This window comes from Camelus ferus, chromosome 10, assembly GCF_009834535.1.
Source record: "Camelus ferus isolate YT-003-E chromosome 10, BCGSAC_Cfer_1.0, whole genome shotgun sequence".
Classification (NCBI taxonomy): Eukaryota; Metazoa; Chordata; class Mammalia; order Artiodactyla; family Camelidae; genus Camelus; species Camelus ferus.
The window spans coordinates 61,952,284-62,024,372 of NC_045705.1; the positions used below are offsets into that span (position 1 = coordinate 61,952,284).

The 72,089-nt window shown below is 38.1% G+C and overlaps 3 protein-coding genes and 1 non-coding gene across 4 annotated transcripts; all 4 read left to right on the forward strand.

Moving 5' to 3' along the window:
• The first annotated feature begins 16,621 nt into the window (after positions 1-16,621).
• On the forward strand, positions 16,622-20,118 carry OOSP2 (oocyte secreted protein 2). The gene is made up of 4 exons (XM_032490516.1): positions 16,622-16,771; positions 18,083-18,091; positions 18,236-18,339; positions 19,911-20,118. The coding sequence occupies exons 1-4, from the start codon at positions 16,622-16,624 to the stop codon at positions 20,116-20,118; spliced, it is 471 nt and encodes a 156-aa protein (XP_032346407.1).
• Positions 20,119-28,541: 8,423 nt separating this feature from the next.
• Positions 28,542-40,215, forward strand: MS4A3 (membrane spanning 4-domains A3). Its single transcript, XM_032490517.1, has 6 exons — positions 28,542-28,693; positions 30,043-30,177; positions 33,059-33,115; positions 36,214-36,372; positions 37,788-37,893; positions 40,127-40,215. Exons 1-6 carry the CDS (start codon positions 28,544-28,546, stop codon positions 40,213-40,215), a joined length of 696 nt encoding a protein of 231 aa, XP_032346408.1. The 5' UTR covers positions 28,542-28,543.
• On the forward strand, positions 35,060-35,166 carry LOC116666734. The gene has a single exon (XR_004323631.1). It is a non-coding gene; the product is annotated as a U6 spliceosomal RNA (small nuclear RNA).
• Positions 40,216-49,874: 9,659 nt separating the features above from the next.
• Positions 49,875-59,496, forward strand: MS4A2 (membrane spanning 4-domains A2). The gene is made up of 7 exons (XM_006193633.3): positions 49,875-50,233; positions 51,318-51,441; positions 51,986-52,120; positions 53,715-53,771; positions 54,472-54,627; positions 54,977-55,075; positions 55,946-59,496. The coding sequence occupies exons 1-7, from the start codon at positions 50,148-50,150 to the stop codon at positions 56,042-56,044; spliced, it is 756 nt and encodes a 251-aa protein (XP_006193695.3). The 5' UTR covers positions 49,875-50,147; the 3' UTR covers positions 56,045-59,496.
• Positions 59,497-72,089: the final 12,593 nt, after the last annotated feature.

Sequence of the window (72,089 nt, forward strand, 5' to 3'; positions counted from 1 at the left end):
CAGTGTTTAAGGACTTCATTTAAAACATCCCAACTTGGCTTCATAAAGAAGTACTTCAGTGTCTTCCTCACTTGTCCACCATATTCCAGGCACTCAAAACTGTATCTCTTGAATCATTTTCTGTAGACTATGGGGTGAGATGATTGGAGATAACATAGCTGGGCCAGCAGCTTTTTAAGAATTTGTGGCATTGACACTTCTTTGGTTTCAGCTCCAGGTCATAGTAACTAACCCTGGGATAATGGGAAGTCCTAATTAACATTCTGTTGGAAACTTTTCCTTGTATTTCTGTGAAATCACAAATTTCCATTTTTGTGTAAGAGACTTGATTTAGTATTCTATCCCTTACAACTCCAAGAGATCTGTCTAGTTTAGTTTCTATCCTCACATTTCCGGTCTTTATAAAAACAAATATACAATATACACCAATCTCAGGTCTTTTTTTCTCTTTTTTTAAAGAAAGGATTCTTAAAAAGACATAAAAGATATAGTAATGCATCTAGGGAAATGTCCCAAGGGCCAGTAGGACCAGGAAACTCAACATCTTCTCAAGAAGAATACTTGGGGACCCATCCAGGAGTGTCACTTGGGTGAGTTTTTTGACTTAGTACTGTAAATGTTTTCCAAGACACTTACAAAAAAGCAAAGGTTCAGTAAACTGGTGCCTATACACTGCACATTGTGCACCAGGTGCCCAGATAGATTCAATCAGGATTGTTGTAACCATGAATTTATGGTGATTAGTGTTAAATTTGTCATAGTGTTTCTCATTATTCTTTCAGGAGCTATTTATGTTGTCAACCCCAATCCACCCAGAGGGGAAAAAATCTTTGATTATAACATATAACATATATAGAACAGGATTGAGAACTTCTAAGAATTGCCATGAAGATGGTAACTGATGTGTGGTTAACTCTTAATATGTGCATTTTATCCTGGAAGGACTAAGTGTCTGTAAGAGAAAACCCCTCTCAAATGAGGAGAGACATGAGAATTATGCAAATGGCTTATAGCCCTTGGACTTTACTTAGCAGAGGGCACAGACATTGTGAATTTCTATTTCATGGCTCTATTAACCATCTTAACCATTGAAATTTGAGATAATGTTGTTATGTAATATTTATAAACATTTATTAACCAGGAATGGCTGTATGCAATGCATTGACTGACTACATTGAGTCATTATAATAGGCACATCTCAGAGATATTGAAGGTTTGGTTCCAAACCATTGCAATAAAGTGAATTTGAATATTCCAATATGAGTCACATGAATTTTTATTTTCCCAGTGCATATAAAAGTTATATTTACACTATACTGTAGTCTGTTGAGTGTGCAATAATAGCACTGTGTCTAAAAAAAAGTACATCCCTTAATTAAAAAATACCTTATTATTGAAAAATGCTAACCAGCATCTGAGCCTTCAGCGAGGCATAGTAGTAACATCAAAGATCACTGACCACAGATCACCATCACAAATATAATAACAATGAAAAATTTAGAAATACTGTGAGAATGACCAGAATGTGATGCAGAGAAATGAAGTGAGCAAATGCTGTTGGAAAAATGGCACCGACAGACTTACTTGACTCAAGGTTGCCACAAACCTTCAATTTGTTAAGAAAAAAAAAAAAAGGCAGTAATCTGCAAAATGCAATAAAACAAGGTGTGCCTGTAACAGGTTCTATGGTGTAAAACTGAAGCCCCATTTCCCAACTCCTGTATTCCTTCCTACTTGAGCCACAGTGAAATATCTCAAGAAATTTGATGTAATAATTTCCTATTAGTACTACTGCCTGACTGCTTCTTTTCTTTCCTTACAGCAACATTTCTTCCCTTGTAAGACTATATAATTTTTAAAATCCGTTGGTCTTAAGTGAAGGAATAAAGCTATAAGTTCTAGTGGGTAAGGCATCTTACCTTAAAAAAATTATTTATTTTATTTTTAGGTAATTTTTTTCTGGCGGTGGGGGAGGTAATTAGGTTTATTTATTTATTTCTAATGGCAGCGCTGGGGATTGAACCCAGGACCTCATGCATGCTAAGCACACACTCTGACACCGAGCTATACCCTCTCCCCCCAAGGCATCCTGCTCGATCTTGGTACTCCGGCTGCCTGAGGATGGCTCTGCCTCTTCGAAGTTGAACAAATGCCTATGGAGATCATCTTTTGCCTTTTTCATCATGTTCTTTTTAAAATGAATTTGCTCTCCTGCGCGTGTTTATGAGCTCTTTGGGTGGGGGAAAAGGAACTTTCCAGACTTTCAAATTTATAATGGAAGCAATTTTTTAAAAATAAAGTTTACCTACATGAATACTCTTCTTTGAAGAAAACTGAAATCCCGACTTGCAGGGCATTGGAGAGTTCTAGGCAACTGTACTTTGTGAAGGAGATAGACTTATCACCACCTGATGCCCTGGTGGCAGCTGAGTAACTATGATACTGGGATGCAGTTCTCCAATTCATCTCTCTTTCACTTTCTTCTAATAATATATGTAAAATAAGATAAAATCAGAATTCTCTCTGTGATGGTCTAAGAACAGTGGACTATTTTATTATAAATATCATGATACAAATATTCTCATATTCTATTCTTTACCCTAGCTTTTCTCTAGTTTTTCCCCCTTTATGAATCACTTTCCTTTTCTGTGTGGTAGCAACTTTAAGTCAGTTTGAAAATTTAGGTTCATCCATCTTGATCTTATGAAGTGGCTAGTATTTGGGGGAAAATTTTTATTTGATATCACAATTTCGGATAGTTTTAAACCACAATCTTGAATTAGAATCTTGTCTAATCTCTTGTTCAACTATCTTAATTTTTCAAGCAATGGATTAAATGGCAGCATTTCAAAATCTTGTAAAAATCACGTGCTTTTAGAAGTTCTCTTGAATCTATATACTCACTTCTCTCTGGATTCTGAGTCAGTTGACAAAAATAACAGAATGGTAATAATCACAATGGTATATTCTTTTTTCCTTGTAATGCAGTTGAGGACAGAGATTAGCTTCCAGGACAAAATGAGGCTTCTCTGGAGAATTTCCTCCTCTTGGGACTTGACCAACCAATTCCAGGATGTGAACATTACATACTGTAAGAGACTTGGAAGCCAGGCAGATTCAATGAGCAATCAGCAAAAATCCAGGTAAGTGTGGAGAGTAACGCTCTTCTTCCTTGCCAATGAAAGGAGGATTGAATTTTCTCGTGAGAAATTGGATGAAAGTTAAAGAGAAAGTCCAGAAGTACATCTCAATTGCTATTCCTTCTTGGATGGTGGAGTGAGTATACATGTTCCTCCAATACCAAGCTGCTCTACCACCCTGATTCCAGTCTCCTGTTTATTTTCTACTCTACCCTGTTTCCTTTTCTAAAAAAATATTGATTAGAGGCTTTATTGACAAAATATGGAATACCTAGAACCCTGAGTAGAATATACTTTTTCTTTCAATTCATAGTAAATTATTTTTCATTTTTCTTCTTTGGGGAGTAAACCATTAGAACATCATCAGTCACCTGTTTCTACTCGATTTGAATACAATTTGTTTTAGCTGTTTGAGTTGCTACAATTCCTTCTATAATTCCTTCCTATATTAAAAAAGAACATATTATCTACTACTCAAGACTTTCAATCTAAGTATTTCTGAATTAGACCCAGTTTGCTGACATTCCAGAAAACCAACAATGGATAGAATTTACAAAATATTTTAGTATAATTTAAAAAAGAAATAGAAAATGTGATGTTGGAAGTTATCTTGAGGCACATTAGGTCAGCTCTTCTGGTGGACACAGAACAGAACGGTTTATAGACCAAAGGATGATGCTGAAGTCACAGTGTAAAAGATCCATTTAGAACTTACAACAAGAAGCAAGGAAAAAGAAACAAGGATGAGAGAGAGCCCACGCGTTTAGGATAGAGGGCAAGCTGGATGGAAGGACCATTCACCAGAATCCTGGGGTGTGCTCTGTTCATTTATCTTGTATCTCTCTTTGCTGCATTGGCTTTCTCCACTGATTATGATTATGAGGTGACAAGGGCTAGAGATGAGGATTGAGAGGAGGGTCACAAATGGAAGCTGCTCACCGCCAATGACATGTCTAGTCTATCAGAGTTGTAGTGGTATTATTGGTCACAGATACGATATAACACGTGTGTGTGTGTGTGTGTGTTTGGAGGGGAGCAGAGTAGAGCACACATGGGGCCAGAATGGGACCATCCATATTAGATGTTACTAATGGATGAACCATCTAGGGTTATAGAATTGTTGGGTCGTTGGTGGCATGATGCAAAAAGTTTCTCTCCATCTTTTCCTCTGTGTAACACTCTTGTTTGTTTGTCATATTTGCTATTTATTCTGTCTATCCTTGGCACGCCTCTGGTTAGTAACCCACTTATACTTAACACCTCTTATTAATTCTGACTGTGTTTCACAAACTTCTTGCTTACTCACATCTTACGAGTTTTGACCACTTTCTTATTTTCTTGCATTTATAGCCAACCTGAATACTCTCAAATCATACATCAAACACACATTATAAAAGATTATTAAATTACATAAGAATTGTCTGCAAACTTGTATACTAGAGGCGTATGGAATAATTACCAGTATTAAAATTCTGATAAAAATGATTTTAATCTTTCTCCCCTATATTCAGAATATAACTAGAATTCATTTGTGAAGGAAGAAAAGGAGATTTAAAAAATCATCATTGTAAAGCATTATTAATCTTAGATATCCTCCAAATGTGTAAGGAAAACCAACAATAAAACAAAAAAATGGATTACAATATATAACATACACAGATCCTCTCAAAGAATTATTAGATTATGTGCTCCAAAAAACAAACAAAAAAATGTAAATGCAGACAAATATTAGAGGGCCGATATCTCAGCAAACTTTATTCTTGGGCTTAAATTTCATTTTGGAATATACAATCTGGAAATAAAACCCCAAATTTTCATAAAATAGTGGAAAGATGTGGTGTATTCCCTGTAGGACAACACAGAATGTGTATCCATTTTCTGTGGCTATGGTGACAAATTGCCACAAGCTTAACACCTTGAGATAACACTCCTTTACCATAGTTTCTGTGATTGGAGTCCAGATCCTATGTGCTCATCTGGGTTCCCTGCCTGGAGTCTCACAAAGCTGAACTCAAGTTGGCTGTCTTTCCCCTGGAGGCCCTTGGGGAGGCTATTTTAGCAGGCTAATTCAGATTTTTGGGAGAATTTAATTTCACATCATTTTAAGGATTGAAGTCATTTCTGTTTCCTTTGCTAGCTTTCAGCTACAGGTCATTCTCAGTTTCTGGAGGCCATCCACATTCCTCACCGTGTAGATATTTTCAAAGGCAGCAATGGTCCTGTCCTTTGCAGTTTTGTGATCTTACTGACACCCCCTTCTGAGGCATCCTCTCTTTTGCTTCCAGCCGGAGACAGGTTTCTGATTTTAAAGATTAAGGTAATTAGATTGGGTCACTCAGATAATCCAGGATAATCTCCCTACTTTAAAGTCCTTAAACTTACTTATGTCTGTAAAGTCTTTTCACAGCAGTAGCTAAATTAATATTTGATTGAATAAAAATTGCAGCAAACATCTTTAGAATTCTGCCCACTACAGAGGCTAATTATCTCCAGATGATAGAAAAAACATAGGACTCTCCATTGTGAAAATTCAGAGATGTACAGGATAGATTTAAAGATAGCAGACTTGAGGCTGTACTAAGAAAGGTCTGCTTGCAGTGCTGGTCGTTGGCTAGCCCCTGGGAACTTGCATTTCAGAAGCGTTCCCTCCATCCTGGTAAGAGTGCCTCACTGTACCTAAACTGTCTGTGCAGGCAACATGGTTCATGTTGAATGCTTGTTCTCCTTCTGGGAATCTGGAATTTTGGCATGTGCTACACAGAGGGTGCTTAAATGATCAGCCCCTAATAAAAATTCTAAACACTGAGTTTGTGATGACCTTCCTTGTTAGACAACATCTCACACATCGTCACAACTCAGTGTGGGAGAAATTAAGTGCATCCTTTGTGCATCCCTTGGAGAGGATGCTTGGAAGCTTGAAAGCTTGGGTTCCTTTGGACTTTGCCCACGTACCTTTTCCCTTTGTTCTCAATCTTTTTGCTGTAATAAATCTTAGTGTGATAGGACCATATACTGAGCCCTCCTATCAAATGACTGAAACTGGGGATGGTCTTGAAAACTCTAACCCAGAGGTCATCTATTTTTAAAAAAATGGTAAAAATAAAACTTAAAACTCCCAAAGAATTAAATATTTAGAAATTTCTGAACTGAATTAACTACATAGAAACAAAGAAACAAAGCAATTAAATAAAACTAATGTTTTTTAAAAAGAAACCATGGTACATAAGAACATAATTTTATATTCCTGCTATATTACTTTATCTCTAAGCTTAAAATATTTTGCCTTAAAGGTTTAGGTGCAGCAAGCCGCTCTGATCAGTGAGGTTGGTGGGAACTCTCCTGAAATCAGTACTCCCTATTTAAAGTTTCACAATTACATTGTTTATAAATAAGTGCTAGTTGATTTTAGGGCGATGTATTTGAAAATGAAGATTAAACGAGCAATTCCTTAGTAAAATGTTAGCAGATAGCGTCACAATACAGGAAGTCTGAGGAGACAACTAATCTGAGACCAACTTAGAAATCATCATGTATTTACAAATGAAATGACGTTGGGATGGCATATATTGCAAGTAAGTTTCACTAAATGTAAATAAATGAAAATTCCCACAATTCAGAAGCAATCTTAAAGTCTTAAAAAAACGATTAGGGGGCAGATATCTTTCCAATTTATGGTAACTGGCAAGAATGACACAAATTCCCAAACTCTGGTCCCATGTATGAATATATATATTTAAAAAAAATTTATAGAAAACAGATCCAGAAATAAATAGCACTGGAAAACTAAATCCAGCATCTTTAGAAGTCATAGTTCAGGATAAGAATTCAAACAGAGTAATGTTCATAGACATTCTATTAATGTATTTCATTATACTAACAAAGTGAGGAGGGAAGGGTGTAGCTCAGGTGGTAGAGTGCACGCTTAGCATGCATGAAGTCCTGGGTTTAATCCCCAGTACCTTCTTCAAAAACGAATAAGTAAATCTAATTTCCTCCATCCCCACAAAAAACAAAAGTAAATTAAAAAAAAAAAAGATATTCTTCAAAAAAAAAAAAAACACATAGCAAGGGAAAGAATTTGTTTATTGGAAGGATTGCTGTAAATGATAAACTCATTTTTAATCGCATGTGTTAACGTTTTAATGTCCTAGCACAGTAATGCTCTAAAATGCATTTATTCTTTTTCTTCCCTAAGAGCAAATAACTAAGGCAAATAGAGGCCAGATAACATGTCCAAGATCATAAAAAACACAGGTCTAGAACCTTTTGCTCTTTTTTTCCTGACCACTTTAATTTTAATTCTTTATACAATTTTTAATGTTATACTCAATTTACAGTCATTACAAAATATTGGTGATAGTCCCTGTGTTGTACAATGTATCCTTGAGCCTGTCTTACACCCAGTAGTTTGTACCTCCCACTCCACCAGCCGTATATTGTCCCTCCCCCCTCCCCACTGATAACCATTAGTTTGTAGAACTTTTGCTCTTAAAAAATTATACTCCATACTGTTTCCCACAGTGGCTTCACTGATTGGCATTCCCATCAACAGGGTTCCCTTTTCTCCACGCTCTTGCCATTATTTGTTATTTGTGGTCTGTTTGACGATAGCCATTTTGGCAGGTGTGAGCTTTGATTTGCGTTTGCTCATTGTAGCTTTGATTTGCATTTTCTTTGTGATCCAGCAATTCTACTTCTGGGTATATATCTGAAGAAAATGAAAACGCTCATTTAAAAAGATATATGCACCCTAGTGTTTACAGCAGCATTATATACAATAGCCAAGATAAAGAAGCAATCTAAATATTGGTCTACAGGTGAACGGATAAAGATGTATATTTCCACAGGAAATTTCCTAGAAACAATGACACCACCTCATTAGAAGTGATATATCTAGGGCCTAGATCATGTTTTTAAATATTATTTCACTTTTAGTCAAGGTTCATTGGAGCAATGTCTCCGCCAAATTTGGGATAAAGAATAATAATGGTAATAGATTATACTGCACTGAATTAAAAATAATCCAGAACCGTAATGATACAAGCAAAACAAAATGACATGGTGGCTGTGGATAAGGAACAACTCTTCCTTACAGCAGAAGGCTGATAAATATTGATGATTTTCATATATATGTGAAAAATTGCTGTGTTCCAGCCACCATTGTGAGAATTGATTCAGGCAAAGATCATCAATGGATTCTAAAAGTACTGGATGCAAGTTTGGGGGAAATAATTATACATACAACTTCAGAGAGTCACCCCTGAATTATTTATTAGTTACAAAAAGTTAAAGATATCTTCACAATGCAGAAATTGGGTAGCCACTACCTAGACAAAGAATCAAACTTAACATCCATTAGTACAGAGGGACAAACTGGATACAGACCTTCTGTTATATAAACTGTATTAAGAAGGAGAACTAATACAGTTTTCTTGCAAAAAAGTGTTTAACTTGTATGAAATTATAAAGAAACAATCAGCCAGATCCAAACTGAATATAATAGGCAAAATAGATTATATTATGCAAAATAGCAAGGAAACAGATTAAAGGAACTAAAGAGAAACTGCAATGAAATGCACTGTTTGATGCTTGATTGGATCTTGGATAGAAGAAAAAGCTATGAAGGACACTGGAAAGTTGGGGAAGAGTGAGTAGGGAATGCCTCATAGACAACAGTGCTGTATCAGTATTTAATTTCTTGACTGTAATCATATTGAATTATGTAGCTGAGTATCGTTCTTAGGAGATACAGGTTCAGATATTTAAGAATGAACATCATGGTATCTGTAATATACTTTCAAAAGTTCAGAAGAATTACATATGTAAATATACAAAATCATACACACATAGGGTATGGAAAAGCAAATATGGCAAAATATTAACAATTGGTGAATCTAAGTAAATGGTTTAAGGATATTCATTGTATATGCTTTCAACTTTTCTGCAGGTTTGAAAATTGTTAAAAAAAAAAAAAGGTGGGGAAAGTGTTACAGAATATGCCTCCATAGGCGTATGGAAGACTTTGTTTTGGGGACATCATTTCCCTGCGCTTTTCATTTCATCAGAACTTGTGATTTCTAGCAATTCAATGATTAAAGGAAAAAAATAGCACGCTGGAGGCTTTCAAGGGAGTGTTGAAGCTGCATTAAGTGATGGGTCATTGCGGACAGCTGAGTGTGGCATGTCTCTCACATTTTCCTGTTTCCTTAACGGGCCTTACTCTGCATCAGAGGAGTTGAAAGCCTGTGAGCTGTTAACAAAGGTTCCTCCTTATTTCTTTAATTTGGTCTGCACCGGGTCTGTTCCAGGTATGAATGAAAGCGCATACAGGAGGCGCTAATCAAGATGGCGGAATAGAAGGACCTTCGGCTCGCCTCCTCCCTTAGTAACAAGGATCGCACTTAGCACCCACACCTCAGTTCCTAAATACCTTGATCTGCTTAGAGAAACCAGGGCTTCTTGGAGTAACAGCCAAAACCACGACTGGGGCAGGAAAAGTCAAACCTGGCATATCTTTTGGGGCCAAAAATTGGAAAAGTTCTCAAAGAATGATGGAACTATGCTGTCTACCAGAAGTTAACACGTTAACACAACATTGTAATCAACTAGACTTCAATTAAAAAAAAAAAAAGAATGTTGGAGAACTGTCAAAAGTATACAAGAACTATTTAAAGGGGCTCCCACTGATCAACTTGGAAACAATTTGAGTATAAGTATAAATAGTGATGGTAATGAGTTATAATCCATAGAAGAAAACAGGAAGCCATGAGTGTATACTAACATAAGGAAGTAAACTGGAAATTAATGAGGAAAAGGATGTTTACAGTTTCAGAGTATCTCCCCGTAAAATACCAATCAATTACAAAGTGAGAACGAGTACCTTCACCGTGAAGAACTGTGGAAGGCAGATCCTTAATCAAGTGATGAAATGTGCATCATCAGTAATGGGCAAAACTGAAACTGAGCAGCACCTGAGAGGATGCAGAAAGAACACGGCACCACTTATACGATAATCCTGCCAAATTTAATGATGAAGAGATATCAGGCAAACACAAACTGAGTGCATTCTACAACACGCAAGTGTCGAGGTCATGAAAAGTCAAAGAAACACTGAGGAAATGTTGGAGTCTAAAGACATATGACAGCTAAATGCAACATATGATTCTGAACTGGGTTTATTTTAGTATTATTTTTTGCCATAAAGGCCATTAATGAGACAATTGGTGAAATTTGAAAGCAGCGTGAGGCTGAGAGCCAGTAATATATTAAGTTTTTCGTTCTGATGATAATTTTAAACTTTTGGTGTCAGGATTTCTTTTACACTCAAAAATACTGAGAATTCCAAAGAACTTTATATATATATATATTATTAAAGTATAGTCAGTTTATAATGTTGTGTCAATTTCTGGTGTATTACATATATGTGTGTATATATATATACATATATTCATTTTCATATTCTCGAAGAACTTTTGTTTATGTGGGTTTAAGCTATGCAAATTTATAATATTAGAAATAAAGATATAAATTTTAAATATTATTTATTAAATAACTAAAATAACTGCAATGAGCCTAGAATGTGTTAACATGAGTAACACAAAATTTTATAAAAAATAGCTATTGTCTCCTGATGTAAGAGTAGCATTGTTTTAGATTTTTGCATGTCTTCTACCCAGTTTAATAGATGACAACTAGATTCTCATGTGTCCGTCTGCATTTTGTCTTTGTGATAGCTTGCTTTGGTTAAAGTACATGAAGGAAACTTTGCCTTATACAAATATGTAGTTGGAAAAGGGAAGAGTATTTGAATAGACTTTTCAGATAATTGTGGCAACTCCTCCTTGATACCACACTAAATCTCTACGAAAGGTAGTTTCTTCAAGGCTAGTTGGAACGTGGAATCAGAAAATATATCAATGAGCTTTACCTACTCAACTATATCAATATCCATTGGTCTCTCTTGCGTTTTGAATAAAACTTTTACACATGCTGCTTGTATTACATTATGCATTGATTATTTGAAAAATACTGATTCACTCAGTTATGCAGATCTCCCAAATGTCAACACATTTCATTATACAATACAAAAAAATCTCAGGCGTAGGTCAACATGTTTCATCACAGTTGTACTACGAATGTAGGCAATGAAGTTTTCTAAAATTCTAAATATTGCTTGTAAACTTGAATTTCATCACTGGGTGCAAAAACTGCCCATTGTTTTCTTTGACGTGCCAGGCATATTTCATTCCCTTTCTATCCATCAAATACCCAAGTGTACATAACCACTGTTCACCTGACAATCATTCTTGCAGGTAAATAATGGTGTTCTATGAAAAAAGTGGCTAGTTCAGCTCACAAGTCAGACAATTGCATCATCTTTATGCTTTGATATGTAGCCCAAGTGCTTCATTCACACTTTCCATTTTATCACGCAGAATATTAAAAAGACACGCACTCAAGCATTGATATTTAATAAAATGGATAATGTTACTACTTTGATTCTTAAGTGAAACAGACTTTCCCCCTCTACAGTGGGTATATGGTGGTGAAGAACACAAAGATGACAGACACCATTTGGTGGCACCACCTTGGATACTCAGGCAGCAGTGTTGACCCCCACTGTTTTTACACATATGTGCAAACATCAACGTGCTGAAAAGGGCATATCGTGTCCTAGTATTATTATGAAAATAGTCCTGTGGGCCCACAACATCCAAGGACCACATAATGAGAACCATTGCAGTAGTAGAGTGTCCTTATTTGCAAGGACATTGTATATTGAAATACACTCTAAACTATTTAGGAGTGAGGAGTTCATAACAGCAACTTACTCCCAAAAGGTTCAGGGAAAAAAAGTTCTTTAACTATATTTGCAACATTTCTCTAAGTTAGAAATTACTTAAAAATAAGATTTATGTATCATTGCTGCTTCACCTCTCTCCCTTTTACATTAGTTACATTTATATTCCATCTGCCTTTCACAGCAAAATTTTGTATTAAAATTGGAATTTTAGGAAAATGGACTTTGTTCATTCTCTGGCTTTGAGTAGTCCTTGGAACGCTGCATAAAACCCTGGAAATAACTGTACTCAAATTTCAGAAAAATAGTCATGTGTACACATATTGTTTGTACACTGTTAATTTTGGCCAAACTGCTTACATTTGTCATCTCTTTTAATATTAAAAACAAACTGAAAAGTGGGGATAGTATTACTATCTCCTTTTTACAGAGTATGAACGTGATTTTTAACTTGAACTTCCCCAAGTTTACATCAACTGAGATTTGTAAACATGATGTAAATGTGATTTGGAAGGTTAAGCTCTTAACCAGCAGACATTGATGCCTTTTGGAAAAATATCAGATGCTTATATTGGAATGATTTAAAAGATGAATGTGAAATTTATTAATTTTAGATGACAGAAGTGTTATAACATCAAAAGAAATTTAAAAAGAAAGAAAATGAAAGACAAAAAAAAAAAAAAAACCCCAAAACACTTTGTCTTTCTTCAGTTCTCTTTTGTCTTTGTCGTTGGTGACTGGGTTCTCCAGGACTTCCAGAGGCAGAATACTGTCCCAGCTCTGGGGTTGCATCATCTGTTAGGGAACGTGACATTGGAAATGAAAGTCCTTTTCATAACACGTGGGGAAGCCCTGTGCACGTGCTTATCTGAGAGCAGACTGAAACATTGAGAATATCAATCAGATGTCACTAAAAACAATGATAGATCTGCAATTCAAGTTCTTTGAATTTTATTTACTGTGAGCTTTGATTTCCAAATTTGTTTTAAACCTACACGATCACATTCATGTCACAATGGACATTTTGAGAAAACACAGGAAAAATCTTTATCTGGAACTTTTATTCCAACTAAATATTAGAACGAATATATACATATATTTATTATACATAAAAATGATACATAATGTGAATATGTATATATATATAAAACACAAGAGGACAACATATATATTTATCCTTATGAGACTGTATGTATATGTTTTCTTATGTTATAAGCAAATAATTTTAAGGCTTGACCTAACGAGTGTAACTAAAACATTTATTTATGGAAGAACCAACAGAGGTGAATTTGTGGATTTTCCTGATGCCAAGGAAAATACTTTTGCTAGGTCCCTGTCTCCTCCTAGGGGTTTAAGTCACTTTATCATTCTGCTGCCAATTCTTCCACAGTCAAATCCACAGAAATTAAGAAATAATAGCCTTTTGATTACAAAAAGATGGATTGACTCAAAAAGATGATTTAGACTGTTAAGCATATTAGATGACACCTGAAAACTACCTTGCAAAAACAGTTTCCCATAATTCAGCGTTTATTGGAAGTAGCGGGTGCCTTGTCAGCCTCCCAGATGATTTTCACAGGCTTCCTGCAGACACAGTTATCAATCAGCACTTTTTCCCCGATAAGCCTCTTTGAGGGCCAGTTTTGGGGTAATCAGGAGAGTCTCAGCCGTCAGGTGTTGACACTGTGGCTAGCTAAAGAGGTGGGAAAATGAAGGCAGCTGAGCACGGGACGCGGCATAAAATCACCTACGCCCTCACCACTTCCTGCTTCCTGAGAAGTCCTGTGCCGGGGGTCTGCTCAGATGAGGGTCTCTGTGGCTTCGGGGATCTCGTTTCTCCTTGCTGCCTTGATTTGGCCTTGCGCTGAGAACATCTATGGTAAATGAGGGAGTTTAGAGGATGCTTCCTTGGAGGGTTCCTCAGTGGTCCCTTTCCCTGCAGGCCCTCTCCTCCCTCCGGAGACCTGACCCTGCAATTTGCTAGAGGAGAAATAGCTTCAGGCCAGCTGGACTTGAGTCTTCATCCTGAGGACACATGTATCTTTCTGGTTAGATGTCTGAGATTTTTATTTCTTCTTTGTTGTGGTCATCTATCTTAATCCGCATTTGCAGGGATTCTTCAGAAAAAGTCCTTGGCTCTATAACCCACTGCCAGTCGCAGTGGTTGGATTGTCAGTTGCTTGCCTGTAGCTTAACTGACCTTCCTGCTTCCAGATGTTTCCTATTTCCCCTTGATGATGATACGGCTATTTCGTTTTTAAGATACTCTCCCACTTTCACTCGTGTCAAATTTATCAATGGTTCTAAATCAGTGTCTGTCTATAAACTGATTCGGACATCTTTTCCTTTAACCTGGAGTAGTCTCCATTTTTTTGTGTTATCTGAACACTTCCCAGCTTCAAGGCCTGAATAAAGGTTAACTATGCTAAGGCAGCATTTCAATATTACTTTTTGTCTTCTTTATTTATTTTTTTTTTTAGTATTTTATTTATTGTCTTTTGTTTTTGTTTTTGTTTGGGAGAAGGTAATTAGGTTTACTTATATTTATTTATTTATTTTAATGGAAGTACTGGGGATTGAACCACTGAGCTATACCCTCCTCCTGTTCATTTTTTTCTTTTTAAGTCACCTAGGTGTGACTGTTTCCCTCTGTTTAGAGTGAGGTTTGTTTTTTTTTTGGAACTGATATGTGAATTTCTTATCCATTTGGCCTATAAACACTTGATGAGCAAGGACCACCTTTAGCCTCTGATCCTTCTATTTTACCTCAGATGAATCCTGCAGAATGCCTAGGTTAGGGCAACTCACAATTTTAACAATTAACTGTTGACATTTCAGTAATTTCAGTCATTTCAGTTCACCACATGTGGAGAAGGGGCCATGACCTGCGAGTCAGGGAAGAATTCTGGTCACCTGGGATGGGGTGAGCAGGGTGTTCGTGTACCTGGCTGTGGTACATGATGCTTGGGTGCAAGGAAGATGTTACTTCACGTAATGTACACAGGCTATGAGTTCTCAGCCTTTCAAACAATTTCTCAGCTGTTTGAGACTCAACCTCAGAATGTCAGTCTGAAACTTGACTCTAAAATTAGTGTGAAAAAAAGTAGTGAAGGCAGAAACATTTCTGTATGTCCATGTCCACTTTTCCTTCTGAATCTATCACCATCCAATTGTTGGAACCTTTTTTCATTTAGGAAGGATTTTCCTGACACTCTTACGTAACTGACGTTAGAATCATTATTGGAGGTTCCAATCACTGATGTAAACATCTGCCTTTCCCAAATCCTACTCTTTTCCTAAAACATCTCCCTGCATTTTTTTACTTTCTTGATGATTTATTCTTAAAAACTAAGAATATCCAAGCTCACCTGGTGCTGGAGGCATCTCGCTCATTAATCATAGAAATACTCTTTATGCTGGGAAGATTCAGGTTTTCCAAAGTGTTTAAGAATACCCTGAATGTCTTCCAAGGCCTGCTCATCTGTATTAACTGGTTTAGCAACTTTCCTAGTCAAGGGTTGAACGAATGTAATTTATTTATCCGCGTTGTGTAGAAGTTGCTTATATAAATACGTTGCAATTTATTTCTTCATTCTGCTGTTGGTTATTTGGCCTGGAGGATTTTCTTCATTTTTTAACATTAAAGTTCATTTACATTTCAGCATTTGTTTATTTACTTTATTATTGCTAATATACTTGCAATTCATTTAGTGCAATCATCTTGTCCTTTTTTGATTTGTTTTTGGCGTTTTGTTTCTTCCCTCTTTTCCTTTTTTTCCTTCTTCTAGATCGTTTGACATTTATTTTTGTCCTTTATTCTATTTTGTTCTCCAGTTTGGAAGTTCTGCAATCTGCCTAATTTATTAAGGTTTTCCCCCCTGCTATTTATCATGCATCTTTAAATACTAAAGCTAATAAATCTTAACTTCCCTTCTGAACTGTAGAAAGACCCATGAAATCTAACTCTGATCACCTGCTGAGAACCTCTGGTTAATGACTGTCTAGCACAATAAGTCAGAATCCAATAGACTTTTACTTCATCCAAAGGAGAAATGACTCAGTTAGAAACGGTGATTATTATTGACTTACTGAAGATCTCAACATGGAGGAGAATGGGTTTTACATCAAAACGTTCATAAAACTTCCATCCCAGACTGGGAGGTTCTTCCTTCAGACTACTTCCTCATATGGCTATGATGGCTTCTGGTTCTGGCTCTTCCAGACATGAATTCTATTAAACCAACCTTTCTCCTTTCCCCTCATTAACAACTGTTACAGGGGATACATCACTCCTCTTCTGACACTTTGTAATATACTTGGGTCCCTCAGTCCTGCATGTATCATTCTCTTTGGAATCTACTTTCTTTCAAGAGGAGGTAGGGGGCTAAAAGGTAATGATTTTCTTATGTGCTGATTCTTTTTTCCCTGTGAAATAACTGAAATCTAGTTATTTGGGGATATAATTATGCAGATATTTTGGAAAATAGTGGTAATATGAAAACCCTTCATATGCTATTCTGCAAGCTGTGATTCCCTTTGCCAGAGAAAGAAATACCTTTTATTAATCACAAAGGGCATAGCTGAAATATTCTTTGACCTCTTCCTTAAGATAAATGCACATCTGACACTTTCTCATATGCTTCTTTCTACAGTGGAAATAAGTTGTTCTATGGACTGGGTGATGGTCTCTGTTAGCCCGTGTGCATACAGCAGCAATCTGTATATATTTGCTGATGAGTTGTTTCTTGGATCAGGTTGCCCTGTGACTCGGATACAAACATATGTGTATGATTTTATATACCCTGTCCATGACTGTGGGATCAGGACAAAGGTGAGAATAGTGATTATTTGTTAAAAAATAATAATAACAATTTTTAGATATTTTTCAGAACTTTATGCCCGATGCTAAAATTATTGTCCTGTTTTGTTTGTTTGTTTTAGAACAAATTTTGCTTCTAGCTATAGAAATTTAGGGGTAGGCGGCAATGCACTTCCTTACTTATTCAATGAGTATTGGGTCCTCTGAGTGCACAAGACCTTAAAGCACAGATTTCCAGACTGGTTAGTGAACTGATTTTAAGTTGTCTTCAGGCTAATATTGTATTTCACTAAAGCTTAGCAAGCAGATGGTTGTAAATTCCATTCAAGGCTCCAAATGTGGGAGGTCGCCAATTCTGGGAAGGTATTTCATATTCAACATTAGATCATTTGAATTTATCCATGTTCTGTGAGGACGTGTGCCAATACGGGGAACAGATTTCCATTGGAATGAAATCTCTGTTCGTTATTTTGCTCGGCACAAATCATAAACTGTGTTGTTACTTGGGGTTTTGTCTTTTCATAGATTCCCCAATTTAAACAACTTATATTCATACTACAAAAATATTTGAAGCCTTATCTAATTAAAATGGTCACTGTAAATTAGAGGTTGTCTTTATTGTAGAAATGAGGGCACTAGAGCTTCAAAAGGTGTTTGATCAGTTTACCCAAGGATGCCCACCGTGCTGGTGGTGGTTCACATACCAAACCAGGATGATTACCTTCCAAAGCCTTTGCTTTAAACAGCTTTGTTATTTAACATCCAAATCATCTTTCTCAAAAGAACCGTTGAGAACCTGTTTGTTAACGAATCATACAGATGGCTCTAAGTAACAGTTTAAGTTTCCTCTTATGGTCAATTAAGATTTTTACCCCAGGCACTTTAAATCCAGTCTTACAGATAACACTCCTCTTCTGTCCCAGTGGTTGTCACATCTTTATATGTACCTAAAAGTGGCAGTAGTCATCTCTTAGTGTTTTGTTTTTTTTTAATTGAAGTAAAGTCAGTTACAATGAGTCCATTTCTGGTGTACAGCACAATGTCCCAGTCATGCATATACGTACATGTATTCCTTTTCATATTCTTTTTCATTAAAGGTTATTATAAGATATTGTACATAGTTCCCTGTGCTATACAGAAGAAATTTTTTAAAATCCATTTTTATATATAGTGGCTAACCTCTGCAAATCTCAAAATCCCAAATTTATCCCTTCCCACCCCCTTCCCCCCAGTAACCATAAGATTGTTCACTATGTCTGGGAGTCTTGTTTCTGTTTTGTAGATGAGTTCATTAGTGTCCTTTTTTTCTTTTTCTTTTTTTAGATTCCACATGTGAGTGATATCATATGGTGTTTTTCGTTGTTTCTGACAGCAGCCATTTTTAAGATCGTGAATTCTTTCTGCTCCCTGTTCAAATGTGTGCATGCCTCCTCTGCTGTTGGAAATACTCTCCTCTTAACCTTTGTGCTCTCCTAGGTTGTTTCAGAAGATACTCTCCTTTTTCAAACAGAGATGTACTTTAACCCCAGGAATACACATTATGACTGTCAGAAAATCCCTTTGGAGTGTTCTGCCTCTAGGTGAGTCCAATATAACAGCCTCCTTTTGAGTATGTTACTGTCACCTTTACTTACCAGATGTCTCTGCAGAAGCACAGATTTTAGCGACTATGACGTGACTCACCCATAAGCATAAATCCAAACAAACGCCAAATTAGCATGTAAAAATATTTTGAGTACGCTTTCATTTTTTTATTTTTAATTTTTAAATGTAACATTCGTTTTAGAATCACAACATATACCATCCAGTATAAGTAGGTTGTTTTGCAGTAACTGGACTACAAAGCGCGTACTCAGTCACCTTAGTAAGTGGGAAAATCAAATGTGACATCACCTTTCAGTGCTTTTTCTTTCACCATATTCATTTTCTGATACATTTTATGGTTCCGTTCCGTGTTAGGAGAGGAAATGACTAGAAAGTCAAGAGAAAACCAGTCTTTCAATTTAATACTAACTCATGTGGATACACGAAAGGAAAGGCTTATCAGCCTATCACTAAATGCACTTTGCTTGCAGTTTTGTGGAACTGAGAGGTTGAATCCCAAGAGGACTGCACGTGAACTTTGAGACCAGGTGGAATAGCATATCCTGATACACTTTAACCTTGTCACTGAAATCTTTACATTGAGTGTTATCATTCTGAGCGACAAATTTTAGAAACCACCTGAAAACCGCAAGGAAACGTTTTATCCCTGTTTAACGTATGGGAATAGTTGACATGAAAAAAGAATTTAGGGTTCAGAGCAAATGTACAATATGTTTTAACATCAGAGCCTTTGGGGAGGGGTGGGGGAGAATTGGTACTTTTTATTGTGGTAAAATATACAAGATAAAATTTACCATTTTGAAGTGTATGGTTCAGTGGTATTAACTGCAACCACATTGTTGAAGACTCTTGGCCTTCACTTTAACTTAATTTCATAAAACAAAACCAAGGCTGAGGGATTCGTGATACTCTGGGAAATAGCTGACCCCTAAGTAGAAACCAACGTGGTTCAGTGTACACACACACACACACACACACACACACACACACACACACACACACTTTCATTCCTATATATCAGCCAATGCCTAGGGTATTAATAAACCATTCTTACCTAATTCCCTGTAGCTGTTGCATCTCCATAGGCTACCAGATTAATAGTAATGACTAAGGCATTTCTATTTTAATAGTAATTATTATGTTGTTTGCAACTTATCTTTCTTAGGAAAAAAATAAAGACTAGGCCAACAAAGGGGTATGATTAAGTTTTCGGTGCATAAATTTTAACTGCTGTATACAACACACACACGCACACCCACCACTCCTTTGCCACCATTACACTGGGTCAGATTAGGTTTTAGACAACTTTTACCATTCTTAGGATCCATTTGACTAAGTCTGTTTTACTGGGCACTCTACTTAAACATAAGCATTACAAATCATCATAGTGCTACAGGCACTATGCCACACCCTTAAATCACCATATTGATAATGGTGATGGTGTTAAACAGTTAAAAAAACAAAAACTTGACTTCAAATTTAGATTCGGAAGGACCTGGTACTGAGTATGCCCACCCTATCTGCTTTTTGTTTCTCTTCTCTTTAGGAAATCAGTGTGGCTCACACCCGTTTCTACAGATAATGAAATCAAATTGGATCCCAGTCCTTTTATTGCTGACTTTGAGACAACACCAGAGGAGTTAGGATTATTAAATTCTAGTCAAACTGATTGCATACTTAAGGAGAAATTGAAACTTGGAACTGGTATCATGAATTTTGTTGGGAAAACAATGGTTCTGTACAAAAATAATTGATATAAATCTTTCCTTAGGTATCTGGTCCCTAAAATCCCTAAATCACTGAAGACCCTGATTCAGTGAAGGTTTATTTTTAGGTACTTTTATTCACTAGGGTTATGTCTTATTAATACAATGTTAACTATCAGATAATTCTATTACCATTAAAATTTTTTTAGTTCTATAAAATGGATTCACCAGTAGGTCTTCAATGGCAATAATCTGATCTAATTGATATAAATCTCCAATAAATATGTTCTAAATATTTTTTTAGTAAGAATGAAAAATAGAGAGAGGCATGTAAACTATGCCAGAGACTAAAATGTAACATTCTAACTCCCAGGAAAGACAAAGTCCTTTTATGTAAAGATACTTTAATTTGTGTAGATGTTCCTAATTAATCAGTAAAGCTGAGTCCTAAAAGTAATTGAATGTACTTCATATTTAATTAATAATTAAAGAAGAAAATTGTATTTATAGTCTAGAATCTAAGTAACCACTCCCTTAACTGAAATTTGAGGTCAGGTTTTCCTTTATCCCTGCTATGGTTCTTCCGCACCTGAAATAATTGGCTGAGGTGGTCAGCATGGAATCATCCTGCCACTTTAGAGTAATTCATTAGGTGATCATTTATCACCAGCTAATTCGCCGTCATCTTTTCTCCAAGGAGGGAGTTTACCCGTGCAATACACCGGAGACCGCTCAGATTTGGGCAGAGTTCTTACGTCACTTATGAGAATTGAACTCTGCCATTTGTTATTCCATTGCTTATTGAATGTACATTTTGGATGCTAGATCCTTCTGGAAACAGATTTTGCCAAGATATTTTTCATTAATTTTTTTTAATTTAAAGTGCTGCTATTTTTTCATTGCCAATAAAATGCTGCTTACAGTTGTTTACTTGTCAAACAAAAATTTAAATTGTCATAACGGGCATTTACCTTTGGCATATATATGCTTGTATGGTTAAGATGTGATCCTTTTGTAAGACTTAATGTGTGTCAGGCAATGTTATAAGCATGTTGCAACAACTTATTTAATCCTGATAACCCAAAGACTAATGTATTACTATTGTTCCAGTTTTACAGATCAGGAAAAAAATTGATAAAATAATTTGTCTGAATTGCAAAACTGGTCTCAGAATTGGTGGCCTGTTCCTAACCATAGAGAAAAAGCTTTCAGCTTTTCACCATTGGGTATGATGTTCACTGTGGGCTTGTCATTTGTGTTAAGGTGCATTCCTTCTATACCTAATTGTTGAGAGGTTTTTTTTTTTTTTTTTAATCATGAAAGGATGTTGATTTTTGTCAAATCTAATCACTTCTATTCAACTCAATACTGGGAGTCCTAGCCAGAGCAATTAGGCAAGAAAAACAAATAAAAGACATCCAAATCAGAAAGGAAGAAGTGAAATCCTCTGTTTGCAGATGACATGATGTAGCATACATAAAACACTAAAGATTCCACCAAAAACCTGTTAGAACTAATAAACAGATTCAGTAGAGTTGCAGGGTACAAAATCAACACACAAAACTAGTTGTATTTCTATTCACTAAAAAGGAACTATCTGAAAAAGAAATTAATATTGCATTTACAATAGCAGCAAAATAAATAAAATACCCGAATAAATTTAACCAAGGAGGAAAAAAAGTCTGTACACTGAAAAGTATAAGACATTGGTGAAAGAAATTGAAGATACAAATGAATGAAATAATATCTCACATTTATGTATTGGAATTAATTCTGTCAAAATGTCCATACCTCTCAAAGTGATCTGTTGAGTCCATGAAATACCTATCAAAATTCCAATGATATTTTTTCCAAAAAAAGAGGAAAAAACAATCCTAAACAATCCAAAAATTTGTATGGAACCAGAAAAGACTGATTTGCCTAAGCTAATCTTGAGAAAGAAAAACAAAGCTGGAGGCATCACACTTCCTGAGTTTAAATTTTATTACAAAGCCCTAGTAATCAACACATTATGTGGTACTGGAATAAAAATGGATACACAGAACTATGGAAGAGAAGTGAGTCCAGGACTAAACCCACACATATACAGTTAACTAATATTCAATAAAGATGTCAAAATATACAATGGGGAAAGAATAATCTCTTCAATAAATGGTGTTGGGAAAACTGAATTGCGACGTGCAAAAAAAATTGAATTCTTACACTATATACAAAAATCAAATCCAAATGGATTAAAGACTTAAACAGAAGACCTGGAACTATAAATTTCTAGAAGAAAATATGGGGAAAGCCTCCATGACATTGGTCTTGGTGATGATTTTTTGCTTATAATACCATATGCACAAGCAACAAAAGTAAAAGTGAAGCTATATCGCACTGAAAAGTTTCTGCACAGCAAAGGACGCAACAAAATGAAAAGGCACCTTACAGAATGGGAGAATCTGTTTGCAAACCATACATCTGATAAGTGGTTAGTATCCAAAAGATCTAAGGAACTCCTGCACCTCACTAGCAAAAAAAATCAAATAACCAAATTTTTAAAAAGGCAAAAACCTTGAATAGACCTTTATCAAAAGAAGACCTCAGGTTCATAAAATGTGCTCAACATCACTAATTATCAGGGAAATGCAAATCAAAACTACAATGAGGTATCTCCTTACACCTGTCGGAATGGCTATCCTTAATAAGACAAGAGGCCAAAAGTGCTGGCTAGGATGGTGAAACAGAGGGCTGGATAGAGCTGCAGATGACCGGAAGTGGGGATGTCGGAAACTGCATCCACTGTACATGTGCTTACAGGTGCTGCAGGCACCCTAGAGTGTACAATCTCACGGTCATCAACAGAGTTAATCCTGCACCATTCCTATGGCCTAGCCATCACAGTTTTGATTGTATAGCTCAAGGAAATTATCACACAGATTTTGGGAAAATGGGAATGAGATGAATTTTTAAATCCTTAGGGTGGTGAGAGTTGGGACCCCTGTGGGTGTTCATCTCTGGATTGCTGGCTAGGTGAAAAGTCATCTCTATGCATTAAGGCAGACAGTGCAGCAGGCGGAGACAGCAGATAGACACACAGAATAATATGATTGGGCATTAGTATCAGAGCTGAGCAGAAAAAGGAGAAACACAATTGCATTTACATATATTAAAATGTATCTGTGTAAAACAGAAATACGCATTTCACAAGAGCACAAATAAGAGAATATGCATTAAGTATATTAGAATGTTTGCCTTTCGTGGGGAGGAGAATGCAGGCAAAAGGCAACAGATGAGTGAGAGAGAGAGAGAGAATGAGAATGAACTGTAATTCTTCACTTAATGCCCATCTTGCCTCACAGAGGGCATACTTATCAGCATGAAGTCCTACAAAAATGGCTGCCAGTGAGTGAAATCTGCTTAACTCCAAGCCAAGATTCTATTTTCTCCCCCAAATTAAAGTATGTGAGCCACTTGGTAGAAGGAACAATCTTTCTTGGAGAAACTAATTTTTTTTTCTCTCTCATCTCATCCTTTAACCACCTGATTTTAAAGATCTTTCAGATTTACCCAGTGGTTCCCCTCTGGTTTCACATTAGAATCACTTTGGGACCGTTTAAAAAATGTCTGTGTGCGATGGTCTACTCCAGTGATACTGATGCAATGCCTTATCAACTCCCCAGAAAATTCTACTGGGTAGTTGAAAGCTGAGACCTCTAGACTAACATTTTCTTATCTAGAATTTTTCTCTTTTTTCCAATAAACATCATGATAAATTCTCCTGATTTCCTGAGGAGCTCTGAAACTGCAATGCCTTCCTTTAGATTCTAAGACTAGATCTCTACCAAGTGTATATTCCCCCTTCAACTAGAAACAGCGCAAAGTCAAAACAGGAAAGAATCATGGCTAAATTCTGATCTTTGGTTTCATTTTATTTGATGACTCACTGTTTCAGACCTCTAGAAACAACAGTCCTTGTCTAGCATAACCTTTTATTGTCTTACAATTATACTAAATAATGTCATTTCTGGCCAGGCATGGTTTCAAGGCAGAGACTTAAAAACTTGCAAAGTTATAAACTAGTAGGCAATGGATCAAACACATTTAACATATTCCAAAGTCAGAGACCTTAGATGGATAGACAATTAATGGTTTTTCTCAATGACAGTTTATACACTTATTAAGATATATAAAGATATTGCTTCAAGAGGAGTATAATTTTAGTAAGTGTGTGCACACATCAGGGTGAGTGTGTGTAAGGATGTAAGCAATGATGTTGAGTAACTGGATTAAGACAAGTAAATTTTGAGAAATGCATCACTTTTCAGATAGTCTAATGGTTCCTTTGTGGATGAACAGCAAGAATGTTGACTTCACTCAGAGATTTGTTTTTTTCTCCTTTTGGAAATTGGCAACTTGAATTTCTAACTTGATTATTTACTATGATATGTTCGCACCAAAATCTAGCCAACCTCCTTGAAATCATTTTCTCTCGTAATTCGGGGCTGTTGCACCCAAGTGGAAGAAACCTCTCCGAACCTTCTTTTGAAAGCAGTTTCTTGTCATCATTCTCTCTCTGAAGAATTGAAGAGGCTTCTCATTTTCATTCATTTATTTTGAGCGCATATGAAGATCTTAGTTTGTTAAGACCTCTACGTGCATTCTGTCCTTAATCTTTATTGCTTCTTTTTTTTAAGGTGGATGTACTAAGATCCGAAACTTACAAATGAGATAGCTGAAGTCTTACTGTTTAAGTAACTTCCTTTTAGAGCTCTTTCTTTGTACAGCTTTGTACATTGAAAGGAACTACTTTTTTCTCGTATTTCTTCCTTCCCCTCCCTTAAGGCACTTTGTTTCCTTTCCTTTCTTCTTCACTATTCTTTTTGCAGCGGCGCTGGCTAACACAAAGTGGGAGGATCATATCTTTTACTACCATCGTTTTTGCTATTTCCTCAAGATTTCCATTTAGTCATCTCTGTATCGGTCCCTTCCTTCACTCCCAGGTAGTTCCTTCGGAGCCTCTGTTCCAGGCGCAGGTGCCAGCTCTGGTCACAGGGCATCCATACATTATGTTTTCCTGGCTGCTCACTTTATATTCGGAGGCCCAGGGTTCAGTCTCCCCTCCCCAAGCTGTTCTTCGGTGATGGCATCTGGCCCTCTTTCTCTTTCCTGTGACCAAGTCCCCACTTGGGCTCCATTTTCTAGAATAAGGACCTCACCTACTTGGCTGTGAACATTATTCTCTTTCTCACAAGACTTTCCCCACCTGCGGACCAGAGGCCATGCTCCTTCCCCTCTAGGTCCTGCCCTGTGACCTTCCTCAGCATCACAATTCAGATCTTCCCATGTTCTCTCTTTCCTTACTCCCTGTCTCCTTGCTCTGCTCTTTCCATCACCTATTTCAGGACTACTCGTTTATTTACGATGATTGTATAATTAATCTTCTAAACTGGGACACTTCTGAAAGTGAGAGGCAGTGTAACCAAAGTCACACTGGGGGAACAGCCGCAACTCCGACATCACTCTACCCAGAACCTGAGTTCTGCACACAGTTTGGCCGGTTGCCATGTGATATTGGGAAAGTTGGTTCACATTTCTATGCCATAGTTTTCTCTTCTATAAAATGGGGTTAATGGTTGTACCTAGGTCTTGCGTTATAGTGAGGATGAAAGGAATTAATACATGTAGAAGATTCAGAACAGTGTCTGGTACATAATAATCATTACATGCATTTAAACTATAATTTGCATCATTTTTATAGCAAATTAATGAACCTTTCTCAGCCTGTGCAAATTAAATGTGAGAATGAACCACCCTCCCTCCTCCAGATGCCACTTTTACAATCTGACTGTCTCACCTTACTCTGCACATAACTGGTCTACCTCCATTCTTCAGTCCTTTCCCACCCATCTACCCATATTTTCTGCTTCTATTCTTGTTCTAACAGTGTATTAAGCAATATCTCAAAGCCAGAAGACAGTTACTCCTGACACCAATTTCCTAACCAACACCAAACCTTCAGGAAGCACAGTGAAATCCTAGATGCCGCAGACCCCCTCGTGGTCAGCACGCTCTGCAGTCCGCCAACGAAACACTCGCACTGACTCCTCTCAAGTGTTGTGTAAAGCAAAGCTACATTAAGCCTGTGTTAAAAGAGGCTGCTGTTTTCCAGAAAAGCAAGTGTTACTGAGTATCTCCTACTAGCGATGAGATGGACTTGAGAAGAAAGAATTCTATTACGGCTTGAAGCCTCCAAGGTAAACCCCGTAGATTCTCTCTCTGCCGTAAGCCCCCTTGCCTTGCTGTCTGTTAGAGTTGCCACGCAGTGGGCCACTGAGGACATCTGTGAAGTTTTTTGTTTGGTTGCTGAATAGTGATTTGGAACATTTCGCTATAAAGATGGCTTCCTCTTAGAATGTGGTTGTTACTCTGATGCTATGGTGAAACATGTTAGACATAATTATGTAGTTTTTTTTTTTTGGGAAAACGTGGACACACACTCCTTAGATATATTAAATGGCTGCACCCAAATGTGGCTGCCAGCTCTGGTAATGAAGGATGGTCTGGACAAACTTGAGATATGGGATTCGGTGAGTGAGTTTCTGCGTAGCTCAGAGGGACAGGAATGATACTCGAGAGCCAGACTAGGTTCTCATCCTTAGCTCCTCAAATTTCTGGCCGCGTGGCCTTGGGCAAGGTGCTTACTCCTCTGATGCTCAGCTTCTTTATCTGTAAAGTGGAAAGGACCATAGCAGTAGTACCCTTCACATGGCTATTGTGAGAGGTTGATTGGTCAACACTTAGAACAATGCTTGGTACACACTGAAAGCTAGAGGGGTGAACTTGGCTGAGGGGTTCTTAGGAAATCTACACTTCTCCCATTTAAAAAAATAAATTGACCAAATTCTAGAAGACAGTTTATTTTACCAGGAAGCTGAAAATTCTCCCTGATACTTAATGTTATTTTAAAAAGTCAAGTTAAATAATGTTTAGAAAAAATTTCCTCCCTCCAGAACTGCTCTGGAGTTTCTGTGCATGAGAGGTTCCAATCCTTGCAAATATTTTTTTTTTCTATTATTCTCTGTAAAGCATGGCTACATCAGGCTGGACCAAAAGTTTGTTTATTTATTAGACGGGTATTAGCCGAGTGCCCGCATATGACAGACACTGAGGTTGGCACTGGAGTTACAATGATGAAAAGGCAGAGAGATGCAGACAGGTAGCCAGTCAGACTGATGAGTGTTTGAGGAGGGAAGTAGAGGAAATTCTGAGAGTGACTAAAAGGGATGCTTCATCCAGACTTGGCCAGGACTGAAAATGTGAGTATGACGATGAAATGAAAGTATGACAGGGGGGTTGAGACCCAGTCTAGCAGCAGAGCAGAAAGTATTTAGATGGAGCTTGAGGGGGAATGTATCTCAGGAAGAAGGGACTAGTGCTGAGAAGGGTTCAAGACTTTCACGAGCTGGACACTTGGGAGGACTGAAGGAAATAAAACAGGGCATGAGCTTTGAGACCGGGAAGGGTGAGGAAGGAAGCTGGAAATACAACCAAGTAACCATCTGATGCTGAAGAAGCAACGCTCCCCACACTGCCTACATTTTAGCATATTAGATATTCTACCTAAAATGTATGCCGATTTCCCAATGGCTAATTTTTTAGCCTGGACTTTGCGATGTTAATATGAAATTAAAATTATTTCCATTTTACAGATGTGAACACGGAGATTCCCACGACTAGGTCATACAACTAGCAAGTGGTCAGATTTGGATTTGCACCTGGCGCTTAGACCCTCTCCGTTGTTCTGTACTGCTCTCCAGAAAGGTCTTTTCCATATAGTGTTCTATAATATAATGGCTTAAAAAGTGATGGACCCCAAAGTAGATGTCTCAAGTAGAATCTGAGCTCATTTATGAGCTGTATAAGTTTGGGAAAGTTGCTCAACCTGTCCGTGCCTCCACTTTCCCATCTTTAAAATGGGAATAATAATACTGCAACATAAAGCTGTTGGAGGGATTAAACATGTTAATACAGTCACAGAACCTAGCCAGTGCTTGGCACACAGCAGTAAGTATTCAATAAATAATGTCTATTATTATTACCAGAATGTGGCAAAAGCTATCTTCCTCACATAAGAGATCACTGCTCAGAGAAACCATATGTGTGGATGTCCAGGATTGAAGAGAGTCAGGGACTACCTAATCCGTATCCATGCATGGAAAAATGAGAAAGGAATTGCTTGTAACTGTTTCAAAGTTAAGTGATGTACCCAGGCCTCCTATAATGACTTGATGATGTCTATTACTCCAAGACAAACTGGAATTAAACAACATAAAAACTCTATTATTCTGCACCCCTGTTTCATTTGTGGAGAGTTATTTTGAGGGCTGGACAAAACCGAACCCTTCTGTTGCACCTAAAAAGTATTATCAGCTAGCAGGGAAAACATCAAAGTTTTGGATTTCTTTTCTATGACAGCCATCACTGACCCCAAATGGCATCCCAAGAAGTGGATAATGCAGAGCTGGGGACTGCCTCAGCAGGTGCCCCAGGAAGCCAGGGGGAACCGGAGGTGGTGAATAATTCTGTCTACCGGCCTATTCATAAGTCACAAAATTACCAAGAGGAACTACAAGCCCTTGGGGTAAGTCAGCCTTGGTTAAATAATTGGTTTAACAGAAAGAGACTCACAGACATAGAAAACAAACTTATGGTTACCAGGGAGGGGGAAAGAGGCAAGGGAGGGATAATTGGGAGTTTGGGATGAGCAGATATAAACTACTCTGTACGGAATAGATAAACAACAAGGTCCTACCATAGAGCACAGAAAACTACATTCAATGGCTTGTGGTAACCTGTAGTGAAAAAGAATATGAAAAAGAATATGTATATATTTATATGTATACCCGAATCGCTGTGCTGAACACCAGAAACTAATACAACAATGTAAATCAACTATATTTTAATTTTAAAAATGGGAAAAAATAAAATAAAATAAAACATGATCCAGCTTGACAAATACAAGAAAAAAAATTGGTTTAAGAAGGAAGAAAATAACTATCACGTGGAAAACCTTGCTTTTGCCCATAAGGGGGAACTTCTGAGTCACTCATCGCTGACAGCGATGTTCCTCTAAGCATATTTAAGCAATGATGCTGTTCCTGGGGCATGTTTTAGACCCAACGCATGGAAATGCAAAGGCATAATCTCATGGTAGGAAACATCCTATCAGTGTTGGAGAATGGACTCCAATCCAACTGTCCACATCAGGAGGCTGGGCCCCTTAAACTCTTATTCCATATTTTAAATTTAAAAAATGGGTTGAGGGAAAGGCTGAGTAGGATGCTGTGTACAGTCTGCCTGCCTTCATCGTATCATGGCCCTAGAGCATGCTGGGAAGATAGTTCCACCCAATCTGCCTTATCAGCTGCCTCTCCTTCCCTCTGCTGACACTCTGTGAATGGACTTTGTGAGAATGAACAGAAGTGGAAGGGGGATGGGGTATTGCCACTGGAATTGGTGGGAAATCACATGGGACAAAAACCTCTCAGACTAGGCTCTTGTCTAGTTAATTTAGGCTTGATTTCTTTTTTTTTTTGGTTCTATAAACTTTATTTTTAAAAATTATTTTATTTATTTATTTTTTTATTGAAGTATAGTCAGTTACAGTGTTTCCATTTCTGGTGTACAGCATAACGTCCCATTTACACACACACACACACATATTCATTTTCATATTTTTTTCACTAAAGGTCATTACAAAATACTGACTATAGTTCCCTGTGCTATACACAAGAAATTTGTTTTTTAATCTATTTTTATATATAGGAGTTAATATTTGCAAATTTCAAACTTCCAAATTTATCCCTTCCCACCCTCTTGATTTTTTTAAACATTGCAAGCCCGGAAATCTCCTTTCTGAGGAAAACTAAAGTGGTTTCTTCCCAGTGTACACTAGTATACGACTATTTATGCTTTCCTTTCTTTTTACAGACTATCCAGATCTTGAATGGAGCAATAATTCTGGCTCTGGGTGCTTTTATGAGCATCTTACAAAACTTACCCCTTGTCTCCACGCACTTTTTCTTGATCGTCTCCACGGGCTATCCACTATGGGGCGGTATAGCTGTGAGTATTCAATAGCCTGACCATAGATCATTTCTTAGTCACCACTGCTAGAAATGTCTTTAAGTGTTGTTGGTAGGTTATGTGAAGGTTGCATGCTGTGGGCTTGATTTGTAGTTCTTGACACAAACAAGTTATAAAAACAAAGCGCCTTTCCTTCTGATGAAAAGAAATCGTTATTTGCTGAGTGCAGATTTAATCCCAAACGTTAACTTAATATCCATGTATTAAATTTATGGATACTTGAAATGGAAAATGAAGATTGGTGAATTGCCTTGTGGTACAGGAGAGAATCCCAATTTGGGCAATGAGATTTGCCTGTTGATTACTGTCTGAAAATCAGAAGAGTAATTCCCCCTCTTTGGATCAAAATGTAATCAGTAAAATAGGCTTTGGGTGTAGGTGTTTTAAAAAAATTATTTATGATACAAATGAACCTGTTTGCAAAACAGAAACAGACTCACAAACATAGAAAAAACAAACTTACAGTTAGTTACCAAAGGGGAAAGGGGTTGGGGGGTTAATTAGGAGTTTAGGACTAGCAGATACAAATTATTATATATAATATAGATAAACAACAAATTCCTACTATATAGTACAGGGAACTATATTCAATATCTTATAATAACCTATAATGAAAAAGAATATATATTTATAAAATTAAATATATATAGACTATATATTTAGAATATATATAAATATAGAATATATATTTAAGGAATTAAAGAAGATATATAAGAATATTTATTTATGTATAAGACTGAATCACTATACTGGTCACCAGAAACTAACACAATGTTGTAAATCAAGTATACTTCAATAAAAATTATTTATTCAGCTTTGTCTTTTGATCATCACCCACCTGATGCTTCATTTTTTAAAAAGTGGTTAATAGGAACTGTTTATTATTCAGTCACTTTTTGTTTTGGGCTTATTCTGGTGCTAGACCTTTGAGAATTTATGCATGTTCAGTCCAAGACTGAACATGTGAACAAAGATGCTTCCATGAACTCTAAGATGGGAAAGTTTAGGTGAAAAAAGTGAATAGAACACATAACTGGGAAATTAAGAAGAAAGACATTGATAACAAGTCCTGGGCTCTAATTTATTCATCCATTTTAATTTTATTACTCTTATTTTTCAAATCACTGAATTTCAGATAGCCATTAAAAAGAAATTGCTCATAATTTGGTCAAAATTTCCTGGCCCAAGTCAGATCTCATATTCTGACCAAAGATTGTATTCTGTTTCTGGATACAGTCCAAACCCATAACTTGGACTTAACATTTCTGAAATTTTTAGACAGTTAATATCATTTTGACAGAGTAGTTTGAATTTGAATTTTTCGAGAAAACCTGGGGTGCACACTTACTCAGCATACTGAGTCTCGACCTACGTGGAAAATTTCCGTATTGCAGAAAATAGAATAATGAAATATTTCAATTATTTAAGCAGAAAAGAGTTTTCTTGTCTCCGAAAGTGAGGTCAGTCTGTTGAAAAAAGTGCCATGGTCAGGGAACCAGAGTTTCCCTTTTTTAGTGTCCTTAACAGTAAGATTCAAATCTGACCATTGGATTCCTGTTTCTGGAACCTTTTCTCTGGCTCTGTATCACCTACAGAACAAAGCCTAAGGTCCACTACGTGGCACAAAGCCCTTCCTGGCTGGCCTTACCTGCAGCTGTACCCTCCTCTCCCTCCCTTCCCTCTGGGAACGTGCCTGTTGTGTATTGACTGTGTGAGTCCCTCTCTCGGCCCAATCTTCCTCTTACTAATCCTCCTTAACTGTATGACTTTGGAAAAGATATTTGAACTCTCATCCTTCAGTTTCAGTTTCCGCACTAGAGTGGAGGAAATGATAGGGGGACCTTCTCTTTGGGTTAGTGTAAAATTAAATGGAATAATGTGTATAAAAACCTTAGCTATTGTTGATCATTTGGGTGCTTGCTGTGCGCTGGGCACACATCTAAGCCCTCTCTGTGTATGTTTTCATTTTATTCCCAAGACTATAAGGAAAGTAATAGTAACACACGGATATGCACATCTCTATTTTACAGAAAAAGAAACTGAGGCAAAGAGGGGGTTGATAATTTGTCTAAGGTTACAAAATGAGTAAGGGCTGAGGATAGGATCTTGACCACAAAGCTACAGAGACTTGGGTTTCCTGTGATAACCTCTTTGTTATTTGAAATAGAATTCAAACTTGTCCCCTTCAGGTTCAGCCAGAATTCAATAATTGAATTGTGATTTAATTCATGATTTTGGCAATTTTCCCCTCAAATTACAGGAGTGACTTGGTAAATGGCTGTGCGGTTTAGAAGGTAAAAAACAGAATAAAGTTTTAAGAAAACCATGAACATTGCAGAGAATTCAATTTATCAAAATTAGAGTCCTGGAAACAATAGCACATCAAAATAATAATTTAAGAATTAGTGGATATAGACACTGAGATGTATAAAAGATCTTTTAAAACATTCTAGTCCAATAATTTAGGCCCATGCCTAAAGCTTGGGTAAGAACATGAGAATGATATTAAATATATATGTGTATGTAAATAAATATTATTTACATTTAATATAGACACAAAGATACATTGTATTTTTACTATATGCTGTTAAAATACACACACCCACATAAGCCTGTGAAAGGCAAGACAAAAAACAAAATTGAGTTTCTTATAAATTTACTCAAAATTTAAACTACTTTAAAATTTTATTCAAATAAAATGATGGAGCAACGTTAAGTATAATTTTGTGGTTTAGAACGTGAACTTGAAAAGGAAGTTTTGTACAACTATTGCTAGATATCTGCTAACCAAGGAAGGGCCAAAAGAAGGTGGCTGAGACTTAATATTCCTTTATCTATTTCACTTCCTATTTTCAAACAGTTTATTGTTTCAGGAGTCTTATCTGTCATAGCCGGGAAAAAGCCCACAAAAGAATGGGTAAGTGCCAGCTCTTCCTCTTTTTCTACGATCATAAAAGTAGAAATAAGTCATGCATTGCTAGTAGGAGAGTCGAGGCGGGTGGCTCCAGCTGACTCTGAGTCTTATTTAACGCCCAAGAAAATTGAGTTTCTTTTCTTAAGACGTTCAGATGGTGGACTCTCAGAAAATCATACAGATTGTGAATATGATTACTGGGAGGATTACTATGAATATTTGATGAATTTGAAACAGAAAAAGGCTCCTGTATGTGTGTGTGTTCTTAAATTTAACTAATTCTGATTATTTTGAGTGGACACTCTCCCACCATCAGTTTCACAGCTGAAAGCCAAACAGTCTATTCATTTAGTGTTCATTAAACACTTACTAATTCTCTATTACGTGTTCCCACGAGATCATCTACCCATTTACACTACTTTCCTAGCCCATTCGCCTTTATATTCTATCCTCAAATATCAATCCCTTTTTTCCCTCTTCTTTTCTCTCTGTTGACTGCCTTGCTTCCTATTCTGAGAAACTCAAGCCATCAGGAGAGATACTTCAGACTGCCACTCTACCTACTTCATGGGCCAGATCTGTACTGATATATATATATTTTTCATTCTAACCTCTTACCACAGGTGACCCTTCTGTGATTTTCTTCAAAGCCAGCACCCCTTCTTGAATACTGATTCCATTCCTTATTTCCCATGCAAGTGCATCACTCCGATGCTCTTTCAACTTAATCTTTTTAATCAGCCTATAAGCATCCAGTTACTGCTCTTGGTGCAAGAGAGAAACTACCTTGACCTTATTCTCTCCTGTGAACTACATGCACAATTTGTTTTTCCTTCTATTGCTAAACTTCCTTTAGGAATGATCTACATTCTGTCTCCAATTCCTATCTACCCAGTTTCAACTAAACCCACTCTGCTAAGGCTTGGTTTTCTTCTCCATCACACCTCCATAACTGCTCTCTTTAAGACCACTGAAGACATCCACACTGGTAACACAGAGCTCAGTTCTCACTCTTCATCTAACTTGACCCATCAACAACATGGTCATTCCTCCTTCCAATACGTTCTTCACTTGGCTTCCAGGACACCTTGGTTGGTTGCTTTTCCTTCTGTCTTGTTTTGTTCCTCCTTCTAAAACTTCCCTACTTAGTTCTTCTTCCCCCCAACACTTTAATGTTGGAGTGTCCCAGAGCTTAGTTCTTTGTCACCTGCTTTCCTCACTCCTTTGGTGATGTCCACCATTCTCATGGCTTCAAATGGCACCGACACGCCCACAACCCTGAAGTAAACACTTCCAGCCTGCATCTCTCCTGTAGCAACAGACTGGCATACCTGATTGCTTAGAGTTCTAAAAGGCTCAAAACTCAACCCCTAGCCTTCCTCCTCAAACCATCTCCATCCACTGTCTTCTTCACATCAACTGATGGGAATCCCATCCTTCCAGATTCCCAGACTCCAAACCTTAGAGTTAGCTCAGATTCTGCTTTCTTTTGTTGACAAAGAATTAATCAGTGGATCTAAAACAGAAATGGAAAATTTTATTTGAGCCAAATTTGAAAATTATAATCCAGGAAGAGCATCTCAGAAAACTCTGAGAACTGTCCCACCCATTAGCAATCAAGGCACCATTATATGCTTTTTTTTTTTTTTTGAGACAGAGGGCTGTACATCAAATGGTGTATTATTTACAGTTTACATAATCCAGACCTAAGTTCCCTGTGATCCCTTATCAGATCAAGAAGAAAGGTTGCCTTTAAGGAATCATCTTGTCTGTGCTAGGAGGATGTTGCTCTCCACAGTTGAGCAGGTATTCCTGCCGATGGGGAGGTTTGGTCGATGCACAAGGCAGATACACAGTGCATAGCTGGAGGAGAGAAGAGGCCAAAGGGCAGAGAAGACTTTTTGTTTGTTTAAAGTTTTCTTGTCTTGCCATAAAATATGAATTTTAATGCTCACTTTGGCAGCACATATACTAAAACTGGAACAATACAGAGAAGATTAGCATGGCCCCTGCACAAGGATGGCACGCAAATTTGTGGAGCGTTCCATATTTTTGAGATTTGCAAATGTTAACCATTATGCACAAAAATATGTAAAAGACACATTTCTTCTGTAGAGCACAGGGAACTGTATTCAATATCTTGTAATAACCTTTAATGAAAAGGACAATGAAAATGAATATATGTATATATATGCATGACTGGGACATTGCGCTGCACAACAGAAATTGACACATTGTAACTGACTTTACTTCAATGAAAGTATGAATTTTACTTCACACTTTGACAATCTTGAATCCAGTTTGTCAGCAAATGCTGTTGGCCCTACGTTCAAGCTATATCTGAGTTTGACCTTTCCTTATCTTTCTACTGATTGCACCATCTCCTCTCCACCCTCTCTCTTAGTTGGGCTCCTTGCGCCCATCCTAGGCCCTCTCTAAACTAGACTCACTTGAGATATTCGTGTTCTTTTAAAATAGAAGTCTAATGGTGTCGCCACTTGGCTGTAAATCCTCTAGTGGTGCTATGTTTTCTTCACGGTAAGAACCAAAGTCCTTCCCATGACCTGCAGGGCCCTACGTGGCCTGGCTCTCTGTTCAGTCTCCATCATCATTTTCTAATATTGTGTGCTTTGGTCACTCCTCCCCAGCAACTCACCCCCTTGCTTCCCTGGGACACACCTGGAACACTCTGACCTCAGGCCTTTGAACCGTCTGCAAGGATGTTCCTCCAGACGTCCTTCTGGCTGACTCCCTCTACTCTTTAATGCCTCTCCCCAGGTGTCATTCTATTTAATCTCACTAACCTCCCTCTGGATTTCCAGGTCCTGCTTTATTTCACTCTATTATCCCATGGCACTTAATCACTTTAGCAAACGCTATATAATTTACCTATTAGTATGCGTAATTGTTTTCTTTGTCTTTTCTGCTAGAACGTAAGCCCCATGAGGGTGGGAAATCTTTGCTGACTGATGTTTCTCCAGTACCTAGGAAATAGCTGGGTGTGTGAACCACTTTCTGTGGAAATTTATCTAAATGAATTGTAGCCAAAGGAATGAAGGATCTGCTGCCTATGTTAATTGATGTTTCTTTTTCCTTTTTAGATAGAAAGGAGTTTCGGGATGAACATTGCCAGTACTACAATTGCACTGGTCGGGCTTGTTTTTCTCTCAATGAATTTAGCAGTGAATAACCCATCACTCAAGAATTGTCAGTCTTTCCAGCCACCTGACTTATGTATTTACAAGGAAGCCTCATCAAACGTATGCCTTTAAAAATTATGTGTAATTATAAAATACTTTGACCAGTCCAATGTCTAGAAAATAACACATCAGGTCCCATACTGCCTTGATTTGAATCTTGGCTGCCATTAATGAGCTCTGTAATGAAGGGGAAAATGAGATAATTCCTCTGTGTTTCAATTTTCTCCTCTTTGAAATGGGATCAGTGATAGTATCAGTCTTACAGGATTGACGTAAAGATTACATAAATTAATATTTGATAAGCAATGAAAACGGGGCACATTGTGCTTCATTACTGCTTCTACTGCTACTACTCGTACTATTACATTTCCCAGGGAGATTACATTTTAAAAAATTTATTTCACATCTTGCTCGATGAAACTAACTTGGGAGATTTACAATTGTCTCTGTGGTCTGGGATTTTCGAATAATGACGCCTTGGAGTTTTAAATGGCTTCACTTTTGAATTTATTTGAGTATGGTGTTTCAAAAGGGACCTTCTTTAATAACTTTTCCAAAATTTTTTTTTGTTTATGTTTAGGTGTTCTCCTTCTTCTGAGATCAACTCAGAAATTAATATTTTCCTCCAAATTTGTCCATTTTCACTGTAATGAGCTGTCATTTACTGCCTTACTCTTAATCCTTCTGTTTGCTGATACTACTTATGGCAGTTTGCATCCTCACTTTTTTTCTTAAAGATTTTTTGTGGGGGGGAGGTAAGTAGGTTTATTCATTTATTTTTTTAGAGTAGGTACTGGGGATTGAACCCCGGACCTTGTGCATGCTAAGCATGCGCTCTACCACTTGAGTTATACCCTCCACCCATCCTCACTTTCTTCACTGTACTTTTAATGATCTATGTATATATTTATATGGGTTTGATTTTTTTTGTGGACTTGGGGGTGTTTTCCCTCCAGAGCAATTTTGCATTTGCTCCATCTAGGTGCCTCAGTAATAAAAGAAGTCTCATTAGTCCAGTAATTATGTGTTTAATTGTTGAGCTTAGTGTGTTAGTTTTGCAGGGATAGTATAAATGCCTTAACGTCTAGGAAGTACTAGTGATGAAGTGGGGGAGGGGTCACTGCTGTCCCTTTTACTAAACCGCCTACTCATCTCCTTTGTTTACTCCTATTCCAATTGGTAGACCTTAGTGATAGGGTCGGCGTTTCGTCCTCCACAGCTTCGTCCCACCACGACTTCTTCATGTACATTGATATAGAAAAGTAACACATCCCTCTTTCCAGGACAAATGTTTCCATGCTTTTAGACGGACTTTGTGCCTCGTATAGAGTATTGATGTGTGGCTGTGTATTAAATTTGTGATGTGCTTGGATCTGTTTTATGGGAGGGAGGTGTTGTAGCTTGGTTTCCTGCTAACATTTGTTTCCCCTCTGAATGCTTCTGCTGGGTTTAATATGAGGCATCATATCTCCCAGGGCCTTGTGTCCATCATGCTGATCCTCACCTTGCTGGAACTGTGCACAGCCAGCTCTATCTCAGTCAAGTGGTGCAAAGCAAACTGTAGTCCTTTGAGAAAGGTAAGTTTGTTTAAATCACTAAAAATTCCTGTGGTCTGCAGCTTCCCTCTAGGGTTTGAGGTTGTCGCTAATTCTTGCAATTGGAAAGACATTTTTATGTGATAATGATTTGTGGGGTTCCTTGAGTTAGAGACGGTATAAATGTTAGACTTGGAATGATGGCTGGAAAAGAATTCTGATGTAAAAATACAAAAGGAAGCTGTGTATTTCATGTTTAAGAGCGTACATTTTTTTACACAAATAGGCATTATTTCTTATAACTTGTCATATTTTAGCTTTATACCCAGGAAAAATCACAAGTCCTTTCTAGATTTTAGATATCTTAATTATAAAATGAAAATGTTTCTATTCATTCATTTCTGGTGTTTGTTGTAAGGACTATGTATGTAATACTTGACCACAGTAATAGTTAGTGAATATGACTGGCAATGATCATGATGATAATAGGAAAGGATGGAAGGAGAGAGAGGTGATGGTCCTATTCTTGGAGATTAATGTTGTTCTCTTTTCCAGGCAATTTTCTCATCTCTCAATTCTGTGGAGTCAAGAATGCCTCCTAATGAAAGCAAATCTGAGACAAAGAAAATTCAGTCTTAAATCTCCAAAGAGTCAGTACTCCATCCAAGAACTCAAGAGAGCATGAGCCCGTGAACCACATGGCACCATGCCATGGAGCCATCATGGCATTGATCATGAGAAGCTTGGACATTGGACTCAATCCTTTCCGTCCTAACTGTAACTCCCACTATGAATCCTAGGTATGGAAGGACAAATACGCTCTTCTGAGCATTCTTTGTTTTGTAACTTCTATGATCACCACTCTAAAATTGTTCCCAGAAGTTGGTGCTCTTTTTTCTAAGGTTGACAAAAGACAAGAATAATTCCTATTTCATGTATTCTTTCTAAAATCCAACTTCCAAACCCCCCCCCCATGAGAAGGAAAAATGAGTGAAATTTTTTTCCATGACAGAAAAATGCTTCTTGACTTTAGCTGACATGAGCATTGTAAAAACTGTCCAAAAATTCTCACCATAATCATTAAGATAAATTTTTACTATATTTGGGATGAGAAGATGATGTCTCGGAGATTTTACTTCAATCAGCTGCTGAGTTCACACAAGCCCAGATACAAAAATAATGGCTTAGATTGGAGTCTCTGAGAGTAAAATCAGTATTTGTTCTTCAAAGGACAGTGAGAATCTGCAATACAGAGAAGTTAAGAGTAAGGGCTTTAGAATCTTACAGATCTGGATGCAAATTCTGCTACTGTCACTTATTATCTGTGTGAACTTGAGCAAGTGCCTTAATCCCTCTGACCTATGTTTCCTCATCTGTAAAATAAGTGTTATAGGACCAACTACCCCATCAGTTGTTATGATGATTAAATAAAAATAAAGCACGTGTGAAACAGCCCCACAACATCTGGTAATGACGTTGCCATTGCTGTTGGTCTTGTGCTGTTAAGGCTGAGGTGAAGTTGTGGTCAGATATGCAGGAAAGATGGCAGAAACCCTCACCTTGCATTGTGGCTCCTCCCTTTCCCTCCAGGGACATTAATGACCATCTTTTCAAGTGACAATTTGATGTTCTTTCTGATCTGTCTGGCTCCTGGTTTTTATATCTACTGCTCAAGGATCCTTCCTTCCTTCCTTCCTTCCTCCCTCCCTCCCTCCCTTCCTCCTTCCCTCCCTCTCTTCCTTCCTTCCTTCCTTTCTTTTTTTTTTAATTAAAGTATAGTTGGTTTACAATGTTGTGTTAATTTCTAGTGTACAGCATAGTGATTCATTTATACATATATATTCCTTTTCATATCTTTTTCCATTATAGACTATTACAAGGCATTGAATATAGTTTCCTGTGGGGATGTTTCTTTCTGATCTATAAATTAACTTCCTTCTCTTGACAGGGAACTGAGTCATCCACAAAGTCCATAAATTCATACCTGTAAGTTACTCTTAGCTCCTTGTTCATCATATGTGTAATGATTTTTCTGTCACCTTCTCTACTAATTCTTGTCTCTCTTCTTCAGAAAATATACAGATTTCTGAAATAGACATAATTTCTGAAGAAATGCATATATAAAAATTATATATATATTTGTTATTTATATAATTTATTTCTTTTTCAGTCCATTCAACAATGATTTAGAAAGTGCCTACTATGTGCTATGTCCTGTGCATACAATAGAGAATGGTACACAGTCTCTGTTCTCCAGTCGCTTTTTGTGGGTGATACAGACCCACAGAAACAGATCATCACAACATGGAGCAGTAAGGGCTCTGATAGGAAGCATGAGCCTTGGGAAGCACCTGGGAAGCATGTCTAACCCAGGTGAAAGGGGATGTCCGTGACAACTTTTCAGAAGACTTTTCTTCTAAACTGAGATATGAAAGATGACTGGGAGTCAGCATGATGAAGGGAAAAAGGAATATGTGGAACACATGCAAAACCTCTAAGCTAGAGAGATTTGGGGATATTCAAGGAACAAACAAGACACTTGAGTGTGTCTAACACTGATGCATGAGTTAGCATGAGATAGCAAGACATAAGTTTGGAGAGAGAAGTGTACGCATCACAGGAGATTTTAAGACAGAGCAGCTCTGTGAATCTTAAGAAGTAATTGAAGATGTATGCCGTGGTGTTGAACTGGCTTACATTGCCTTGTGAGTGCTGATTTGTTATTTTCAGGGAGAACAGGTCAACATACTTTTGGTCGCTAGGAATTGGTTATGGTGGGAGTGTTTACTTCACAGAGGTTGGCAAAAGCCACAAGTCACATTCCTGTGCCCATCCCCACCCTCCAACCCTAGAAAGCCAGTTGTTAAATATTTACCAGCACATCACTGAATAAGCTGGACTGGTCATGGACTTGAAATTTTAAAATATCATCGCGTTTGCAATGTAGAGTGTTCTGGAAGGAGTGGGTGAAGAGAAGAGGGTTGGTTAGGCATCTGATACGGTAAACCAAGCAATTGGTGAAAGTGTACAACTTCAGTAAGAGGAAAGGTCTTTATAGTAACATTTGTATTGTCATTTTTTTTTTATTATTTATGTCTGCTCTTCTGTTACTTTATAAGTAATTTATTTCTTTATATTTTTCCAAATATATCTGCTAACATATTTTGATCAACACATTTGACATCCTGTAGTGAACACTGTGATTGTCTCTCCAGCATCCATTCTGTCTGTCCCCAGATTGAGGGCAACCTGGAGATTTTGGTGGAGTTACCCTCATTCTGTGCTCCAGGGATATACTGTGATAAATGTAAATCCATCAGAACAACTCCACTTATAATTGTGTTAGTCCATGAAATTCTTCTGGCCCAGGCTTGACTCAGCTGTGGAGTCATCATTATGAGGCTTAAAAAAAAAAACAACTTATTTTTTTAACTTTCTTAACCACTTTTTAAATTGAAGTATAGTTGATTCACAATATTGTGTTCATTTCATATTTCATTATAGTGATTCACTTTTCAAAAACTGAAATATAGTTGATTTATAATATTGTTAGTTTCAGGTGTACAGCAAAGTGATTCAGTTATACATATATATTTTTCAGATTTTTTTTTCCATCCTAGGTTATGATGAGGTATAGAATATAGTTCCCTGTGCTAGTCAGTAAAACTCTGTTGCTTGTCTCTTTTTTGTATAGCAGTTTGTATCTGTTAATCTCATACCTCAACTTTATCCCTCTCCTCTTTCCCCTTCAGTAACCATAAGTTTATGAAATATGGCCTTCCCTTTCATCATATTTGTGAATTGAGATAAAACTAGAACTAAAAGTTGTTAGTGGCCATTACAAAAACCAGCCTCATTATTAATCTGAAGGCAGTATAAGAGAATTTCAGAGAATAGAAATCAAACTAACTACACCTGGAACTTAATCTACATCTAGAATTGGAAGTCTCATGAGGTACCCTGTATTTTTATTATTTAAGTAATATGTTTTTGCAAATATCTTCTCCCATTCTGATTTTGCTTTATTTAGGTTTTTTAAATTAACTTTTGTTATGTCTCCACCAGTACAGTGATTGTGATCATATTTATTCACTTTTCATCATGATCTTTGCATTTTGTCTTTTGTGCAAGAAAATCGCCCTTACTTCCAGGCCATGAAGGCATTATTATACATTTTCTTTTTAAAGTTTAAAGTTTTATATTATAAACATTAATACAGCTGTAATTTAATTTTCCTGTAGAGTGACATTACTTTTACTATTAGCAGCAGCAGCAGCATCCTTCTGGCAAGCCAGTAATTCCAGACCTTTTCACTGAATATCCCATCATTTGCCATATTCAAGTTTACATACATGCATGCAACTATTTGAGAAATCCCTACTATTCCAAAAACGATTTTATTGTTGTGAATGTACCACATTGTTTTAGATGTATCATATAATTATTTCCATTATCATAGAGGACAAATTTCTCCATGTGATTTTCTTTTTGTCATTTTCTTGGATATGCTTGGATTTCCATGTTTCTATATGAATTTTTAAAATCACTTGTTAAAGCTGTAGCATATTTTGCAATTTGGACTTAAAATCATAGACCACTTTGGGGGGAATTGAAATATTATTTTTACGATTTATAATATTAAGTGGTATTATTTGTAGACTCTTACTGCATACCTTATATTATTCTTTTTAATTACATAATTTTTCCTTTCAAGATCTTGCTCATCTTTTGTCATATTTACATCTACAAATGAAGGCAGTTCCTTTCTCTCTTGAAGATCATTACACACCTTTACATTTTTTTCTCTCATTGAATTGGCATTGGACAACTTCTGTAACATTGGAAAGAGGAAGAGTATTTGCTGTTTCACTTCTATATGTTGTTTGCACTTGAGTGTGTGAGTGTGTGTGTGTGAGAGAGAGAGTACGTAGAGTTATTATTGCAGATATTCAATAAAAATAGTTGAGGAAATACAGGCCAAGGTTAAACATATTTTTTTTTATTACTGATTAACTTTAACTATTTACTTTGTAATATTTTTAAGTTTACAGAAGAGTTCTATAGTGCAGCATCCCCATATAGTCTCTACCCAGTGTCCTATAGTACCAGCATCCCACATAAACATGGCACCACTTGGGCAACACTATTAACTAAGCTATAGACTTTGTCAGGGTCTCACCAAATTTTCTAGTAATGCTCCTTCCAGTTCCAGGATTCAATCCAGGATACCATGTTGTAGCTAATTGTCAAGTTTCCTAAGTCTCTTCTCACCTGTGACAGTTTCTCAGACTATCCTTGTTTTCCATGACTTTGACACGTCTGAAAAATATTGGTGAGCTATGTTGTAGACTGTCCCTTCAGTTTGGGTCTGTCTGATATTATCCTATGATTAGGCTAGATTTTATATTTTGGGGGGAAGAATTTGACATAGGTCAAGTGCTCTCCTCACTGCCTTTCATCAGGACACTTATGAAACCTACATGACATCATTAGTGAAATTGAACATGGCTACTTGATGAAGGTGGTGCCTGCCAGGTGCCTCCACTGTGAAGTTACTATTATTTTTTTTTCATCTTCTATTCATTAGAAGTGAGCTAATCTGTTCAGTCCAAATTCACAGGGAGGAGAAATGAGAGCCACCTCCTGGAGAGAGGACCATCAAAGCAAATGCTGACATCTGCTAAAACCACCACAGTAATAAATACATTAGAGAAGATATTTCAAGGTTGTGCAAATACCATCTTTCTCCTTAAAGTTTCACCTGCCAGTTTTAGCATTCACATGGAGATTTTGCCTGAGGCGATCACTACTGTGATGTTCCAAATGTCATTTTCTACATTCCTCATTTCTTCTTTACTTATTAGTTGAAGTCTTCTGTAAAGAAGATTTGTCTTTTCTCTCTCTTTTATTTATTAAATCATTTATTTATTTCTTTATGGACTAATGGATGTTTATATTACTCTTTGGGTGATGACCAATATTTATCTTGTTGCTCAAATTTTTCCAGCTCTGACCACTGGGAGCTGAGTTGGTGCCAATGTAGTGTTGACATGCTTCCTACCTTTCCTCCTCTTTTTAGCACTTCCTTATTTTCTAAAATTACAAGATGCTCAAGTTCATTTCCCTATTGTAGACATAGAATTTTCATTTCTACAGGAAGCCCTGGTTCCTTTTTTTTTTTTTTTTGAGAACTACATTTTAAAAATCCCATGTGGTTCATTCTAGCAGCACCTCTCCCCCTTCAAGTGTGCTTATTTATAACGTGGTTCCTAAATGTAAGAAATCTGGCAACAATTATCCAAAATTTATTTCCTTGTTGAACTTTAGTATTGTTGATCTGAAATAAGTAGATTGCCAGACATCTCTCCAGCAAAGATGGTGATCCACTGAGAATTTCAGCTGAATTATTTGGGATCATCAGAAAAATTCAAATTCAGGGTCTGCAACCATGGCAGGCTATGTGCCAGTCCCTGCACAGCAAGGGAAGGAGGGAAAAGGGACTTGGGAGGGCCATAGTGAACAAAGGGTCCATGGCTTATCATTAGCTCAGTCCTTGCCTGGAAGGAAACGGCCAATTTCTTCTTCAAATTGGACTCTGCTACTGTTTCAGGGTGTGGCAGCTTCCCTTTCTGGTCTCCACACTCTATTTGATTGAGGTTTCTGTATATTAATGCTTTATGGTATACATGTAAAGTTGTTTCAGCATTGCTGAGCAGTGTTCTTATAAAAAATAAAAACTTACCTACTGGAGTACAGCACTAATGTACAGTCCTTTTCATCTTTAGCCTTAAGGGATGCAGTCAAAGCCTTTGTTTCCGTTACTCAGGTCAGCTCCTTTCAATCCCACCTCTTCTAGTGAAGCTTTCATGCATTTATAATACAGTTTAATTCACTTTTCACAGTCTGCATTTCATCCTGGGCTCCACAGATATCCTGGTTGACTTTTTCTTTTTTGAGGGGAAAAAATACAGGGGAATTATTATCTTGACAGGAAGCCACATTCTCTCCTTGACTATTTTTCTGATGAGAAATTACATGATCCTTTGTTTAGAATCTCTCTACACAGCATTCCTTTCTGCCCTCTTTGTAGAAGCAGTGTTGTGTAGTGAAAATAGCACAGCTTTATAGTAATAAAACTCAAAACTCACAAGGGAATGATATTAACATTTATTGACTATATACTATGTCTAAGGCTCTTTAGGTGCGTGTATTTATTATGCAGTTTAATTTGGCCCTCAGAACAGCCTTCTGACTTGATTAAAAAATAGGAGAAGTTGGAGGGAGAAGTTAAGGTTAACTCTGAAACTACTGGGTTTTACACCCTGCTACTTTGTATTTATTATCTCATTTAATCACAACAACCCTTACAAGTGGGTACTATTATTCCTATTTTGACGGGAAAATCAGAAATTCACCCATAATCACATAGCTCATAATATACTAGCTCATATTCAATTCGAGTTGGAATACATCAAAACTCAAATTTTTGAAATGGCTATTCTATAGGTTGCAACATGCTTCTTCTTATCTTTTCTTCATTGAGTCTTACAAAAGTCCTTCAGCCAAGCCCAGGTTTTATCTTGGGTAGGCTGGGACCAGGGCAGCAGCTATGGTGTGGTTTAGAATGGATCCTACAATCGATGTTTTGACTTTCCTCAGGGAGGGGATATTTTGGAAATGTCTCAGAAAGAAAAAGAGAAAAAATACATTATTCATGACTGATGATGACTGCTAAAAACCAATAGGAGTGAAAAGAAAATTAGAGAATGCTAAAGAGAGTGATTGGAATGCTTAATGGGAGAGACAAAGAATGAACTCTTGATATTTCAAAATACAGTGTTTTGAGGGGAGGGTATAGCTCAGGTGGCAGAGCACATGCTTAGCACGTGCGAGGTCCTGGGATCAATCCCCAGTACCTCCTCCAAATATAAATAAATAAATAAACTTAATTATCTCCCCTTCATAAAAAACAAACAAACAAAAGCAAAACATGTGCTTTGAAAAAAAAGTTTTTTATTTATTGCTTTTTGAAACTTCCTGATGAAACTTTCTCCAAAAAGAATCCTATGAAAAATCTCTATGAAAACTTATTGTATCTGATGAATTAGCAATTTGGGAAGACCTTGCAGTATGCAATCTGTAAGCCACTAATATTTGTGGGATGTGTCTATTCATTTTACTCCTGGTTTACCAGCAAGCTGGGGACATTGGAGACATGATTGATTGATAATTGGTTTATCTATTCATTCATTCATTCATTCATTCATTCATTCACTCATTCAGTAAATATTGTGCTCCCACCATGTGCTTTGCCATTGTGTTAAAAATTCAGAAATAAAACTTAAGTTGTAGAATTATTTTGTCCCTATTTTCATTGAATGATAATTTGTTTAGTTAAATGTTTAAAATAAAACTCCAACCAAATAAAGAGTAATGTAAGTGGTAACAATTTGATACCTATTAAAGAAGAATTAGAGCCATTGATTTAAGCATTTGCCTCAGGATAAATTGTCTCACTCGTAACTGATTTAAATGATAACTTAGATGTGACTCTGGACTTAGAGTTTTGAGTTGATACTGGAACAAGTTATGGCTATTGGGATGGAATGAGTCTATTCTGCATGTGAGGAGAACATGAGAAATTGAGACAAGTTTTGGATGCCTGTCATATCCCTAATAAGATATCTACAAAAATAAACAACTTTTAATGAGGAATTTATAAAAAAAAAATGGGGAAAATTTCTAGAACAAAGCCCGTGGGTCTCCAGTTTGATAATGGTTACTGGCTTTGCAGTGAAATTAATGTGTAAGGTTGACTTTAACATTATGTATTTCTGACTATTTCTGACTTCTGGGGATTAAAAGACATTATGAAAGTTCTCAGAGAGAAAATATGGCACATACGAATATCTGGAATTAAAAATTGCATTGAAATTCTCAAAATAATTCTGGAAGTAAATGGAGTGAATAATTCTGGGTAAATAATATCTTCCAGTTCAAACTCTATACCTTGCTAGAATTCAATTAAGTCTAAAAGTGTAGATGAAAAGGAAATGTTCAGATCAGCAAAGTCTCAAACAGCACATCACCCAGACACCTGTTCTCAGCTTGGGGCCGGGGAATATGTCCTACCAACATGCAATAACACACTAAGAAAGATGCAAAGGGGGCTCAAGGAAACAGGACATCCAGGATAAGACGAGGCAGTGGGAATCCTAGTGTGATAGCTGTGTGGCACATTTATAGGCACCCAGTCCAGACAGAAACGTGAGGTGACACCTCATGTAGAAAAAGACATGTGATACATCACTCTTCCAGGGCTAGCAATGTGAAAAAGAGGATGGATAGGCGATTTGTACACCCCTTGTAAGGTATTAGAAGATGAAATTATGCTTTACAAAAATAAGCCAATAAAGAATAGGAAATTACTAAAAGTTTTGAAATAATACTGAAGAGAGTAAAAATGAATCTGACCAAACATTCAGATACAATTATAGTGGAAGGAGATGGGGAAAGGAAGGACGCTTTAAGAAAACTAACAGCGCACCATCCACAATAAGGAGTCAGCTAATGTCTACACCTTGTCTGTGACTCTAGGTGTCTTCTTGGTCACAAATCAACAAGTATATTTTGCATTTATAATTTTCCCAGTTGAAAAGTGTCATTCTGGAGAGTGGAAGGGGTGTGGGCAGATAAAGAATTAACATGTGCTGGATCTTGGCAGTTAAGTGTCCCAAAGGCTGTAACAGAAGTTAAACTGCAATTTTAGAAACAGATCCAAAAGACTTTAAGCACTGGGCTAGTCTGTATAAATATTGCTCTTTGCTTTTCTGAAGTCATGTAAATGAAGACACAGAGGTTTTCTCTTCAGTCAGGTTTGAACTTAGCTTTAGGCCTTTCAGAACCACTTGTTTTGCTCTGTGAACAATATTTTTTCATTTCCTTCATTTATGTAACCAAATTTCCCACGAAACATTGGGAGCTCAGTATCAGTTTCAGCGTCTATCACCTCTTAATCATATTTATTGAAGCCATATTTGGCTCTGGGCTGTAGAAATGAAACAGAGAGGAAGAGAGAGAGAGTGAGAGAAGGCAGGGGCTGGGATTACTTTGGGAGTATCAAAAAATACCCTAAAGAGATAGCAACTGTCAATTTGCAACATGCAAATTTGTGCATATTTATTTTAAGTGAATTGAGCACTCAGTTTGAGAAAACAATTTTTCAGATGGGATCTCAGAGCAAATTGCCTTTGAGTTTGGGAAAATAAGCCCAGTGTGTATCTGAGAGAAGACACTTTGCTTGTCATAGGCGCCGGATGTTGGAGGAAATGTACGCGGTGGGGAAGAAACCTTTGTGATATTATCGCTTCCTTTCAGGCAGAGGCATGATTAAACCTCATCTTGATAATTTTCCCCCACCAAAAAAAAAAAAGGTATTTTGTCATATGTTTCAATGTTTACTAATGTGAAAGATGGGAGAGCATGTCTATAAGGACCCAAAATGAGGGCATAGAATAGGACAAGCCTCCAGCAGGGGGTCGGAAGAAGATGCTGGTGGAAACTGGGATATGAAACAAGTCGAAGATCGTAAGATCCATCAGTTACTGATTTAAATTTTGTAAGTTTCTGTTGAAAGTTCTCCTAAAATAGCATTGTGTCCAAACCCCAAAGACCATCTTCAGTCTATTTCTGGTCTAAATCTCAAGTTTAATTTCTAATTATTCTCTGCAAGCTTAGTGAACTATTATACACTACTCCCAGAAAACATCATAAACAGGCATTTCTTCAGGTCTTTTTCTGGCAGATGTGGTGTGATTTCACCAAAGGAGAGGAGGTGAATGAAAACTCCTAAGGCTATCATTTGAAGTCTTGGTTCAAATGTTACTTTCTCTGGGAAACTCTTCCTTGAATTCTACACACCCCTTACCAAGTAGAACTGTTTCATCCTGCTGTGTGTCCCAGCAGCCTCTGACATATTGGCAATACCATATCATTTATCTTTGCTCTACTATGTTAGATTGTGAGCTGGACGAGGGCTGGGACCATGGTGTTTATCTCTGCACACTTGCTGATGAGCAGTGCCAGACACTGAAGATCCCTTTTGGATGAATGGATAAGTGAATGAGGTTTATTAATTCCAATAACACACTGATCGGGTCCACCACTTCCTGAAGACCAAGTGGGAAGATGGCCCATGGGTTAATACTTTTGTGTTATGAAAGGTATGCTAATATATCTTTTAGTGTCCCTTGGTCACAAACATCTTAAGTTTCTTGGAGTAAGAGCAAAAATTTTATCACAAACCAGAAAGACAGCACAAAAGCACAATTTGTTGTATCTTCCCATTTAATAAGGAGCCATTCAAGGTTATGTCTGTGATTAAACCGAAATAAAGAGTCCCAAATCTGTGAATCTCACCTGTGTATTCATTTTACTATGGTCTACCTAGTTACGCTATTCAAATGAATACATTAGTTTAGCTAATTTAAACATACTGCTCAGTCCAACACTGCTTAGATCTATCTATAGGATATATTATCAAGTCATGTTCCTCAGTGTTTCCACAGTTCCATCCTTGCCATCACAAAAATTAAACCAGCAGAGAGTCAACTTGATGTTTTAGCAGACAATGGAGTCTTTAGTGTGGAATATCTTAGTTTTCACACTCTGCTAGGAATGGGTCCTGGGAGTTAGAACTCTGCCTGTCCAATTTCTGAAACCATCTGCTGCAGAGAGCCATATAAACAGAGTCCAAAAAACAGGAAGAAAGAGAAAGCCTTTAAATATTGTAATCAGAGACAAATCCAGAGATTCAGAGACTAAGACATACTCATACTTGCAAACAGTGCTTCAAATTTAGATTACATGTGAAGCCAAGTCTGTCTAAAGCACAGTGGGAGTGCTTCCGGCATAGGAATGGCTAAACTGGGTCACAAGCAGAGAAAGCTCCAGGAGAGAAGCACAATCTCTTTCTGTTCTGCATTTCTTTCTCACTTCCTCAGTCTCTGCTAAACCATGTCATTTTTCAGTTCTGTGAATCTTGCTGGTTTCAGGCAGAATTAACCTCCAGGAGTCTCAAATCTCTATTTCACACTCATCCCTATTCAGTAACTCAATTTGGCTCTTCATTATAACAAGAAGAACCCTGGTGATCTTAATCAGCTGGGGAACTTATCTGTCGGACAGATGTCTTCAGAATGAAGATAACCATTAGTGTTACAAGCCAACCCATCTTAACTGACCATCCGGAGACACTGTGAGAGGAAGCCCACCGAGGCTCACTGTAACACTTCTTCACCAATGGAGAGCTCAGTGAACGAGGAAATGGACACGGGAAACAGGAGCAGAACAGACCTTGCTCTCCCAGATCCACACGGGCCCTCCAGGTGGGTACAGGCTATTCTTTTTTTCTATTCCCAGTCTCTTAGTGAACCGGAGATAGTAACAGTGCTGGGGAGAAGCCAAGTCGTGAATTTAGGCATGGACCATCTGGTTTCATTCATATACTGGGTATGCAGAAGTTATCTGCTAGACGTTCTCAGTAGTTCTGTCTGGTTGATGGGGAGGGAGGTTTTTACTTAGTGTGTAAATTGGGAACAACTTAAGTGATTTTTCTAACAGAAGAGGCTCATATTCTTGGTATGAGGTAGGGGAGTCTTCACTGTCAATACAGATGTCTTGCCTCTGTATTTGATACGTGTTAAGGGACAGAAGCTTTTCAAAATGAACTTGGGCTTCTTTCTGGTTAGTCTTTGTGAATCTCAAGCTGTGGGATCCTGCCCCACGGTTTAGTGGGGAAATGTTCAAGGAGTGAAATCTGGTAGAGGTACATAATTTGGTTTTCCTTTGAATACCAACGATTAACACATGTTAAGACTTTCCTTTCGAAGAGTTTAGGAGAAGCTGAATCCAGAGCATTGGGAATCCATATTGGATTGAGTATCACTGCAAAATATTAAGCATACTCCAATGCTTTAAGAGAGACAGCATTTCCAAGTAGCCTCCTCTGAGGATGAAAACAGGAACAGAGATCAACAAACTCTTCAAAGCCATTCTCCTATGTACATGAAATTGAGTGTGTCATTGACAAAATATATTCAGATATATTTCTATGTTAAAAAGACTGAAAGATTCATAGGTAAACATGTCTATTTGATTGTTTTTATTTTTACTCATCAGCATAGATTAATGGTAAAAAAACTTGATGATAATTCTAGATTAAGAATAAGAAGACTTGGCATGGTTTTTGTTCCATTTTGTTCCATCTAATCACTTACGAGTTAGCTGATCTTGGCCCACTAACTTGGACGCTCTAAGCCTCAGTTTCTTGTATTTTACAATGAAGATTTTAATTGCAGGATTGCTTTGAAAAAATAAACAAGCAAAATCCTCCCTTCTGCCAGTTGAGAGTTTTGCAAAGGAAGTTAGAGGATTTTCTCATGACTGCAATTCCATTTAAATCCATCACAGCGTGCCTGAAATTGAACTTCCAAAAGTTTCTCTCCATGAGAATGTCTTACTGGAGAAGCCTGCCCCATCCCCACGACGCCAGACATGGCTAACTTTCTTGAAGAAGGAGCTGGAATTCCTGGGGGTGAGTGAGCCTCCTCCAACCTCAACCAGAGTAAAGACTGGCTCTAAGAAAGAGTATTTCGTGTCATCAACATAGCTTCCCCACCAGACTCATGGGGAGTGAGAAAAGATGGTAGATGAAGAGTTGATGCTCAGTGGGCACTCACTGGGTTGGGCAGAAAGAAGCATTTCCTCATGAAGACTAGGATAAGAATAGCAAATAGGATCTGCCAACTCTGGTCAGTTGGCAGGGAATTCATATCATACTGTGAAGGATTCATAATCTTTACCTTCACTAAGATGGAAAGAGCCAATATTGATGACCATCATTGAGTATGTAAATTAAAGGCACAGGAGAAATGTATTGGCTGTCCCTGGACTAGGTCATGCCTATATAAATTCTTAGTGTGGCCAGATGATGCTGGAAAATATCTCATTTGGATCCTTTCTCAGGACTACCTAAGACAGCAAAGCCATGTCTCATATCTGGCCTCAAGGATAAGAAAATTGATGTAATCTTAGGAAAGTATCTTCTTATTGCACAAAATGTATGTATTTTTCTACAGGTGACACAAATTCTGGTTGGTTTGATATGCCTTTATTTTGGAACGATTGTCTACTCCGTGTTCGATGTTTCAGAATCTGGTGGAGACGTTTTTTCATCATTTAAAACAGGCTACCCATTCTGGGGAGCAGTATTTGTGAGTATATGTTTACAACTGTCTCTGAAACAACACTGTACATGGCTTTCCAGATCAGATATAACCAAATTTTTATTCTAGAATATATAAATACATTCTAATATGTGTATGTAAATATATATATGTATTTGTAGTTTACAAAGCACTTTGGGTTAAATATATTAGCATGCTTTCATCAGATAAGAAACCTGAGATCAATAAAAGTTAAATGAATTGCTCAAGGGACATTTAGCTAATAAAAATTCAACTTAAACTTTCAGAATTCAATTCTAGAAAACTTTCCCTAGCACTATTCATCAGGAAGGTTATTTTAGTGAAGAGAGGGGGAAGAGACAGCTGAGGTGAGGGGAACATGCCTGAAAGATATTTGATGAACTTCTACTATGCTCTAGAAATTCTTTGAGGTCCTTTCTTATTGTAGTTCTTTTAATCATTGTCCTATTTAGAGAAACTAGATGGCTGAATGAGATCACAAAGATATATAGCTTTATGGAGGAATAACTGACATACAGTAAGCAAGTTACACATACTTAAGGTGCACAATTTCCTAAATGTTGACACATGAATATACGTGTGAAAACATTAGCACATCAATGTAATGAATAAATTCATCACTGCCCAAAGTGTCCTTGTGTCCCTTGGTAATCTCCCCTCCCTCCATTCCTTGTCTTCCCATCCTCAAGAAACCACTTGCTTTTTGTCACTCTAAATTAGTTGGCATTTTCTAGAGTTTTGTATAAATAGAATTATACAGCATGGGCTCTCTACTGTCTGGCTTCTTTCACTCAGCATAGTTATTTTTGATTGTTCCTTTTTTTTTTTTTTTTTTTGTATCAACAGTTCATCCACAAGGATGCATTTTAACTCCATAAAAGGCTGCATTGGCTTGGCACTCTGCCAAATACTTAACTGTTGGGTCACTTGTTCAGGACCTTCTTTGAATTTTTGCCATATTTTATTTAAAACTTCTCCCTGCTGTTTTCTCATTCTAAACACTTAGCTTATTAGAGATCTCTCAACTCATCACACAATCTGAATCTTCAACATTTTTTTTGAGTTTGTGCTATTGGTGTATATATGTTTCACCATGTACATTTTCATAATTACTCTATGTCCATGTGATGATATATGTCAGACTCTAGAGACAGACCCATGATCCTTGTGCAAAGGGGCTGACTCTGCAACACACAAGATGCTCATACAATTACAATAAAATGAGAATAGCGTGATAACATACTCACGCACCAGATGCTGTGGGACCTTACTACACTTCGTAGTGACCCATGGACCGTCAGGGTTGGCATCACCTGGGAGCCAGGTAGAAATGAAGAATTCCAGGCAGGACCTACTGAGTTTGCATTTTGACAAGCCCCGCATGTAATTCATATGTACATTTAATGCTGAGAAGCTCTCTACAGGAAACTAAAAAAATAAAATGATAAAAAATTTAAAAATAAAAATAAATTAAAATTAAAGAATAGCTTTATAGAATACCTAAACTTTACCTTCTATTTAGAGAATGGGGGTGAAAGGGATGCAGAGAAGAAGAGAGACTCACTGTGCTTTTTTCTTTTCCCTCCTCCCTTTTGGACAGTTTGCTATTTCTGGATTTTTGTCATTTATATCTGAAAACAAACGTACAACATATCTGGTGAGTTGCATTCTATCTTTGTACAGCCTTGCAAAGGTAAAAAAAAGATTAATTTTAAGAGTCCTGAAGGAGACATGCCATGTGTCTCTTATATTATGAATAAATGTGGATATGTGATTTTTTTCCAATCTACTTTTGTGTTGGATAAAATCACTAAAAATATAATCATTAAAATACCCACTGTATCCTTTAAAAAGTAATACATGTATTACCTTGACACCTGTTTTTTTATTATTATTATTTTTAATGTTCCCCACCCAGGGGGGGAAGGTAATTAGGCTTATTTATGTTTTAGAGGAGGTACTGGGGATTGAACCCAGGACCTCATGCATGCTAAGCACGCGCTTTACCATTTGAGCTATCCCCTCCCCCTCTACCTTGACACCTGTTGAAAAAATATCCTCACACCACCTTTGTCCTTGTAAGTATAGTTCTGTGATCAAACAAATGATTTGTTTCCAAATAAGGAGTCTATTTAAGGAGAGACTATGAGCATCCACGTGGGTCTTCCTGAATGCAGTCCTAGAAAGAAAATTATAGACCCTTATTAAACAAGTATATTTTCAAGAGTTCCCTTTTTAATCTATATTTTGAATAAATGCAGAGTTTCCTGGCTATATCCAGCCCTGAAATGCAGATAGGTTCGCTGAATGTTGTGGCAGGCGCAGGACTAGGTCTAAATGTTGTTCTCTGTCATCAGATACGAGGAAGTCTGGGAGCAAACACTGTCAGCAGCGTAGCTGGGGGAACAGGAATCGTCATCCTGATCATCAACCTGAAAGCAAGCTCAGCTTATATCCACAGTTGCCAGGAAAATGATCAGAGTAGCTTCTGCTCTGAGGCTTCCTTTTCCACTGTGCGTATTTCTCATGGGAAAGCTAAGACTCTAGGTCCTAATCTAACTAAGAAAACCCCTTTTCCTTTCCATGAGTGTGATCCTTTCTTGCAACTCCTGTCAGAGAATGCTGCGTTCTTGAGTCTTATGTGCAGACATGGGGCAGCCCTAACCCCAGCTGAATTCTGCAAGGGTGGGTCCTTTGCTTTGAGTAACCATCTCCTGGTTTTCCCATGTGTGTGTCATTTTATAGAAACTGACCACGTAGAGGGTGATGAAAACAGGGGCTACTGTAAGGGAGCATGCTTTGGGGACACCAACCTCATGACTCTACTTGTCTTTTCGGTTCTTGTTGGATGCTGCTCAACAGGAAATTGTGGCGATGATCCTGTTTCTCACCATTCTGGGGTTCTGCAGTGCGGTGTCAGTCACGGCGTACAGGATCGGAGAAGTACTGGAGCAGAGTAAGGTAGGCAGACCCTGATACCAAGTCCCACACCATACGCTAAAGAACTTGAGCTTTGTTGCCTAAAAATTATGGCCTGGGTTTCCTGCACTATTTCTCCCAGAAAATGATTTCTCCAAGTTTCAGTATTTTGGTTTCCAAATCTCATGTTTTAAATCACATGTCCCACGCATAAATAGCACACATCTCATAGCAGATCCCTGTGACTGAGGGTTAGGAAAATAGGATCTTCATTATTTTAGAAAATGGAGATGCTTTGGAGTACGTTAAGTGTGAGAGATGAACGTACAGGTAGCATGTGAAGGAACCAGTCAGATATCTGGGCTTATTTTCTGTCCCAGAAGAGCTCTGTTATATTGTTCCTTCTCTCTCTTTTTTTTCTGGGCGTTTATCTTCCCTCTTGCTCTGAAGCCCCAATATTTTTTCCTCCTGAGTTTACTACTACCACTTGCTTTTCCACTTGCCTTTCCTATTTATTACACCTTTGATAATGAAAAATAATTACAGATACTTGATGCATAGGTATTTAGATCTTCCAGATAAAACACTCTCTTCATCTGTCTACTTGCCTAAAGCATTCAAGTCTGGCTGCCTTTTTTGACCCCTTTCCTCCAAAGATAAATAATACAAGAGATATACCAAAGTTCAGACACATAATAGTCTCACCAACTTCTCATCGACTGATGTAATTTCTCTTGGGTCCACGTGGCCAGACAATCTGGCTTGGTTTGTTGGAGGTGGAGGGAATAGAATGTAATGGGAAACTGTGGGATTCAGAAAGACAAAAGGAGATGAGATATACCTCTTAAACAAGTCTTCTAGTGGTGGAAAATTCTTGGTGATTGATACTGAATGATTTTTTTCCCTCCTCAGATTCCAGAAGATGGTCTTTATGAAGAAGTGAACATATATTCACCTATTTACAGTGAGTTGGAAGACAGAAGGGAGACAACTTCTCCCGCTGATTCATAAGAATCATGTGTCTGGAAAATTCTGATTCACAGTAGAGGGTCTAGAAAGCCGAGATCTTTGTTTAAGGGGCTACTGGCAAAATTTCAGTTCTTTCTGTGACCTGCCAGCTTTACGTTATAATATAGTCTCGGGGTGGCAATATTCTGTTTTTGTGGTTTCTGTTCACTTAGACCTCCCTCTCCATTTGTAGATACAATAGCCTCCTATTTTTCTTGTTTTCTGTTGTTATCTCACACCCATCCCTCCTGGGAAGTCAGTGTGTAATAAGTAAGCATTTACATGTGCCAGTGGGGAAAACTGTACAAATGGGGACAAGACGAAGTCTTGTGAGTTGAGTTGAACTTTAATGGTTTGATAATGTTGGGCTCTTAGTCTTTTTTAAGAGTTCACAAGAACTGGAGACGTGCGTGATACATGTCCCCCTACTGGGCTGCAAGCACCTTGAAGGCAAAACCCATTCAGCAGATGTATGTTGAGAACCAACTAAGTGTTTGAAGTTTTCTACACTTGTTTCTTTCACATTATATATTCCAATGTTTCTTACATGGTGGGTGCTCAGTATGGATTTATGGAGTGAGGACTGGAGATTGGGGAGGGTATACCACCAGGTCAGGCCAGAGGTAGAGTGGAAAAGGAGAGAGATATGATTCTGAAGTGACTTTGGAGGAGCTAAGAAGACCAAATTGACCAATGTTAAAAATAGATTTAGGCAAATAATCGTATAGAGATTTGAATAGAGAGTCTGTGAGTATGTAGTAAATATTTTGGGATGCTCCAAATGGGTTCTAGCAATGGGCGCGTCCAGTCTATGTTTGCTCTTACACGGAAAAAACAACATGCTGTCACTGAAGGATTACTAATCTTACCAAGTGCAGGGAGTCTGCATTGGAATCCCAGTCCTATTGCTTATTAGTGGAGTGAGTTGTAGCAAATTGTTTAACCTTTTACTTAATCTGAATTTTCTTATCTGTAAAATTAAGATATTAGGAATACTTTACCTGCCAGCACTAAAAGTCTGTTGTGGAAACACAGACACACACACAGTTACACACACACACACACACACACACAAAAGTGCTCTAAAAGAGAAAGGGATTATTATATAAATTAATTAATTCATATATACATATAAGCAATCTACAAATTTTAGTAATCTCTAATAATATAAAATTTAAGTCCATTTCATCTTAAGAGTCCCACCCACTAATCCCACTTCAACTTTCCCTTTAATAGGCTTTGTGCTTGAAATGTTCTGCCTTTCTTTTCTATGCTTACTTGAATTTCTTCTTTCTGTAATGCTAATCCGAAATCCCAGCTGATTAAATTTTCTAGTTGTTTGTTCCTCTTTCTAGATGATGAGTTTTTCTAACCAAATACACACACACACATCTTACACTAAATGTAACTTTCTATATGCAAATATTTTGTGTCCCCTTGATAATAATACATTTTTTTCCAAAGGCACCAAGTCTCATGAAAATCTTTATCTTGCTTGAATCACCAGCATATTCACTGAGACAATATTGTTGGATAATGTTTGCAGATTGATGAACAAGCAGTAGGAAGTTTAATCAAGTTACTCAGTGTCTGGTGAGATGGAAACCAGAAGTGCAAAGACCATTTAGTGAGGAATTTGAAATGAGAGAATAAATTAATGAAGACTTAAGCTAAAATGAAGTCAGTTGAAATGGAGAGAAATAGTCATATCTGAAGCCTGGAGAGAAAGAGTAATGGTCTTCTTGTTAACAAGTTGAATTAAAGGATAAAGTTAGGAAAGCAATTGGTTGATTATCAAACACATTATATGTTTGAATCTAAAATCAAAAAATATCTGGTAATGTTGAGAGAAATGATAAGAAGTCAAAAATACAAATTGATTAAGTGACGAGTACAGACAGACCCAGATTAAGCTCAGTTTTATCCTGCCATTTTTAGGAAACCAAAGGAAAATACAATTGAAGAATGCCTGATGGTATCCAATACAGAGTGCTGGTAAAGACAAAATATGGTGATAGAGATTTAGTGTCGTTATAAGAGAGATCATCATTAAATGAAGCAGATTAACACTCTAAGAATTATTTTGAAATGAAAATAAAGCCAAGCTCACTTTTACATGTCTAGAATCAGAGAGGAAAAGGAGAAGGAAAAAAAATTATCTAGGGTAGAAGATGAGAGAATTAGCCAGAAAAATATATTGTGAAACAGTAGACAGCAAGTGGCTCCAAGCAGAAAGAGGTTAGACAAAGACTAAGTAACCATCAGAGACAGTATTCGCTGGTTTGGGCAAGAAAAGAACTTATAGGGCTAAATCAACTCCAGGTAAGACATGGAGATGAGGCAGAGAAAATAGCAATAGTGAAGGAATGCAAAAGGGGCAGAGAAATTCAAAGCAGGATTATGGTGATGAGTAAATGAATAAAGCATTTGCAGAGGTATTGAGAGAAAGAGAGAGAGAATGGGGGTATATGTGATGTAAGAAATAAGAGAGGAGATTGTGAATAGAAAATAGAGAAGAAAAATTACGCCAAGCCAAATGATTTTGTTGCTATTTGATATTTTTATTTTTAAGGGAAGGAGAAAGTATTTCACACCTTTAGCCCAAATTGTAGAGTCCCATGGAAGGACTGAAAAATCAGTTTGGGGTATTATTCACAAATTCATTAATACAATAATTAGTGACATTTTATTTACTTGGAATGCCAAAATTAAAAATTGATAGGTCGGTGTTAATTCCCCGAGACTATAAAAATGATCACGTAACCACACAATCAACTGTTGATTAAGTGAACTCTTATACTCATCTAACCTCAGGCCCATAGGTTTTCTATCTTCGTTTTTCTGAAATAAAATTTTGCTTCTCAAAACTTGATAGCAGCATAAACATATACCCTTTCACTGCATAGCTTATGACGCTGTGTCCATTCTTGACCATCCATAGGTATGACTCACATCACTTGCATGGCATATGTATTTCCATCCAAACTCCTAATCCTGGCCCACCAGGATCTCTAGAAGTGGATCCAGCCTATCTACATGACTGCATAATATACTGCAGCCCTTTTCGCCCACTAACTTAATGCTTTAACTACGTTGTTGGCTGTATTTCCTCTGTACCTCACACAATTGTAGTCTCAAGATCATTCTGATGGTTGTTCTGCCCCTGCCAGCCTTTTACCACATGCTCACTTCTTCAAGCATACACTGAGAACACAACTGGCCTGCCTTTCACACCTTTAGGGCCTCAAATTATCTTTCTGAAAATGTCTACTTAAAGGTCATCTTCTCCATGAAGACTGCCTAATGCACACTTACTTATCCAACCATAATTTCTTGTTTCATGATCACTTGACCCCATGGTGCAGCATGCTGTCAAGTCTTGGTGTGTTTGTGATCTCCTCGATGTATCCTCAATGACTAGTATTTGTTCAATAAATCGGAATCTTTTAACTTGATTTCTTGTTTGTGCTTGTGTACATGAGGGGGGCACTGATCAAGGATAATGGAGGATCAAAGCATCAATGCAATGATGCCAAGGACCAAGAACAGTTTCTGGAGCCTTCCTTCTTCCTTCTTGATTTATCAAATGGGATAATCTATAAATAACCCCATAGACAGAAAACAGACTATAAGAACAATCACCAGCCACCTCGTCAATAAATGATGGGATACAGTTGAAAGGAAACAGGACCATGAGTCACATTTTACAAGTTAGCTCTCACTCTAATTCCTCTGTTATGCTATGTGAACCTAGGACAGTCTTTTCCCTTTGAGGATCTCAGGCTTCCCATCTGAAAATGAGCAGTTTGAGACAAAAAAATTTGAAGCTGATTTTTCTGTTTCCGTTCTCTGTGCTTTTGGATATTTAGGATTTTGGGTAATCGCAGTTACTAAGTTTGTGGTTGGGAAAGCAAAGGCAATCAGAGCTATTTGATGTTATTTGATGTTTGGTCCAGCAAGAATCTGGGATCATAACATTCATTCTAATCGCCCCCGCCTCCACAAAAGCTAATCGAAGGTCTCTTTCTAAAAATTGCCTTAAGGAAAAAATTTCCAAATAATTCCCATCCTATGGGGTATGGCTCTACTTACAAAATACACCGATAAAACAGGGTACTGTATTCATAATTTCCACTTGGCTTAGAGTATTGAGGTAAATTTACATGCACAAGATTGTGAGAGGCCATTAGTAATCACCATCTTGTTTTCATGAGCATTTCCCTGCACTGGAAAACCTCTACTCACTCCACAAACAGTCAAATGGTCTTACTTTATGTCTCCCAAACAGCTTGTACGTGGGACTCCCTGCATAGGGTTTTGTTGAACACACTGAAGAGCAGGGGTTGTTTAGAACATAGGTAGAAGCAAGTTGTAGAAGCTACATCAGATACTGGTTCCATGATCTTGGGTAACCTTTTATAGTTCATCTTAGTTTAATTTTCTTATGTCTTAAATGGATATATTAACTCTAATTACTTAAAATCATCATGTACATTCAAAGATCATGCAGCCAAGTGTCTAGAATGGTGTGTGGGACGTATTTTTGCATTTGTAAATACTGATGCCCCATCCTGAACCTGAAACTAGGAAAAGCGACACTGTCCCAATTCCTCAGGAACTGTTGACAAAAAAGTCACCTACACCTTGTTATTTCTGGTTGGGGAAAATGGGTATGGGACCATGGAAGAGACCAGGGAAGGCAACTCTTAGTTACCTTCACATAGAATATTTCTAGGTAAATTGAAATGCAAGAAATATGTATTATAAGATGATATCATTTTAGTCCTAAAAAGGCAGAGAAATAGATGGAGAAAGGCTTGAGGGAAATGCTATCAGATTTGAGAAACCACAAAAAACATCTCTCTTCTTTCCAGCAATGAGAAATACTTTAACACGTAATATCAGCCTGTTTAGGGATGAACTGCTAGGAAAACACAGTGCAAAAACCACAATCTGTAACAACCACCAGGAACTGAGAGATGATTAAGAGAAATTCTTGGCTCTAACACTAAGTTGTGCCCAAAACATGCTCAGATAGAATGGCTCATTTCCTGTTCTCATTCGTTGGGGGCCCCAGATAACTTTTTTTTTTTTTTTTTGGTTTGAACTAGCCTGAGTTTCTGCAAGGCCTTGGTCATGGTGATAGGTTTAGGCTGGCAATTAGTCTATGTCCGAAAGTTAGGGGTTTTACATGGTAGAGCAGTTTTTGATGATTTTTTTTTTCTCAAGAGACAATAAGATAGATGCCTATGCTTCCAGCCAAATCTTTTGCCATTTGTAAATAAATTAATATTTTACCTAACAGGATTCCATGGTTATGACAATGGACTAGAATAAGGGCTGATTCCCTGTTGGACTCAAGACATTTTGCTGGAACCCAGAACAGAAGATATGAATATACTGTGCATCCTGCCTTTAGGAGCTCATATTAATATAGAGAAAGAGAGAGATTCACCTGGGCAAACAGAAGATGCTGTTAGAGCACAGAGGGAAGGTACCATGGGAAATCAATAACTAATTCCAAAAAGTTGAACTGGGAGTCTAAATCTTGCAGGAGAGTAAGAAAGAGAATAAAGCTAAAATTAATTGAACTTCCAGGATGTCTGCTGATCTATGTTACTTCACTTTTATCCATTAAAAAAAACTTTTGAGGTAAGCAAGTATCTCTTTTTTAAAGCTGTAAGCTTCTTTATACAACAAAGACAAAAACAATTGGCTCATGGCTGTTTAGTCAGTAGATCACAGAGCTGGGATTTAAACCCAGGCCAGATTGTCTTCAGCATCCATGTTATTTCCACTCGGCTCTACTGCCTCTCTTAGTTATGGGAGATGTGCTACAAATGAGCCTTGTCCCCCAAGTGACTGGTCATCTGTTCCTGTTGTAGAAAACGTGGAGTGTTGGAGTGACGTCAGCATCATGGCAACATAAGACAACCTTCCTTTCAGGTCCCCTCTAACCTTTTAAACAACCAATTCTGAATCCAGCCCTGAACAAAAGTATCTCTGTAGGAGTTGTGGGATTCAGTAACACGTACAAAGGAGTCTCAACCACCAACACATCTGCTATTAGCAGACAGACCTTGGTAGGGGCCTTGGAGCCAGCAGGAGCTTGCTACCTGGCCACAGCCTCTCTCAGTCCCAGCAAGGGAAAGCCAAAAAGGTGTTGACTTGGGAAGACGCCCATGGATGAGAGATACTTGGCAGAAGTCCAGCCTTCCCAAGGAGAGATTCTAGGTCTCCCTTAGAGAAAAGAAAATGAGTTTGGACATGTTAAAGTGGGTAAGAGGAACTCTGCCAGTGGCTCTCCTTCCTGGAGGTGGTGCAGCATGGGGATGAAGTAGCCAGCGGTGGCTTCTCCCAGGGAAAAAGGGAGAGCAGTGCATGGGCTCCCAGCTACCCCAGTGGTGGGGGATGCTGCTGGAGAAACCCATTTCCTTCCTGCAGCATCTTGAATATGGAGGCAGGACCTCCATGACTTGGGGGAGGAAGAGATCAGGAAAGAGAGAGATAAGAACATCAAAGGGCATTCAAGAGATTTCCTTTAGGACTCCAGCAGGAAGCCCACCCACATTGCTGGGAGAACCTCACCTAAGGTTTCCCACATGGCCCACGGGGGACCCCCAACACCCCACCTGCTAAACCCACACCACCCCCCACACTGTGGCTCATTCCTTGTGCACGTTCCAGAGTGCAGCAGCCAGAAAGCCCCAGGAAACAGTCTCCTCAGAAAACAGATCAGGATCTGTGGACAAGGGAGAAGCCACAAACGTGAACTATAGTGTCCCCATCTGAGAAAACAAAAGAGTTTTCCAGGAGTCAGCTTGATGAGATGTAAGAACCAGAGAAGACAAGCGTCAAGAATTCTCGCCACAAGGAGTGAGAAGTGTGGAGCAGGTGTATCCAAACAAAGTTGGAGAAAACACCAGACACAAGCAGAACCAACCAAAAACATCTCCCACAAAGAGATCTGAGGAAGTGCCTGCTGATTCACACGTGAAAACAGCAACACAGACTCAAAGGAACAAATACAAAGAATCAAGGAAACATGCCCCCACCAAAAGGTAAGAGTCTTCCAGTAGCCGAAAGGCACTGCAATTTATCTGATAAAGAATTCAAAATACTTATTTTGAGGAAACTCAGTGAGCAACAAGAAAACACAGAAAGATAATTTGATATCAGGAAAACAATTCGTGAACAAAATGAGATATTTAACAAAGCGATGGAAATCATAAAAAAGATCCTAGCAGAAATTCTGGAGCTGAAGATCTCTTTTTCTCCCAGTTTTGTTGAGCTATGAGATACAGCACTGTATAAGTTAAAAGTCTACAACATAATGATCATCTCATATGGGTACAAAATTAAAAGAAACAGAAAATGTTTTCTTGTGATAAGAACTCTAAGGAACTGTTCCCTTAACAACTTTCATATATAATGTTCAGCAATGTTAGTTATATTTATCACGTGCACTACATCCTTAGTATTTATCTTATAACTGAAGTTCGAACCCTTTGACTACCTTCATCCCTTCTCTCTATGGATTAATTTATGTTCCCTTTTACCAGGAAAAAGGAATTTAGAATGGAACAGGATGCTGGTGTGGAAGCATACATCTGTTATCAGAGACGACTCTCCATAAATAAAATTGAGGGGTTCAGTATGTGGGGAAGTAAACTACAAGCCATAGTTTCTTTTTTTTAATTAAGAATTCTCTCTCTCTTTTTCTTTTTCTTTTTTTTTTTTGGTGGGGGAGATAATTAGGTTTATTTATTATTAATGGAGATACTGGGGATTGAACCCAGGACCTCATGCATGCTAAGCATGCATTTTACCACTGAGATATACTACGCCCTCCCCCCCCCCCCCCAGTTTCAATACTGTCTTTCTTCCATATCTTTGTGAAAATGCTCAACTATATTTGTGGATCTGTAGTGCTATACATAATGTCTGGCTCAACGTTTGCACCTTAGACAGTTGAGTCACTCACTAAATAGAAAATCTTTACTCTTTGTTATTGTTAAATACTGGTTCTGTGTGTTCCCAGTGATGGTGTTGAAGATAATTCCATATCTTGTGCAGGAAAAGGTGGTCTCGCAGATTATTCCAGAAAGAGGAAGTTCTCTGCAAAACATTATCTTTCTTGCCTCTCTTCCTTTCCCAGTCATAATGTGGTAACACATGCAATCTCTTGTAATAAGTAATGTACTGGTTTTTTTTTTTTTTTAATTTGGATTCTTTCACTCAGTAAACTTATTTTGATGATCTTCCAGGTTTCTGTGTGTACAGAGTAGTATTCCATTGTATAGATGCACCATTATTTATCAATTTGCCTATTGATAGACATTTGGACAGTATCCAAGTTTGGGCTATAACAAATTAAGCGGTTATGAACATTCAAGCTCAAGTCTTTACGTGGACCCAAGCTTTAAATTCTCTAAGGTAAATTCCTTTCTATCTATAAGTGAAAAGATGTTTTACATTTAGGAAATTGCCAGATGATTTCCAAACTGATCGTGCCATTTTACATTTCCACCAGCAGCGTATGAATGATTCAGTTTCCCAACATCAGTGCCAACACTTGGTATGGCCAATATTCTTAATTTCACCATGCCAACAGGTGTGAATCATTACCTCACTGAGTTTTATTTGTATTTACCTATGACTAATGACGTTGAGCTTCTTTTCATGTTGTCATTTGCTGACTGGGTGAAGCATCTGTGCAAATCTTTTGACTTCTTTTAAACTGAATTGCTTGTTTTCTGGTTGTTGAGTTCTGAGAGGTCTTTATATATTCTGCATGTATCTTAAATATGATTTGAAACTCTTTATTCCCAGCCTTTTGCATCTTTTTATTCTATATCAACATCTTTTTTTTTTTTTTTGGCTTCAGGGCAGGACCGGTCCGGGGAGCGCAGCCCGACGGACCGCGCGATTCTCCGCTCTGGCGCCCTCTGTGCGTCCCCGGGGACGGCTCCCGCGGGGATCGGGGGAGGGTCCGGGGTCGCGCGGCGTTGGTGGGGGCTCGGCCCCGGGAGGGCGGGGCGGCGCCTGTCCCCGACGGACCCCGCGGCGGAGGGAGGGAGGGCGGACGCTGGCTGCTGGCGGAGGCGGCCCGGGGAGGGGGATGGGAGACGGTACGCGGGCCACACCGGCTGGCGCCTGTCGGGGAGAGGGTGGGACATGCCCCGCGCCCAGAATCCAGGCCGGGAAAGGAGCCCGAGCCTCTGCCAGCGGTGCAGCGGGGCCTCGGCATAGAGCGCTCCTCCCCATTCCAGAACCGGGGAAGGGGGCTCGCGGGACTGGGGGACCCCCGGGCTCCGGACCTAGGGGCGGGGGAGAGAAAGGTGTCCCCGGGATCTCAGAGCCTAGAGCCAGGGCGGGGTGGGCAGGGGAGGAGAAAAGGGGCCGGAGAGTCGGGAAGCGGGGCATGGGTGTTAGAAAGGACTGGCGACGGTCCTGAGGAGACCTGGAGTCGCCAAGTGTCGCTGTAGCGCCCCTGGGCTTCAGAAACCAGCGGCTGGTAGCGCGTGAGCCGCGTCTGCGCTCGCGGTCCGATGTCGTCCGGAGGCCTGACTTCAACCAGGCGCTGCCAGCCCGGCTGGTGGTGTCTACGAACCCCAAGATCCCCCCGTACCCGCCTACCATTCCCTGGTCACCTCTGCCCCGACCCGCGTTGTGGGGACGCCCAGACGTGGCGCTGAGGGCCTCCCAGGCTCCGCGGAGGGCGGGCCCTCACCTGTCCCTCAAGCTGGGGACTGCGGCTCTGGGTCGGGAGCGGGGAGTCGCGGGCAGCGGGGATGGGGAGCTGTTTGAGCTTGAGGCCGGAACAGCAGCGCAACCCGAGTTTCTTTCTGAAAGACTGAATTTTCTCTTCCCTGGGCCCAACTACCCACCCCCACCCCCGCCCCCGCCTCGCCCCCCCCAACCAAATTCCTCTCTCCCCTGGGGTCAGTGAGGAGGGCAGTACAGAGGCCGGAGTGTCCACAGGGTAGATGATTCCGCCCCCCACTTTAATTTAGAAAGCATCGTCTGATCTATGCCAACATCTTTCAAAGAACGGACATATTACATTTGAAGTCCAAATGCATTTTTAAAAGTGGATTATGCTTGAACTGCTTTCTCCAAATTGATCTGGGAAAGCAAGAAAGAGGTTCTTCTTTAGCAAGTAAGAAAGTCTCTGCCAGTTTACAGGGTACAGGGAAATCCAGGAATTCGTTTCTCAGATACACTCATGAAAATATCCCCACTCCAAGTATCACCATAGCATTTTTTTTAAATTAAGGTCCCTGACAATAAATAAAAGACTTGTTAAAGATACATATCCAGTGTCCTTTACAGTTGTATTATCTTTAAAATTTAAATTTTGTGCCTGATAGATAAACTAAATTCTTCTCTAGTCTACCAGGATGTGAGAACATTCTATTTTCCTTCCATGAACTCAAATCATCTTTTTTCTTTTTTAACATTTTTTTATTGAGTTATAGTCAGTTTACAATGTTGTGTCAAATTCCAGTGCAGAGCACAATTTTTCAGTTATACATGAACATACATATATTCATTGTCACATTTTTTTTTTCGCTGTGAGCTACCACAAAATCTTGTATATATTTCCCTGTCCTATACAGTATAATCTTGATTATCTATTCTGCATATGCCTGTCAGTATCTACAAATTTTGAACTCCCAGTCTGTCCCTTCCCATCCCTCGCCCCCTTGGCAACCACAAGTTTGTATTCTGTGTCTATGAGTCTGTTTCTGTTTTGTATTTCTGTTCTTCTATTTCTTCTTCCTCTTCTTCTCTTTTTTTTTTTTTTTTTTTTTTTTTTTTTTTTTAGATTCCACACATGAGTGATCTCATATGGCATTTTTCTTTCTCTTTCTGGCTTACTTCACTTAGAGTGACATTCTCCAGGGACATCCATGATGGGTGTGAGTGAACTTGACCTAGAAGCATAATATTTGGGGACATAGCCATTTCCAGAGAGAAGAAAAGATGCCCGTTGTAGCTCCCAAGGTGGGATTAACTGTGTCATGACCTGATCTCCATAAACCTCACGTACCTAGAAAAAAATTTGTGGAAAAAAAAGCAGAGGTGCCACCCTCTGAAAGGAAAACGAATTTCTCTAAGAGGGAGAAGAAGATTGTCACGAAACCTTTCTAAACAGCCTTGAACTAGAGGAAAGGTGATGGACTCCCAGGGGTTTTATCCTGGGAACCCTTTCAAACTCAGGAGATGAGAAACAGCTATGTGTAAAGACCAAATTCACCTTCCTAGAAACCTTCAGCTTCACACTCTGAGCACCTTCTTTTTCACTCCCCAGGTGACTCAGATCCTGACTGGTCTGATGAAAATGTGCCTGTTTGGCATGGGCCTGTGGTTCTGTAAACCTTACGTAAATTGGTGTTATGTCTTAACCATCCCCTCAGGATATCCACTATGGGGATCTTTGTTTGTAAGTATGTCAGAATATCTCCGTGGGTTCTGTTCGTTATGGGTTTTGTCCAGCAGAAGTCCCACCACGGAAGAACGAGATTACTCAAGACGTTATCAGGTCAAGAGAGTGAGAGGGAGCCGAAGACCAACTCCTCGAGCTCCTCCAAAGCTCTTGTATATATCGAGAAGAGTCAAAGAATCAAAGTAAAATACGTCATAGGAATGAGTAAGGGGCATGGTGTGGGTGCAGGGATGCAGGTCAGCAGTTTCAGTTCCTGAAAAACAGAAACATTATAATCTTAATTTATACTTAGAGGGAAGGATACAATATTGATAGTACAGACGGTTATTTTAAACCTCAATCAATCATGAGCAAGGTATAGTGTTCTGAACAATTGATAATAAAAACCAGACCACCACAGAGTCTCCATACAATGATCAGAGAACATCTAAGCACGAGAAGCAGCGCAGCTGTTCCCAGCTAAGGGCTGAGTCACAGCCTTCTGTGAGCGAGAGCAGCCCACACTATCCGCCTATTCCTGGTAAGCGAAGCATGTCCTGCCGGTCAGGGCAGGGGACAAGTTCTGGTTTTCCGTAAGCACAAGCAGCCCTGAATCTATGACCTCGAACTAAGCAAAGCGAGCAAAGCATGTCTGTGCTTTTTACGGCGAGGACACAGTTTGTAGCAGATTCCTGCTGGCAAAGCAGCTTCAAGGCAGCTGGGCTCAGTTCTATAGATAAGGTGGTGACTGGTACTTAGAGTTCAGTCTTTCGCACTCTTAGACATTTTGCTTTGAAGTAGCAGTATAAAGACAAATATAAAAAGCATTGGTTTTGACTATACATTTCCTATGTGTTTACATAAAGGTGAGAATATGATTTGGTAAAAGCAATCATTACAATATCAAAGTTTGTTAACCCAACTTTGCACTCCCACATATCTCCACATTCTCACTAGTAGACTTTTGCAAATATTCCTTCCAGCTTCTCTTTCAAAAAACTATTTACTTCAACATGGTCAGTGCCATTAATAGCAGTTTGCTTCTTAGAGCAAAGTACCTGGCCTAAATCCTCTGGGGTTCTAATGATGTCTGATACAGGTGCAAATGCAGGTACAGGGTCATGGGGCTGAGTGGATTCTTCCATTTCCAGTTCTTCATCTCTGGAGCTCTGTCTATTGCTGCTGGAAGAAAAATGACATTGAACCTGGTAAGTATTTCCCGGGGCCTGGAAGCAACAGCAAAAAAAGGAAGTGCTCTATCTTAAGGCAAAATACGTCATTTTTGATTCTCTGAGCTAACGGGGCTCCAGGGGGTCATTGCAAAGTCTTCCATCAGGAAACTGAGGCTAGACCTCCTATTCCTGCTCCTATTGTCTGAAACTCCATCCCTGGTGTTACTTTGTGAATACAGAATCCAGTGCTTCAGCAATGCTCCTCTCTCCTGCTGAGACTTTGGAAAGTTACTTGAGAATGTGTCTTCAGCACCTTCAAATTAAGTGTTTCTCAAAAAAGAGGAAGGACACGAGACAGAAGAACACAGTGAACATTTATCATTCTCTTACAGATCAAAAGCAGCCTGGGAATGAACGTGATCAGTGCCATCATAGCAGGAATAGGGACATTCATATCAACTATAGAGCTTGCTGCTTCAGTTAGACCTGAAACAGAGTGTCTTATTCTTGTAAGTGTTTCTGAACTGCTTTTGTTTTGGATTTACTTTCCCCCCCTAAATTTATATTAGTATTATCTAAATGTGTGTTAGCCTGTGATGACCGTCCCTCAAAAGATCTGGGACTTTGATTTCATGGGCAGAATTTTCACTCCATTTCCAATAGGTTCTACCAGAATGGTTACCTTTTTTTCTGATAGTCTTCTCTGAATATGATTATGTTACCAAATTAGTAATTAGGCTGTTTCTTCAAAGACTGCAGTTTCAAGTTAAGATGAAAAGGGGCTACTCTGGCAGTCCAGTTAATCCCATGTTCTTTGTGGGGTGGGGTGAGGCAAGGGGAGTTAGAACACCAAGCCAAGATGGTGAGAGCCTCTTAGCTATATGCATATGGGGAAAGGACAATGATATAGCTTTCATAGAGCTAGTTCTTTGCTCCTTAGAGGATGGCAAATTATAAATTCATCCAGGGAGGTTACTGTAAGGCCAGTTACTTGAAGTAGACAACAGAGAGAATTTATAAGCCAAGAAAACTATGGGGGTATATCTGATTTAATCTCAGTTCCCCTAAGGATATTACATGTCAGAATAGAATTCCTCTGAACCCATTTTAGGATTTTTCCTTTTCAAATTTTCTGTTTTAGTTTGACATGAGAAAGATCTACTTCCATAATGGAGAAGGAGTCAGGTAGGAATCAGAGCATCTGAGAACAAGGAAGGTATCCAACTATTAACAATATTTCTCTGTCCTTTCTTTTCTCTCTTCACGGAATCTGCTCCTTTTTAGAGGGCATTTGATATTGTGATATTAGGCCTCTCCCTGCTGGAAGCCAGCATCGCTATCTCTGTGTGTGCATTTGCGTGCAAGGTGACCTGTTTTGATACCCAGGGAAGTTTTCAGGACCTGATTGGGGTTCAGATTTGTCATGCAATGTTGAGACTATGTCTTTGTTTCTTTCACTGTCTCTCTCTTCCCCTCTAGACTAGTGAGCAGGATGAGGAAGCAAAGTCAGGGAAATGTTGTTAGGTACTTGGGTCCTTCCTGAAATTGGAGGAGACAGCAAACACAGAAATAGAACTACATCAGATGTTTCCAAGAGCCTCATAGCTCCTGTTGTATATTGGTTTTTGTCCAGCAAGGGGTATAAATCCCTGAAGGAAGGGATATTATCTCATAGGTCCCAGAAAAGAAGCAGGGGTTCCCAGAATAAATGTGAATTGCTATGGCTGATGAAGTATGTAACTAATGGTATATACTATTGTCAGTTTCCACAGGTGGTGGTTATTCAGTCAACAAATGACAATATGCCCTCAGTCATAGCCCTTTATGAACATATTTATGAGGCGCTGGAGTTTTAATAGAATAGCTTCTGATTTTTTAAAAAAAATTATTCATTGTATATCACTATGTCTATAATAATTCACCTGCCTGAAGGTGTCCAGATCTGTATATGAGGACATAGTTAATACAAAGCCAAATAAAAACATTTTTTTTCCTCTACACTGATTGTGATTTTGAATTTTCATCTTCCTACATCCCCCTACTGAACTTATGACCAGGATGCTTATTTTAACTTTTGAAGAAACCATGACACACATACAGAAAAATGAACAAATCATGGTTGTAACACCTTTATCAATTTTTTTTCCTTATCTATTTTGATCCTGTGTTAGTAGGTGCATACATGTTCAGGATTTTTGCATCTTCTTGGAGAGTTGCCCACTTTATCATTATGTAATATCTCTGTTTATTTCTGGCAATCCTCCTTGTTCTGAGGTCAAATATTTCTGAAAAAAATAGAGCCACTCCAGATTGTTTAAATTAACTAAACTACAGACTTTGTTCCAATTTCATCATTTCTCCATTAATGTTCATGATGATGTAATGTTCTACATTTGAGTTTTCCAATATGATAGCCACTCTCTACAAGTGGTCATTGAACACTTGGAATATGGCTACTGAGACTGAGAAAGCTAGGTTTTAAATTTTATTTAATTTAAAATAATTTAAATTTAAATAGCCATATGTGGTTAGTGACTATTGTACCATTATAGCACAGGAAAAGGATTCTTGGTTTCATAAGACACAGCTTCAATTTTACTAGACATTGAAAAATTCTGGGTGTATTCCTCTAGGTAAATGGAGAACACTTAGATTAATTGTCACTGAGTCAATTAGCCAACATAAGCTTTTATTAAGGACATACCTTATATTTATAAAAATCACAAAAGCGGAATGTACTTAGAATGGTACAGTATATCTAAATTAACCTAATGCTGTTTAAAAATATTATAATACATAATATTTCATATAATTAAAAGTATTTTTGCATATATTTACTATCTTCTTTGCTGGTTATATCAAGGAAGCCAGTAACCAAGTAATCATCTGGTGTAATCAGATATAACCATCTGAACTGAGTAAGCACAAGCTCAACCATTTCAGAAATAAGAAAATTGATGTTTAGTGAGGAAATAAACATATTCAAAATCAGTGATAGAGCAAAGGCTTCATGAAAACTATTTTCACAATTAGTCCAGGGAACTCTATCTTTAATTTGCTGTTTATCATCCAAGCTTTAAGGAGGGGATGGAACCTTAGGTCTGTACACCATAGAGTTGTAGGAACTGAAATTCTTTCTTATGTTCAATTATGAATGAATGAGGGAACATGATTTCCATGGGTTTACGATCTCAGATACTAGATCATGGCTAGTAAAGAAAACTTTGGTAGAGATAATACTATTCACTAATGTTTTACATTTCCCTTCTATTTTCCACCTCCCGTAAAGTTAGTGCTGGGAGTGTAACCATTTAATGGTTTGGGCCAAAAGTGACACATGCTTCTTCCAAGCCAAAGTATTTCATTGCCAATGTCCAACCTCTAAATTTTCCTTCCTCTAACCTGGTAAAATGAAAAATTATTTTGAAATTGTATCATTCTACTT

Coding starts and splice junctions, on each gene's coding strand:
- MS4A2 (XM_006193633.3), top strand. CDS start 50,148: ATGGAGAGCTCAGTGAACGAGGAAATGGACACGGGAAACAGGAGCAGA. Junction 50,234..51,317: donor GATCCACACGGGCCCTCCAG/GTGGGTACAGGC, acceptor AATCCATCACAG/CGTGCCTGAAATTGAACTTC. Junction 51,442..51,985: donor AGGAGCTGGAATTCCTGGGG/GTGAGTGAGCCT, acceptor ATTTTTCTACAG/GTGACACAAATTCTGGTTGG.
- OOSP2 (XM_032490516.1), top strand. CDS start 16,622: ATGGTCTCTGTTAGCCCGTGTGCATACAGCAGCAATCTGTATATATTT. Junction 18,340..19,910: donor TTGGAGTGTTCTGCCTCTAG/GTGAGTCCAATA, acceptor TCTTCTCTTTAG/GAAATCAGTGTGGCTCACAC.
- MS4A3 (XM_032490517.1), top strand. CDS start 28,544: ATGGCATCCCAAGAAGTGGATAATGCAGAGCTGGGGACTGCCTCAGCA. Junction 33,116..36,213: donor AAAAGCCCACAAAAGAATGG/GTAAGTGCCAGC, acceptor TTTCCTTTTTAG/ATAGAAAGGAGTTTCGGGAT. Junction 37,894..40,126: donor TAGTCCTTTGAGAAAGGTAA/GTTTGTTTAAAT, acceptor TGGGTGATACAG/ACCCACAGAAACAGATCATC.